This window comes from Blennius ocellaris (assembly GCF_963422515.1).
Source record: "Blennius ocellaris genome assembly, chromosome: 2".
Taxonomy (NCBI): domain Eukaryota; kingdom Metazoa; phylum Chordata; class Actinopteri; order Blenniiformes; family Blenniidae; genus Blennius; species Blennius ocellaris.
Window position 1 is genome coordinate 29,354,564 of NC_137651.1, and position 72,089 is coordinate 29,426,652.

General features: G+C 43.3%; 3 protein-coding genes across 3 annotated transcripts; 1 reads left to right on the forward strand and 2 right to left on the reverse strand.

Moving 5' to 3' along the window:
• Window positions 1-2,485: 2,485 nt before the first annotated feature.
• On the reverse strand, window positions 2,486-11,723 carry LOC308141116 (high-affinity choline transporter 1-like; the record flags this gene model as incomplete). Its single annotated transcript, XM_080511135.1, has 8 exons — window positions 2,486-3,094; window positions 3,253-3,470; window positions 4,475-4,628; window positions 4,782-4,979; window positions 5,627-5,727; window positions 6,084-6,239; window positions 8,848-8,964; window positions 11,540-11,723. 8 exons carry the CDS (start codon window positions 11,721-11,723, stop codon window positions 2,975-2,977), a joined length of 1,248 nt encoding a protein of 415 aa, XP_080367261.1. The 3' UTR covers window positions 2,486-2,974.
• A 9,465-nt stretch (window positions 11,724-21,188) lies between these two features.
• On the forward strand, window positions 21,189-21,749 carry LOC308141125 (galactose-3-O-sulfotransferase 2-like; the record flags this gene model as incomplete). The annotated part of the gene is made up of 1 exon (XM_080511148.1): window positions 21,189-21,749. The coding sequence occupies one exon, from the start codon at window positions 21,189-21,191 to the stop codon at window positions 21,747-21,749; it is 561 nt and encodes a 186-aa protein (XP_080367274.1).
• A 4,101-nt stretch (window positions 21,750-25,850) lies between these two features.
• Window positions 25,851-28,886, reverse strand: LOC308141133 (galactose-3-O-sulfotransferase 2-like; the record flags this gene model as incomplete). The annotated part of the gene is made up of 2 exons (XM_080511161.1): window positions 25,851-26,129; window positions 28,281-28,886. The coding sequence occupies 2 exons, from the start codon at window positions 28,884-28,886 to the stop codon at window positions 25,851-25,853; spliced, it is 885 nt and encodes a 294-aa protein (XP_080367287.1).
• Window positions 28,887-72,089: the final 43,203 nt, after the last annotated feature.

Below are 72,089 nucleotides of genomic sequence, written 5' to 3' on the forward strand. Positions count from 1 at the left end.
GGACATAGTACCACTATTATTGAGAGGTTGATTCTACTTTTTGAAATGGTGGATTATATAATTCCTGACCTCATAAGAGGCTTGGTTGAAGTGGAACATTTAGGAACATCAAAGCTCTCGTCCCTGGGTGGGCTCCAACCACCTTCCTTTCACTCAACAGCCTGTGTGTGTGTGTGTGTGTGTGTGTGTGTGTGTGTGTGTGTGTGTGTGTGTGTGTGTGTGTGTGTGTGTGTGTGTGTGTGTGTGTGTGTGTGTGTGTGTGTGTGTGTGTGTGTGTGTGTGTGTGTGTGTGTGTTGGGGTGTCTCTTTGAGCGTTCTCTCCCGGTCGTGTACAGCAGCCATGCCAACATTAAAAAAAGCAGCAACAGGAGGAGACTCTTGGTCTCTTCCTGTTACAAGAGTAAAGACTGTTCTGACATCAGAAGTCTCTCAATCACATCATATTGTCTGCCCAAGCTGCTGAACAAGAGTTGGAAAAAAACATTCCGAATAACTTTTTAGTTACTTTCAGCAGCTGTCGACAACATGCCCCCTGATCTCAATATAAAAACCAAGTGTTTTTTCTAAAAACTCAGTTCTGATCACTGCCTGGCCTCCTGCTGATACATTTTTAACCTTTGACATTCACTCTCTGTTCTATTTATATCTGACTCACTTTTATTATTACATTTTAACTATTTCTGCTATTTACTAGTACTAAGTTGTAGCCTGTTGTTGTACTATTTATCTATTTATTTATTTGCACTACCGGAGATCACAGTGTGGATAGGTATCAGGGAGATCACAGTGTAGACAGGTATCAAGGAGATCATAGTGTGTAGATCAGTATCAAGGAGATCCCAGTGTGTAGATAGGTATCAAGTAGATCACAGTGTAGACAGGTATCAGGGAGATCACAGTGTAGATAGGTATAAGGGAGATCACAGTGTAGACAGGTATCAGGGAGATCACAGTGTAGACAGGTATCAGGGAGATCACAGTGTAGACAGGTATCAGGGAGATCACAGTGTAGACAGGTATCAGGGAGATCACAGTGTAGATGGACATCAGGGAGATCACAGTGTAGACAGGTATCAGGGAGATCACAGTTTAGATAGGTATCAGGGAGATCATGGTGTAGATAGGTATCAGGGAGATCGCAGTGTAGACAGGTATCAGGGAGATCACAGTTTAGATAGGTATCAGGGAGATCACGGTGTAGATAGGTATCAGGGAGATCACCGTGTATAGATTGATATCAGGGAGATCACAGTGTGTAGAGAGGTATCAAGGAGATCCCAGTGTGTGTATAGGTAACATGGAGATCACATTGTGTAGACAGGTATCAGGGAGATCACAGTGTGGATAGGTATCAGGGAGATCACAGTGTACACAGGTATCAGGGAGATCACAGTGTAGATAGGTATCAGGGAGATCACAGTGTAGACATGTATCAAGGAGATCACAGTGTGGATAGGTATCAGGGAGATCACAGTGTAGACAGGTATCAGGGAGATCACAGTGTAGACAGGTATCAGGGAGATCACAGTGTAGACATGTATCAAGGAGATCACAGTGTAGACAGGTATCAGGGAGATCACAGTGTAGATAGGAATCAGGGAGATCACAGTGTAGACAGGTATCAGGGAGATCACAGTGTAGACATGTATCAAGGAGATCAAGTGTGGATAGGTATCAGGGAGATCACAGTGTACACAGGTATCAGGGAGATCACAGTGTAGACAGGTATCAGGGAGATCACAGTGTAGACATGTATCAAGGAGATCACAGTGTAGACAGGTATCAGGGAGATCACAGTGTAGATAGGTATCAGGGAGATCACAGTGTAGACAGGTATCAGGGAGATCACAGTGTAGATATGTATCAGGGAGATCACAGTGTAGACAGGTATCAGGGAGATCACAGTGTAGATAGGTATCAGGGAGATCACAGTGTAGACATGCATCAAGGAGATCACAGTGTAGATAGGTATCATGGAGATCACAGTGTAGACATGTATCAAGGAGATCACAGTGTAGATAGGTATCAGGGAGATCACAGTGTAGACAGGTATCAAGGAGATCACAGTGTAGATAGTTATCAGGGAGATACGAGTGCAGATAGGTGTCTGCGTGTGTTTGTGTGTGTGGTGGGGGTGAATGTGAGCATGGGTGTATGTGCGTGTGGGGGTGTGTATTCTATATATAAGTATGGGTGTCGTCTTGTGTGAGTATGTCAGGGTGTGGGGGGGTCTATGCTCCCTAGCCGCTGGCCTGCTATATATTCTGTTTCTTTGTAAACCGTTTCTCTAAAGCAACATAAAAAGTCAAATGTTTGGATTTCAGCAGTTTATTTACTGTACAAGCTTTTTCTACCTCTAATTATTCAACTTCAATCACTAACTGATGTATTAGTGAAAGTTGGAATACATGTGAAAACTCAAGTAAAGTACAGATACTTCTGAAATCTACTTCAGTAATAAAACAAAGTATTTTTAATTGGCTACTTTAAGCCACTTAGTAAACCAAAATCAAGAAAGTTCAACACATCGAACAAGTATAATGATACTAAACAATGCATCAGTCCTCAGTGGCAAAAAAAACAAAACAAAACCCCCCAAAAAACAAGGATGTTGGTGCTGTTTGCTTCCATTTGACTGGAAAATTCTCAGATTTAATTAAATGAAACATTGAAAATGAGGTACCATGTTTAAAAAGAGCTTCTTCTAATTGCATCACATTTCATGTATATTGGACTGACGAGCGTGACACTGTGACAGACCAGCAACCTGTCCAGGGTGGATCCTGGCCTCGCCCACAGTAGCTGGGATCGGCTCCAGAACCCCCGACCCTGAATTGGATAAGCAGAATACAAGATGGAAGGATGGACGAGGAGCATGAAGCAATGGATTTCATGAGCCTAGATTGTAGTTACCCCCTTCATTCACTACATGAGTAAATAAGCACCAGACAGGAATGTTAACATGTGCTCAGCTTCAAGCTCCAAGAAACCAGAAGAGCACGATGCTGTTTTTCAGGTTGGTCAGAGATGTTCCAGCCACACCCACCACAACCACAGCAGCACGGATCACCCACAGGGTCTCCCTGTCTGATGCCTGGGGAGAAAACAATGAATTATAAACCAGATGTTCATTCATTCATTCTGTCAAATCATCCTTATTGGCTCCTCTCCATACAGCAAAACCATTGAATGGGGAGTTCGGTACTGTTGTCGTAAGAAGAAGCAGTTTAGTTGGATTCTAGATCAGCTCACCTTTGGTCTCAGGAGGTTCTTGTAGATGTTGTTGGTGAAAACTGAAGCAGCAGAAAGCAAAGCAGAGTCAGTTGACGACATGACGGCTGCAGCCACACATCCGATACCGATGATGGAGACGAAGGTCGGGGTGAGGTGCTGCAGGGCGATGGGCAGGACCAGAGCTGCTTCCCCACGGTCGTATGGAGACGGAGAACCATAGGAGGTCATGTTCCAGTCTGAAGGACGGAAACAGGAGAATGAAAGAGTTTGACTGATAGACCTAAAATGGTTAATTCATTCATCTTCTATCCAACTTGGCCTGCATACGGTCCCAGTGGCAGTATGGAGAGACAATCAACCCGGACACCCCTGTCTTCCCCCAACACTTCTGCAGGACGTCAAGCTTCTGGAAGACCATCCAAAAGATGTAATTTCTCCTGGTAGTTTGCACCGGACAGAACGTTTGCTGCTGGATACATGTTGGACTCCTGAAGCAGTTGGTGAATCGTGTGTCTCTCCATCCTTTTCAGCGAGGATGTGGAAGACGTCTACATAATTGGACTTATAATAACAAGTATACTGCTGATTGGAGCTGGCAGTTTCCTGATCTATGGCAAAGTTCAGCATGACACTGGCAGCTGTTCTGGGAAGGCTGCCAGCCATCACTGATGGACTGTGCAGAGCTCTTACACTCAGACTCTTATGATAAATGAAGTCAAAATTAAGCAGGGTGTGACTGTTGAACATCTCAGCTGGATGGAGTCCAACTTGAAGAAGTTGACAATTGGGCTGGAAGCTATAAGGGCCATGACATTCGGATATAATGGATTCACTGCAGAGAGACTGAGGACTCAAGGCCGAAAGAAACTGCTCAGCCTGAAAACAATTATCAAAATTTTAACTCTCCCAGACAGCCGGTAGACTGGTTTATTTACATCCTCCAGGATGTTTGTGCAGATGGACACTCTGTCCCGCCTTATTTTCTCAATGCCGCTCCAACTAGAACCTTGTCTCTGAATCGGAACAATCGAAGGTGGTCCCATGCCATCAGACGACTGACTGATCTATAGGACCAGGCTCAATCTCACAGCCCTTTAAAGAAACCAGGAAACACTTTGATCCTCTGCCTCAGCAGGAGCCTCCAGAGGGACAATTTTTCAAAATGACATTAGAATTTAATTGACCATAACACAGACACCATTTTTCACAATTGACTGCAGTAGGTAAAGCTGTTGATTACCTGTAGACGACACGGCCGCCCCGAGCAGTACGAGAGGAATCATAAATACAAGCAGGATGAAAGCAGCAACAAAGCATGTGAGCTTGGCCGTTGCAGTAGAAGAAGACGACAAGATTCTCTGGTGGATGGCCTGATATCCCAGACAGCCCAGTGCCTTCAAAACAAAATGCAGTAAATAAAAAATTAAATCTGCTGATTTTCTTCCCTGAATTTAGTTTTGAAGTGTCAGAAACACAAATGACATGAGTTGTCCAAGTGCAGTGAGATTGTAGGAGATATATTACTTGATGTTGTTGCCTCAGCTTACCAAGAAGCAGAACTCATCAATCAGTAACCATGTCTTTCTAACGTCTGGTGTGCCAATCCATGGAGAGTGTAAAGAGTTGTTCAGCAGAGTCTGGCTGATGTTCACGGTGTGAGGGTTCATCATGACGAAGGGAACACAGAAAACCTGTAGGAAAAAGACAAGGAACAATAAATACACAGAGCCTGTGAGGTTTTCTTTCTAACCCTCCTTGATCCGTATCAGATTATATAGAAATATACTTTAGGTGTCAGGGTTAGGGTTTGGGTAACCCTAACCCTATCGCTAGCCCTTCCACTGTGGTGGTTGCTAGGATCCAGGCCTCTCACCCAAAGGAACTATGGGTATAGGGGCGGGGTTTGACTAATATACTTGAGAGTCTAATAGTCTAATAGTCTAATCCTAACTCTAACCCTAACCCTGACCCTTCCACCAGCCTTGCCAGGGTGCAGGGATCTTGGATTATTTATCGTTTCTCTCTTTCCTCCTCTTCTTCCTCTTCCGCCTAAATAAAGTCACATTTGACCTCTTCACCATTCTCCCTCCATCTCGATGATGTCACTGTAACTGCACCTTGGGAGAACATTGTTCTGCAATTCACAGTATTGAGACACTAGATTTCAATTCAACTTTTGCCAATTAACCTGCATGTCCTTGCTTGCAAAATAAAAGCTCCAAATTTAAAAGTAATAGTCCTCATTTAGTAAAACCTTCCAAATGTATATTACGTGGTTAGCTAGGCTAGGGCCTTTCATAATACCAAGCTGATGAAGATTAGGACGAGCTGTATCACATAGCTGTATATAGCTCACATAGCTGTATCTACTCGGTGGCCTCTACTCGGCCACCGAGTAGAGGCCTCCCAGCAGGGTGTAGACCACGGCCACGGCAGCAGAGATCCAGATGCAGATGGAGAAGGACACATCCAGGACCACACTCATGGTTCCTCCTGTCAGACACCGTCAGGATTGGTCCACAGCACAGCAGCCAATGAGCATCACAGTAACGCCAGTATAAAGCCTCGTTTACACCACAACGTTTCAAGGCAAAACTCAGTGTTTTGGTTTCAGAAAGGTTTCACGTTTACACAGCAACATTCTAAAAACACTGTTTGTTTCCATGGAAACGGCAGAAACGTGCTGCAGAAATTATGTAGTTTTCATGGCGGGCCACTAGGTGCAGAGAACAATGAGCTCTAAACATTAACACTGGGATAACATTCTAGTGGACAGACCACCAAGTCGGATTGTTATCAAGGTGAGTGTCAAAATAAAACTCCCAAGTACCAGGAGAATGGATTTTTACCGAGTCCAATCAGTGTTGATGGTACCCAGGTCACATCCACCACAAGTGAAAGCAGACTCAGTCCAGCTGCAGCGATTTTTCCATATTTCAAGTGAAACGGATCCATCATGGTGACACATTTCATGTCTCTCATCGGCTTTGCAAAGAACAAACCACCTGAGGAGAAACGTGCAACAGAAGGAGACAAAAAGTATATAGTGTTTTTGAAGATGTAGAGATCAAACTCTGATGAACAATTACAGTGGGTGCGGAAAGTATTCAGACCCCCTTAAATTTTTTACTCTTTGTTAAATTGTGCTAAAATCATTTAAGTTCATTTTTTTCCTCATTAATGTACACACAGCACCCCATATTGACAGAAAAACACAGAATTGTAGACATTTTTACAGATTTATTAAAAAAGAAAAACTGAAATATCACATGGCCATAAGTATTCAGACCCTTTGCTCAGTATTGAGTGGAAGCACCCTTTTGAGCTAATACAGCCGTGAGTCTTCTTGGGAATGATGCAACTAGTTTTTCACACCTGGATTTGGGGATCCTCTGCCATTCCTCCTTGCAGATCCTCTCCAGTTCTGTCAGGTTGGATGGTGAACGTTGGTGGACAGCCATTTTGAGGTCTCTCCAGAGATGCTCAATTGGGTTCAAGTCAGGGCTCTGGCTGGGCCATTCAAGAACAGTCACAGAGTTGTTCCGAAGCCACTCCTTCGTCATTTTAGCTGTGTGCTTAGGGTCATTGTCTTGTTGGAAGGTGAACCGTCGGCCCAGTCTGAGGTCCATAGCACTCTGGAAAAGGTTTTCGTCCAGGATATCCCTGTACTTGGCCGCATTCATCTTTCCTTCAATTGCAACCAGTCGTCCTGTCCCTGCAGCTGCAAAACACCCCCACAGCATGATGCTCCCACCACCACACTTGACTGTAGGGATGGTGTTGGGCAGGTGATGAGCGGTGCCTGGTTTTCTCCACACATACCGCTTAAAATTAAGGCCAAAAAGTTCTATCTTTGTCTCATCAGACCAGAGAATCTTATTTATCATAGTCTGGGAGTCCTTCATGTGTTTTTTGGCAAATTCTATGCGGGCTTTCATGTGTCTTACTCTGAGGAGAGGCTTCCGTCGGGCCACTCTGCCATAAAGCCCTGACTGGTGGAGGGCTGCAGTGATGGTTGACTTTCTTGAACTTTCTCCCATCTCCTCACTGCATCTCTGGAGTTCAGCCACTGTGATCTTTGGGTTCTTCTTTACCTCTCTCACCAAGGCTATTCTCCCCCGATTGCTCAGTTTGGTTGGACGGCCAGCTCTTGGAAGAGTTCTTGTCATCCCATACGTCTTCCATTTAAGGATTATGGAGGCCACTGTGCTCTTGGGAACTTTAAGTGCAGCAGACATTTTTTTGTATCCATGGCCAGATCTGTGCCTTGCCACAATTCTGTCTCTGAGCTCTTCAGGCAGTTCCTTCGACCTCGTGATTCTCATCTGCTCTGACATGCACTGTGAGCTGTAAGGTCTTATATAGACAGGTGTGTGGCTTCCTTAATCAAGTCCAATCATTAGAATTAAACACAGCTGGACTCCAATGAAGGTGTAGAACCATCTCATGGATGATCAGAAGAAATGGACAGTACCTGAGGTAAATATACAAGTGTCACAGCAAAGGGTCTGAATACTTATGGCCATGTGATATTTCAGTTTTTCTTTTTTAATAAATCTGTAAAAATGTCTACAATTCTGTGTTTTTCTGTCAATATGGGGTGCTGTGTGTACATTAAAAGGAAAAAAAATGAACTTAAAGGATTTTAGCAAATGGCTGCAATTTAACAAAGAGTGAGAAACTTTAAGGGGGTCTGAATACTTTCCGTACCCACTGTATATACACATGTATATAAGACGTATACAAGATAATGATTAAATAAGATTTAATGTACTTCAGGGACCACATACAGTCTAGTTTCACCCTGAGTGACCAGACTGGTAAAATATTCCTATAATAACCTTTAAATTTACTAGTATACTAGTATAAATCCTCTATTTGCTCCTTGCTTGGTGGGACCAGATAGAGCCTCTTGATGGTTTTGGCCAACGGGCCTGATGCTCTTTACTGGAAAGGGAACGTGAAACTTAAATATGCGTGACATCCAAATCGTCATCCAGGCTGTGCGCTAGGCTCCGCCCCTCTGCTGGTATTTTCTGGATCGTTACTTTACGTGATGGAACATTAAGGAAGTGAAGCAGGAGCACAGAATGGAGGCAAGCCTGTATCACCTGTGACCTGAATATTCTAATAATCCGGTCCAGCCCAAGTATTTTGGTCATTTCAATGTCGTTCAGCTTGAAATCTTCCAGGAAAACCAGGCCTTTGTCTGCATTCAGCAGGTTGTCCTCACTAAGGTGTGTTAACAGTTAAATATGTGTTGATGCTCAGTGAGGTGTGATCCAGTAAAGGGTGTTGCTCTTACCAGGTCGCTCCTCAGAGGTTCTACTCTATTGCTCTATTGGCCAGATGCTGGTTTCTGGGGGATTTTTAACTGGTTTGATGCTCTTGAGATGCCAGCTCATGTCTCTCTGTGATGCGAACAGATGGTTTGATCATATTGACCGTTTCAAAGAAATAGATTTCTTTGCAGAAACACAAACCAACATCTGAGCAGAAAATGTTCCTCGTTTATCATGGTGTGTTTGGAAGAACTCTTCAATTCTCTTCTGTTTTGAGTGTTTCTCAAATCCAGATTAGCAGCAACCTGGCAGATATGACTGTAACTCTTACCAACAATGAACCCCAAACTGTATGCAGTGAACATGATGAGTGTCCAGATCAGTCCCATTGACGGCGTGTACATCATCTCCACAGTGCCAACAATCAGACCTCCTCCGACCCACGTGGCTGAGAGATGGATCACAAAACAAAGAATCACTGAACAAATAACCGTCAAACAACTAAATTCTCACCAGCTTCCAATGTTCCTCTATCCAGGGTTGAGGGATAAAAAGTATCAGTAATAAAATGATTGGCAGGATAGAGGCCTATTCACAGTAACCGCTATCAAACAAACTGCTTTCAGTACATTGGTGAAGTTCAAAAGGTACTGAAAACATTAGATAATGTCCTGTTACTTTAATGTACTCTGACTTCAGCTAAAGCAGACTTGCTGTGCTTCTTCTTTCGTCAAGACAAATAGTGTGTAAACATACTTGCACTAGAAAACACATTTTCTCCAAGTGGACATGATGGTGAAAACAGTTATCAGCAGCAACAAAAACAGCAGTTCAATGTGAAGCAGCATAGACTGAGATATGGGCGTGTCTTGTATTGGCTTCTCCGCATGTCAATCTTCCTGGAGGCGGGGCTTCTCCAGCTCTGTGATGTCAGCAAGGTGGTGCCGCGTCATCAAATAGAATCAAGGTGTTGAACCCCCCCATCAGTTAGAACAGCAAAACATCACTGTGAACTCAAGCTTGAGGGAATCAATGAAAAAACCACTTTGGGATGTTTATGAACCCCAAATAGCACTTTTATGATGTTTAAAGCACAGAAAAATCAATTTAGTATAATATGGGTCCTTTAATGTATTCTGGCTTCAGCTAAAGCAGATTATAGAGCATCTTCCTCCTCTAACATCTGATTATAGAGCATCTTCCTCCTCTGACACCAGATTATAGAGCATCTTCCTCCTCTGACACCAGATTATAGAGCATCTTCTTCCTCTAACATCAGATTATAGAGCATCAAAGCCGTCAGACTTTACTTCAGACACTCGTGGCCTCAGAGGAATGACTTTCCTCCAGTAGGACCCCATTATAACTCACACTAAACATTTCTGGAAGAGAGCAGATGGCTGCCTTTGTCTCTTGCTGAAAAGGCCATGTTTTATTGAATTATAGTGTTTAATCGTCTCGTTTAGCAGGTCCTTGTCCCGCTGCTCATCTGCTCACTTTGTCAATAGTTTCCGTTCAGCCATAATTAGCACTTTTTCAAAGTGTTGGATCAGGGTGGTTTCTTTTTCCATCTGAGATCTGATATTCTGAGAAGTTATCAACCTGGAAACCAACGTTAGCTCTGCCGCACACAGACACAGGGCCTGCATGCTAATCTTTATTTACTAACTTGTTTCTAACAACCTACACATTTCACATCAAAGACAACATCACACATGGAGCTGAACACCATCTGATGGCTCCAGACGTTTTACAAAGCGAATCACATTCACATCAACTCATTTTATTCTGGGCTTTTTAACAGAGACACACAGGAAGCAGTCCTGTGTGTCTCTGTTCTAATCTCACTGCTACGACTCTTTGGGTATGTCCAAAATGCTCCACCTTTCCCTGTGGATGACTTCATAGGGTTAAGCAAAGGTATTACAAGTTGTAGAAATACCATTGCATAAACTGAACTGAATTGCAAAGTGTGCTAAAAATAGACACAAGCAGGTTCAGTTTGCTGCGTTCCAAAAAACACCATGACTCACATCATACATCAACATAATTTATGAGTGGGTTCACAAATTCTCAAGTATGTAGCAACAAGTCTGATCACAAACAGTGGAAAACTTTCAGAAGTAATAGATTACACCCTGGACATGAGCCAGTTTGCATTTACTCCACCCAGTAAGGTCACAGGCTCTTATGTAGATGTAGGAGGCAGTTTAAAGTCATGAAAGTAGATATTTGTTCTCACAATCATATTGGAAGGAAAGATTAAAGTACAAATATCTAAAATACATTCATATTGTTGGCTCTAGAAATACTTCATTAATGGTCACTTCTGTTTAAAACTGAAAAATACACAGACATTCGACTGAAACTTGTAATTTAGTTTTATACTGAAGAACTGAAGCACCAATTCTTTATTCCTTGTTGGACACTTGATGTATTTGTTTACTATTTCAGATGATCTTTACAATTTCAATGCTTTAGTGTACGTTGTACATTTCAGGCACTTTACAAGGAGGATAGAAAGTTCTCTTGCTTGTTAACATCACTTCACTGACCAGTTTCTATTTGACCTGCCGAGTTTACATCTATAGTTTAGACTGGAGAAGCTCCAACCCTAAAAACCAACCAAAACTCTGAGAATTGTTAAAGTGTGTAAAGGAATCGTGCAACACATCCCTTGTCTCATTATGTATTTGATCAACTTGGTGGAAAACTGCATGTTGTATCTGTAATCTAATGTATATTTAACTCATACAATGTGTCTCACCTTTAATTCAGGGCGTCTTTTGAAATCTGAATTTTTTTTTTAATTAGAATTTTTTGAAATAATTTTGGTCTTCAGAAAACTAAACAGAACAAATAACCCTTAATTGTCCAACTGATCAGCCGAAAGGGTGGAGGTCCAAATGTCCTTGTCATTACCTTGAGTGGTGTCTGACTACACTGTAGTCTTCTCAATCTCGTCCAGATACTTTGTGATTACTCAGTGGGTTATGAAATCCCAGCGTTAGCGCGGCGCTCACCTGTCATGGTGAAGATCCCCACCAGCCAGCCGATGCCTCGGTTCCCCAGCAGGGCCATCTCCATCCCAGTGGCTGCACTCTTCTTCTGCTCCCGTCTGGACTTGAAGGAGGCCCAGACGCCGGTCCCGAGGACCAGCAGGTAGAAGACCGCCATCACCACGGCACCGGGGACGTTGACGGCCATGATGGACCACCGCAGACTGTCTGAGGTGTGACTGACTGAACAAGTGACTGCTGGTGGTGAACATTACAGTTATCAGGGAACAAATCCTCCCTCGTCTGAGCTAATCAGTCTGGTCAAACCGGTTTTGTGTTGTGTAGAGATTTAAACTATATTGCTCAATGCAGTAGTGCTTAGACAAATGTGGAGAGAAAATCATACTTACTTATGTAATGTTGCCTAAAATGTTTTATATGGGGAAGCTGTACAATATAAACAAAGTAATAAATCTGTCAAATCTGTTGGGACCTGTGTCAGAGTGATGATGTCACGGCCTATGTCTGTGCTGTATTTATCTTTCTTTCTTTATTAGTATATTTCCAGAGGATCGTACACATTAATGGACACTCAGTAGTCACTTTGTGTAAATGCAACAGATTTAGCCATGGGCTGCTTTATATCCATAGTCCTCGTACATTCAAGACAACAGCAATTATTTAAAAACAAACATGGACATAGAGTTTATACCCTATTTACAACCATCCCTGTGATATAAACAAATTTCCCAGTCAATAACATTTAATCAGGTCTTACAATTGATCACAAGATTGATTAGCCTTTAACCAGAGTTTCAGCTCTTTTTCAAATGCCGTAAAAGTGGAAGATTCTCTAATGGTAATTGGAAGACTATTCCTGCTATTGTTAATGAAGTTTATTGTGATCCGCCATTTTGCTTGTAGTTCCATCATACATCTCATACACTCCCTCCACCTATCTCTCTCTCGCCATTGCCAGGATTGGGTAGTAACAGACTACTTGTAACGGTGTTATGTAATTAGGATACAAAAAAATAGTTGACCCAGTAATGGGTCCAATGTTGAAATTCGTACCCGTGTTCCCCTGAATTCCTGTGTGTTCGTTTGATCCGGGAGAGGCAGAAACAGAGTTAACTTCTTCAATAGGGAATTTAATAATCACACAAACAAGAGATTACAAAAATGCATATCAGATTACATAATGCTACAAAATTCCATATATCAGAGATTACATAATACGAGCTCGGACCGTTCTTCCTTGCAGACCCAAGTATAGAGGCCAGGTATACAATGAAGAAGGGCACAACTACAACGCGTGGTTCATATTTATACATTTGCATACGCCACCTCAACCTCACATTGGTCAGTTCCTCGTGATGTATGTGTTGCTATGGTGATGTTGCTATTCCTTTGTCTCCAAAACTGCTTCAAACTGGTTCTTCTCAGAGCTTGACGTTCTGTGGGACAAAGTGACCTCTGACCTCTTATCTGTTGATCCAATCTTAACTTGACCATGTTTTTACAAAGTGGAGCACTGAGGAGACGTCGCCAACCATTTGGAATGTTCCTGAACATGATTTATAGCTTTGTTATTCCCAACTTGGGCAGTGGGAGAAACCCCAGCAGTGTGGAAACACAACTGAAGACAATATGTTTAGTTGTCACACACAAAACAAATGTTTAACTACTATATTCCTTCCCCAGCGTGTTGTTCAATTATTATGAATCAGTGATTCATGCTGCGAGATACAACCTCTCAAACCTATCAAACATTTATATTTAGTCCGGAAAAGAAACGACATTTTTGTAACGTTACATAATTGTAATGGATTACAATATTCAAGTGACCTTCCCAACCCTGTCCATTGCACACACACACACACACGCACGCATGGACGCACGGACGCACGCACACACACACACACACACACACACACACACACACACACACACACACACACACACACGCACACACACACACACACACACACACACACACACACACACACACACACACACACACACACGCACACACACACAAAGCTGTATATAGGTAGTTAGAATCTGTGTTATATTTGTTGCTTACTTGTTGTTTTATTAATGAGCACAAAAGTGAATAAAATGTCGACCTCTTCTGTGTGAAGAACTGCTGAAGAAATATAAGAAATCATTCAAGCTTCACTGTTAATTGTGGTAATTGTCATTAATTTAGCTATTAAATTCAAATTCCTAATTAATTGTTCAGTATATCTTATGAGACTGATATCAGTGAACTTACTATCATGTCCGGTTAAACAGGTGGTGCTCCGAGGTATCTGATACAGATCAGATTAAGTTTTCAATAACATTTTTATTGACTATCTTTGATCATCATAAATCAGTATCGATAGCCAAACTGCAAAAACTCTACATAAATGGTTCCTAGTGATCCTTGTGAGGGAAGAGATCTCTACATAAATGGTGCCCCGTGTGAGGTGTAGCAACACCGACCTTCATTCATATTTGTGCATCATTCATATCAGCATCATTTTGGTACAAACCAAAAAAAGTCTGATTCTGGTGGAAAACTTCCTAAAGTTTCACATTTACCATTGTCTTCCTGTTACAGTACACATTCAGCTGTACATACAAAAGTACACTGCGGAAAATTTTTTTTTATTCACAACTAAAACAAAATGAAGGCACTACAGGTAATCAAAATTGAAGCCCCACAGTTGTAAGCTTTACTTGTTGCTGCAGCTGCTTTTCAAGTTTGACTAACTGAAAGAAACGGTGTCACTATGCATATTCGAATGACACCATTCAATTGGCCGAGAAGCAGAGTTGTTGATTCTATTGTCCAGCAGGCCACCGGCCCGTCTTGATGAACGTGTCACATTTGGGGAGTTTTTGAGCATTTTAGGGTGTCAAATATGAGTTGGTTGACACCCCATATGTTTGTTTGTTTGTTTGTTTGTTTCTTTCTTTCTTTACATGTCAACCAACTCAGGAGGAGTGTATGGCTAATATTTGGAATCCGTGATGAGGCAACTAATTTTAATGCTTTCGGGATCGATGTAGTAATGTTTCTTTAAATGTTGTACTGTCTGGTAATGTGGTATATTTCGGCATACGTCATGTCATATATGTATTGTTATGTGGTGTGTTTTCATGTGTGCATTAATTTCCATACGTTCTATAGTACCTATGTATATTTGTGTTTGGTGGAATGGTTCTACCTCGTGGGACTGAAGATGTAAATGAGCTCTGAGCTAAATCTGGTATATTTACAGCATTGTCTGTTCATCAATATGGACTGTCCCATTCAAATGAATTAATAAATGAAAATACAATGTGAATTGTTGGTTTAAAAGTCTAAAGTGTAAATAGACAGAAACATGTTGAGTTTGCTGCGTTCCAAATAACACCGTGACTAACATTATCTGTAAGCAGAATTACTCCTTTATAAGTGGGTTCACAAATTCTCAAGCATGTAGCAACAAGTCTGATCACAAACAGTGGAAAACTTTCAGAAGTAATAGTTTACAACCTGAATATGAGCCAGTTTGCATTAACTCCACCCAGCAAGTTCACAGGCTCTCAGATGTAGGGGGCAGTTTAAAGTCATGAAAGTAGATATTTGTTCTCACAATCATATTGGAAGGAAAGACGAAAGTACAGATATCAGAATCAGAAGAATCAGAATCAGAATTAGAACCGTCTTTATTGTCATTGTAACAAGTACAACGAAACTACTCTAAGGAGCACAGTCTGTAATTGGGAAACAAAATCCACCTCAGGCACATCTAAGCATCAACAGACAGATTACAACATATTTGGGGGGGGGGGGGGGGGGGGGGCGCAGCAAAGGCGGTAAAAGGAACTGTTTGCTTGTTCTTGAGTTAGTCCAGTTCTTTTGTTGTGGGAAGGCCTTCAGTCCTGAACAGAGCAAGCTTCCAGAAGGCCAGGTGTGAGTTCTTTATTAGGGAAGAAGGGGAGTAAGAGGGGGGCAGGGCCTTCGTTCCACACTCAATTTTGTGTAAACGCTCAAGAGTCGTGACTTGCGTACTTTTGAGTTCGTTTATCGCATGAGTCTGAGCATTCAGTGCTCGGCACAATCCTTCAGTGACGATAGGCAGCTGCCTGCGTCTTCTTAACTTTGCGATAGATCAGAAAGCCGCTATCCCCAATCAGCAGCATACCTGCTATCATGAATCCCAATATGTAGAGGTCCTCCACATCCTCCATGGAAAGAATGGCCAAACACAGGAACCTCCAGGACCTCCAGGAACCCCAGGATTCCAGCATGTATCCGGTCTTTGCCCGATCGTTGTGTGGAAAAAATTTGGTCGATCGCATTGAGAGACCAGCTGATGAATTCCATGGCTACAGTTAAATTCGGATGGGGTGTGAAGAGAGGCTCTTGTTAGATCTGACATGAGACCGTCCGGGTTCCGTCCCGGTTCCAAGAAGTCCCCGTCCGGGTTCCGTCCCGGTTCCAAGAAGTCCCCGTCCGGGTTCCGTCCCGGTTCCAAGAAGTTCCCCGTCCGGGTCCCATCCCGGTTCCAAAGAGTCCCCGTCCGGGTCCCGTCCCGGTTCCAAGAAGTCCCCCGTCCGGGTTCCATCCCGGTTCCAAGAAGTCCCCCGTCCGGGTTCCGTCCCGGTTCCGAGAAGTCCCCCGTCCAGGTCCCGTCCCGGTTCCTAGAAGTTCCCCGTCCGGGTCCCGTCCCGGTTCAAAGAAGTTCCCCGTCCGGGTCCCGTCCCGTCCCGTCGGAGAGGCCCCCCAGAGATTCCCCCGGGTCCCGTCCCGGTTCGGAGAGGCCCCCCAGAGATTCCCCCGGGTCCCGTCCCGGTTCGGAGAGGCCCCCCAGAGATTCCCCCGGGTCCCGTCCCAGTTCCGAGAGGCCCCCCAGAGTTCCCCCGGGTCCCGTCACCGTTCCAGCTCCCCTTTCCCTGTTTCCTCAATAAAACATTGACGTTTGCAAACAATTCACTGCTTTGAGGTCTGCTTCTGGGTTCTCGCTCCACGCACCGGCCCCCAGCCGTGACAATTCCTCCTTCACCATAACATTCTGTTGGTCCTCTTCTGCTGCCTGAGCAGCTCCGAACCCTTACAGGATCCACCGACCGCACTGGACCTCTGAAGACGAGCTGTGGTTTCTATACCAAGATATTACCTGTAGATCCTTTCATTTCCTGGTGGTTGTGGGCGAATCCTCCATTGACGGGACAACTGCCACATCCATGATCTGACATAATTTTGTTGTTATCCTGCTCATTGAAATTGAATTCAATTTAATTGTTTTTCGTAAGACTAAATCCTCTCTCAGTTTGTCTTGAATCAAATAGTTGGTGGAACAGACGATCTCTACACAGGACAGGTACCAATGTAAGCGTGTAAGACTGCAACTCTCTCTAGATGAGACTCAATTGCGTTCCAGTCCTTTGCTACCATAAAGTTCCTGTTGCTAAGCATGCTCTGCAATTAAATGAATGCAAAGAATCTGGATTTACCTGAAGCGCTGTGCACTTCCTGAAGAGTCACATACACACACACAGGCCCGCCCCTCCCTACACGCAGAACACGCGCTGTGGGTAGGGCCCCGCGATCCATGGGGGGCCCCATTTTGTGCAAGTGAATTGAATTTCCCTCGGGATCAATAAAGTATCATCATACTCTGCAAATGCGCAAAGGATGCGCGTGCATTTTGCCGAGAGGCGTGCGTAGAACACCGCCACCAAGTCAGCCCGAGGCAGGAGAGAGAGAGAGAGAGAAAAAAAAAAAGAGACGAAAGCGCGAAGCGTCACCATCTGACCAATCAGCGGTCAGATGGGCCGGCAGGCAGTTGTTTACAGGTAGAGAGTAGCGAGAGAGAGAGAGAGATGGCTTCCTAACGTCAATACAATAATAATAGGTTCCAAGAAGTCCCCTTCCGGGTTCCGTCCCGGTTCCGAGAGGCCCCCCAGAGTTCCCCCGGGTCCCGTCACCGTTCCAGCTCCCCTTTCCCTGTTTCCTCAATAAAACATTGACGTTTGCAAACAATTCACTGCTTTGAGGTCTGCTTCTGGGTTCTCGCTCCACGCACCGGCCCCCAGCCGTGACAATTCCTCCTTCACCATAACATTCTGTTGGTCCTCTTCTGCTGCCTGAGCAGCTCCGAACCCTTACAGGATCCACCGACCGCACTGGACCTCTGAAGACGAGCTGTGGTTTCTATACCAAGATATTACCTGTAGATCCTTTCATTTCCTGGTGGTTGTGGGCGAATCCTCCATTGACGGGACAACTGCCACATCCATGATCTGACATAATTTTGTTGTTATCCTGCTCATTGAAATTGAATTCAATTTAATTGTTTTTCGTAAGACTAAATCCTCTCTCAGTTTGTCTTGAATCAAATAGTTGGTGGAACAGACGATCTCTACACAGGACAGGTACCAATGTAAGCGTGTAAGACTGCAACTCTCTCTAGATGAGACTCAATTGCGTTCCAGTCCTTTGCTACCATAAAGTTCCTGTTGCTAAGCGGGTTCCGTCCCGGTTCCAAGAAGTCCCCGTCCGGGTTCCGTCCCGGTTCCAAAATAATAATAATAATAATTATTATTATGTTATTGGAAGGGGGCCCCCAAAATAAAATCCTGCTTAGGGCCACAACTTGGCCAGGGGCGGCCCTACACACACACACACACACACACACACACACACACACACACACACACACACACACACACACACACACACACACACACACACACACACACACACACACACACACTCTTCTTTGCGTATTCTTTGTCAGGTTTTTTGAAGGAGTGTTTTATTTGGCATGTATGCATGCATCTACTTTGCAGGAGATTCAGTTCCGTAATTGACGTGTATTAACAGGTTAGCATATGGACTTGGTCCTACAGTACAATGTGGTAATGACACTGAATATGACTCACTACTTGTGTATTGTTAGCCGGAGGCTGGTGCTGTACCATGCTGTAGGGGGTGTTTATCCGCCCACACTTTGAGAAACCTTTCTCCAATGATTGTGGGGTTTTTCGTTGTTGTTTGCTTGTCTGTAGATTTCGCCTGCGACGCCGTCGCTCTGTGTCCATCATCCTCATCTTGCTGGTGGTCTGCATCACCATCTACACTTTTGACATCAAACCTTCCAGGTGATGTCACGTCGCCATCTTTGACTGCTACCAAACTGGTCACACACATGTCAATGTCAAGAGTCTGAGGTCAATCCTTTGACACACAGGCAGCTGGTGGAGAGGGTGGAGCATGGGGGGAATATGCTCCACCCTCAGTGTGGTGGTGAGGACTCTGACAGATTTCTTTTTTTTTTTACTGAGGTGTGTAAACACAACATTACAATCTTATTTGATCTCTCTCTCTTTTTAAAAAAAAAATATTAATGCATGTTTATTGCCATTGTGTTGCTGTTTATTTTTGTTGTTTTATTGTATACGTGATCACTGTCTCCTTTCTAACTTGCTGTGTTCCAATTAAGTTGTGAAGCACTTTGGACACTCTGGGCTGTTGAAAAGGCTACATCAGTACATTTTGATTGATTAATTGATACTCAGCTCTGCTGCTCATCTCACAAATGCATAGTTCTTGCAAATGTGGTATCATTTTACCAAACAACTATGCTTTTCAATGGTGTAAAATGTATTGTTAGGAAGCATTGGTAGAATGAAGAAAAACATTGACCAACATAAATGTCTTTACTTTTGAAGCTTTATATACTGTTGTAAATTAACCACTTAAACTTACACAACCAGGAAGTCACAGTCACGTACTCCTGATGATCTCAAAAATGTATTGGGTCTCAGCAAAAAGCTAAATTAAATTTTACTGTGAAAATAATGTTTACCATATGTGATTTATTATTGATAATTAATTAATTAATTAATTCTTACAGTGCCCTTTTGAAGCTTTTTGCCCTCGATAGAAGAGCTGCAGTGAAATACTTGAGGATAAATGACGACACCAAAGAGCCTGGTCCTCAGAAGGACGGTCCTCCTCCTCCACTGGTTCAGCAGAACTTCAGACCCCAACAGGAAAAACACCCCACAGATCATCCACCTCCTATTCAGGGATTCCAGCAGGAAGACGGCTTATTGGAGGTCAAAAGCCAAAATGAGGCAGCTGGAAATCAGTCCAATGACGGGCTTCTGGAAAGAAGGAAACAAAACCCCCCAAAATCCTGCCAACTAAAATCTCACATTGTTTTTCTGAAGACACACAAAACCGCAAGCAGCACTGTCCAAAACATCCTGTACCGGTATGGTGACAACAAGGAGTTAATCTTCGCCTTGCCCCTCAAAAATATTTTGACACCAAGTTCGTAGCAAAGAAAGGCCTGACCAATTTTGACATTCTATGCAACCACATAAGGTTCAGAAAATCTGAGGTGAGCTTCTTCACAAAATTATTCTAAATTAACTTTTATTGTTGCCGTGAGTGCTTGACTGTGAAGTACTAGTCCAGATTGTGCGTCAATGTAAACATCACTGTTGTGCTCGTCAGAGATAAGAACAGGGAAACTCTAAGACGTGGCAAAAAACAGACAATTATGAAGAACTCAACAAAACTTGATTAATGGCTGGAACGAGGCTCAGCATCTGATGATGGAAAACTGCTGACAATCAAGTGCAGTCCTTTATTTGTCAAAAACAACAATTATCTACAGTATAATGTGCAGTGAAATGTTTTAAGTACCTGATTTGCACAGAAGCAACTGCTTTTATGGGATGGAAGCATAAAAATAAAAATCTATGAAAACAGCACACTATTTAACATTAATAATAATAAATACAATTAAGACACACAAAAGATAAAATAAAAATAGATAAAAATAAATATGGGTAGATCAGTTTCAAAAAGTGCAAATAAACAGTACATACAAGGCAATTTGCTAGGTCGATTTTTCTGGGTTCAGCAGGCGAACAGCCAAAGGGCTGAAGCTCCTCCTCATCCTCTCTGTGTTTGCCTTCAATGGTTACGCCGCCCTGCTGGCAGCAGAGAGGAGTTTGTGGCTGGGCTCACTGAGAATCTTCCTGGCCTTGAACCTGCATCGTTTCTTGTAAATGTCCTGGTACTCCAGGCAAAACACTCTCAGGAGTGTAAAGTTCCTCAGGCGTCTGAGGTGGTGGAGATGCTGTAGACCTTCTTCACCAGGAGTTGGTGTGGCAGAACCACGTCAGGTCGCGTTTGATGTTGACACCCGAATATTTGAAGCTCTCCATTCTCTCCACCTTGGTCTGCTAATCCTGAGTGGGTCATATACCCTCTGCTGCTTCCTTATGTAATCTACATTCATCTCCTTGGTCTTCCCGACGTTCAGGAGGAATTTTCAAGATATTGACGTGAAAATAGACTCCACAATGTCTGAGACGGCCGAAGTTGGTTATAGGCCATGTAAGTGAAGTCTGTATGGAGTAAACTCCAACTGCTTCAAATTAAAATACTGTCATGTCTTCTGAACACAGAAATTAAATCACACTCATCGGAGGAGTACCCTTATACACTGCAACACTTGAATCATGGAGCTATGCATGTAGGAACAGGAATAATCAGCAACTTCTACATGTTTCACTTTGGGAAACCCTCACTTCTTAACATCAAGGCAAAAAAAATGAATGTTTTTGTATTAATCTTTGTTACTTTGTGTTCTGCTACAGGTGGAAAAAACTGATGCCCAAAGATTCCTTCTACTTTTCTATTCTGAGACATCCTGTATCTTTAATGGAGTCTGCTTTTATGTTCTTCAAGAGCATTAAATCATTCCGTAGATTCAGATCCCTGGATGAATTCCTAGACCATGGCCAGAATAACGTATCAGTGAAGCACTACTTTGCTCACAACACTCTTGCTTTTGACCTCGGCTATGACAACACTGCCACAGCTGACACCTCAGGCCTGGAGACAATAGTTAACAAAGTGATTGCTGGCATAGAAAAGGACTTCCACCTGATTCTTGTCACTGAATACTTTGATGAGTCCATGATCTTGCTCAAGAACGCCCTCTGCTGGTCCCTGGATGATGTTGTTTCCTTTAAGGTCAACAGTCGCGCTAGCCAAAGTCTTAGGACTGTTTCAAATATAGCTGCTGAGAAAATCAAGAGATGGAACATTTTAGACTGGAGGATTTATCAACACTTTAACACCACCTTCTGGAACAAAGCGAGAAGTCTGGTTGGGGAAGAGGAGATGAAGCTTGAAGTTTCTCAACTGAAGGAGCTCCGAGCCAAGTAATCAAACACCTGCTTGGAAGGTGAACAGGCTGTCAATGCAAAGGAGGTCAAAGACAAGACAGTGAAGCCCATCCATCATGGATCAGCGATTATTCAGGGTTATAACCTCAATCCCAATTTAGACATTCAAACCAAAGAAAAATGCCAAAGATTGATAATTCCAGCAATGCAGAACGTAAAACGTTTTTTTGGAAAGCAGTTCCAAAAAACAACTCAACACGTCATTAAAAAAAAGTAATAAAAATGCCACAGTAAGCAAACATGACCAATTTTTAAACATCATCATTGAGAGACAGTTTAACTATTGGTGTGACACTTGGCTGTCAATGAAATCCCCAAAACATCAAATCTGAGACGGAACATGAGACAGGATACGTCATCAAATTTTTTTGTAGTGTTTAAAGTGTCTCAGACAGTGAGATACCTTTTACCATTTATTAATCAAAGAATATAAAGATAGCGAAATGCAACGTGCAGTGCTGGACCCTGTCTATGTTGTATGTCTATGTTGTTATCCGGAGCAGCTGAGTCCTATCTCTTTTGTTCTACCATCATAGGTCAGGCTGAGAGAAGAACACTAATTAGAATGTCCTGTTAGAATAAACTGTCCAATTGTCAGTGTCATAGTATTGTCAATGTAATATCCTTCACAACAACAAGCCGTTATAAGCAATTTACTTCATCATCCAGAGCAAACCAGTATAACTATAGTTGTGACACTTGTTGGGGTTTCATTGGACGACAGAAAAGTTTCATTCATTTGTGATGATTGAAAGTTTGGATTTGCGACTGTCAACCAACACATTCCTGCAGGACCTCACAGTAGAGTTCCCACCCCTCTTCACTCTCAGGCCACATTGACTGCCGCCACTGCCCCCACTGCAGCCCCAGACATTAGTAATGCCTCCCAGGACTTAGTGACTGCGCTATCTGTGAGGTCAAAACACCCAGCATCTAGCACCCAGCTTCCAGCACTCAGCATCCAACAACCAGCACCCCACATCTGGTATCCAGCACCCAGCATCCAGCATCCAGCATCCAGCATCCAGCATCCAGCACCGAGCACCGAGCACCCAGCATCCAGCATCCAGCATCCAGCATCCAGCATCCAGCATCCAGCTTCCAGCATCCAGCATCCAGCCTCCAGCCTCCAGCATCCAGCATCCAGCCTCCAGCATCCAGCATCCAGCATCCAGCATCCAGCATCCAGCATCCTGCACTCAGCACCCCATATCCATCATCAAGCACTTAGCATCCAGCTTGCAGCATCCCACAACCAGCACCCCACATTCGGCATCCGGCATCCAGCACCCAGCACCCCATTTCCTCCATCCAGCACCCCACATCTGGCATCCAGCACCCAGTGTCCAGTATCCAGCACCCAACATCAAGCATCCAGCACCCAGCATCCAGCACTCAGAATCGAGCATCTAGCATCCAGGACTCCACATCCAGCACTCAGCAGCCAGCAAACCCTAACCCACCATAGATGAATAGACCATTTCCCCCTGGAAGCCTATTCAAGGAAGACCACAGCTGACAGAACAATTTCTGCTTCCCCATCTCCCAAACAGAACAAAGATTCATCACAGAGCCTGAAGCTGATGCTGAAACATCACAAAGGTTTTGTTGTGATTGGCAGCTTTGGGTTTGTTGTGGTAACTTAAATAAAGAAAAGCATTGTCCTCTCTGTTTCCCTTTGAGTTCATGAGGTGGTTGGTGTTTTAGTAGATATTTTGACTTAACTAACACAAAACATTCTATTTTTTGTTTGGTTTTCCCAACTTTCATTTGTGTGATGATGTGTCGGGCATGAGATGGTTGGTGGTTTGCCAGATGTTTAGAGTTATTGAGTTCGCTGTGTCTTTTAAATACTGTCTAACCTGAACAAATAAACTGATTCACACTAACAAACCTAGGGGGGTGACAGATGTTTGTCATGATGCACAGTCATGAAAAGTGAAATGTGATTCATGAGTCTGCCTGAGCTTCACAATCAGCAGGGGTACTGCAGAAACTGCAGTTCCATGCAAATTCCCCCCCCCCCCCCCCCCCCCCCCTCTCTGCTCAGAGGACTCTGATGAGTCCAGTAGATGCAGAGGGAAGAGAGTTGTGCACACACTCCACCCAGATGATGTTTTTGGACCAGGAGGAGAGTTGTTGGTGGGACAGAAGACGAAGGCCGGTCTCCAGGACGTGGTTGACTCACACAGTCTGTCCGTTAGCCTGAGGGTGGAAGCCTCATGGAGAGACTCGGGGAGGCCGATGAGAGCACAGAACTCCTTCCAGAAGTGGGATATAAACTGGGGGCCTAACCAGATCCTATTCATTATTAATTATGAACAAAAGTATTGGGATCTGATATGTATCATAACTTCTGGGAACCACCTGTTTAACAGGAATTTGGTAATATATGTCTAATAAGATATACTAAACCATTAATTTGGAATTTGAACCAACAGTTAGGTTAATAATAATTACCAAAATCAATGGTACACTCTGAAGAATTTCAGAGTTTGTTTCAAGAGATTGACATTTCATTCACGACTATGCACATTAATAAGACAGCAAGATTGATCTTGAAAATTATATTTATTTACAAAGAAAACCAAACCAAACACACAGATCTATTCTAACTAACCATACAGCTTAGTGTGTATATGTGTGTGTGAGTGTGAGTGTGTGAGATGGAGAGATGGCGGTGTGGAGAGAATGAGAGAAGTACAAACAAAATGGCAGATCACAAGAAACTACATTCAAAATGGTGGTTACCAGAGCAGCAAGATGGCCAGCCGAGGTCTTGACCATGTGTTCCATAGAAAGAAGCCCGACTTACATTTCTGCTTCCTGAGTGCATCTTGATTAAAGGCATCTTTGTTAATTCCCAAAAATTCCCTCTGCCACCCCCAGCTTCCCCAAGCGCCGTTCTGTACGGCTGATACCGATGGGACAATTGGCAAATGAATTTCCCCTCTGGGAATTAATACAGTACCATAAATAAAAAAATAAAAAAAATAAATGAAGTTTATGTGAATGTAATTTGCTTGTGAAGGATTGCAGGTTAAGAAATTAGTAAAACAAAGATTAGCATGCAGACCCTGTGTTGGTGTGAGGCATGGCTACAATCAGGGCCGCCCCTGGCCAAGTGGGGGCCCTAAGCAGGATTTTATTTTGGGGCCCCCCTTCCAATAACATAATAATAACAACAACAACAACAACAACAATAACAATAAATTACAATTACTAACGAATCAAATGAACAGCCTCTATCAACAGTGGAACAAGAACTTGACAGATGCACACGTCTTTTTTATTTCAACAACATCTCACCTTCAAGTGAAGCACGAGCCTCTCCTTGTTTGGACTTTTTCTTTCTTTTGCTAGCTCCCGAATCGTATTGACGTTTGGAAGCCATCTCTCTCTCTCTCTCTCTCTCTCTCTCTCTCTCTCTCTCTCTCTCTCTCTCTTTCTCTCTCTCCCTCTCTCTCTCTCTCTCTCCTGCCTCGGGCTGAATTGGTGGCTCTACGCGCCTCTCGGCAAAATGCAGGCGCATCCTTTTACGCATTTGCAGAGAACGATGATACTTTATTGATCCCGAGGGAAATTCAATTCACTTGCGCAAAATGGGGCCCCCCATGGATCGCGGGGCCCTACGCACAGCGCGTGTTCTGCGTGTAAGGAGGGGCGGGCCTGGCTACAGTTGAGTTACAGGTTGTGAAATACTCCTAATATCACAAGTAGAACTAAATCATAAGTAATAGAATCAACACATCTTCGTGGATATTAAACAATTGTTTAACAAACTACTGCCCAGGAGTTTCTACATTTCCTTAGTGTCTTTGACGAAAGAGTTGGTTTGTTGTCCAAGCTGGGGGGAGCTGATTGGCTTCTTCAGTTTGTAGTTAGCACCTCCGTACTAACTCTGGTTTTGCTGCATTGTGCAGAAGAGGAAGAAGAAGCTGGTTGAGGATAGTCGTTCAAAATCTGTGATGAAGCTTTGTTCTGCCTACTGTGGGGAAAAGCAGAAAGAGTTCAGTGAGCTCGCTGTGCTATTCCTTGAATGGGCTTTCTGGTGTGTTTGTCTTTGGTGGGCTAGGGTTGGCTAGATGTTGGGTGCTGGATGCTGGATGCTGGATGCTGGATGCTGGATGCTGGGTGCTGGGTGCTGGATGCTGGGTGCTGGGTGCTGGGTGCTGGATGCTGGATGCTGGATGCTGGGTGCTGGATGCTGGGTGCTGGATGCTGGATGCTGGATGCTGGGTGCTGGGTGCTGGATGCTGGATGCTGGATGCTGGATGCTGGGTGCTGGCCTCTGGCTGTGGTGCTCTAGGAATTGAGGCGTTCTGGGGTCAGGCCTTTTCTCTGTTAGCAGTTCCAGGTCCTGCACCGTGGAAGACCAGGGGACGAAGAGAGTGAGTGAGGGCTCACCAAAGGCTTTGCAAAGGTTGGTGCATCCTGGAAGGGACAGTCCATGTGAAGACTGACCTTTGACCCTGTTGTGACCTCACAGATAGGGCAGTCTGATCCTGGGAGCCATTGCTAATGTCTGGGGCTGCAGTGGGGGCAGTCAATGTGCCCTGAGAGGGAAGAGGGGTAGTGTGGGAACCCTGCTGTGAGGTTCTGCAGGCAGGTATTGGTTTACAGTCGCAAATCCAATATTCTTGTCAGGAGTCACACACCTCGCTCCAGCACCGGATCCTCTCTGGCACTCCTGCAGGCAATCAGCTAATTGATTGTCAAGCAGTCTTAAGCCCTGCAGGGAGGAGGGTCCGGTGCCAGAGGATTGCTAGTCTTCACTCCGTGTGGAGGTGCGTCGGTGTTGTCCTCCCCGGGGGGTGAGTGTCCTCCCTGGGGTGGTTCCCGTTCCTGTTCCGACGCCGGCTCCAAGAAGTTCCCCGTCCGGGTCCCGTCCCGGCTCCAAGAAGTTCTGTTCCAAGAAGTTCCCCGTCCGGGTCCCGTCCCGGTTCTGTTCCAAGAAGTTCCCCGTCCCGGTTCTGTTCCAAGAAGTTCCCCGTCCGGGTCCCGTCCCGGTTCTGTTCCAAGAAGTTCCCCGTCCGGGTCCCGTCCCGGTTCTGTTCCAAGAAGTTCCCCGTCCGGGTCCCGTCCCGGTTCTGTTCCAAGAAGTTCCCCGTCCGGGTCCCGTCCCGGTTCTGTTCCAAGAAGTTCCCCGTCCCGGTTCTGTTCCAAGAAGTTCCCCGTCCCGGTTCTGTTCCAAGAAGTTCCCCGTCCGGGTCCCGTCCCGGTTCTGTTCCAAGAAGTTCCCCGTCCGGGTCCCGTCCCGGTTCTGTTCCAAGAAGTTCGCCGTCCGGGTCCCGTCCCGGTTCCAAGAAGTTCCCCGTCCGGGTCCCGTCCCCAGGAGTTCCCCGTCCCGGTCCCATCCCGGTTCCGTCCCCAGAAGTTCCCCGTCCGGGTCCCGTCCCGGTTCCAAGAGGCCCCCCCTGAGATTCCCCCGGGCCCCGTCCCCGTTTCCAAGAAGCCCGCGAGTTCACCGGGTCCCGTCCCCGTTTCCAAGAAGCCCGCGAGTTCCCCAGGCCCCCAATGCCCGAGATCCCCGAGAGGCCCCCCCTGAAGATTCTCACGGGTCCAGTCCCGGTTCCAAGAGGCCCCCCAGAGTTCCCCCGGGTCCCGTCACCGTTCCAGCTCCCCTTTCCCTGTTCCCTCAATAAACATTTACAGTTTGCAAACTACTTTCTGCTTGAGGTCTGCTTTTGGGTTCAGGACACTCCACGCGCCGGCTCCCAGCCGTGACAATTCTAATCATCATAAATGAGTGAAACTTTTCTGTGGTCCGATGAAACCCCAACAAGTGTCACAGCAATAATTATTCTGATTTGCTCTGGATTAAGAAGTAAATTGTAAATAACTGTTGGCTGTTATGAAGGATATGACATTGACACTACTATGATCATGGTTTATGTGTATGCTGTAGACTGTTGTTCTGCTCTCAGCCGGATGTATGATGGTAGAGCAAAAGAGACAGGACTCAGCTACTCCAGATAATATCATAGACACACAGCTTTCATGACACACATTGATTAAAGTCGTCTGAGTTTGGTTGGCAACAAACGCCATGACCAATTGCACTGAAGCCCAACCTATGGTCGGGGTGTGGCTCCGCCCAGAAGAAAAATGTCAAACCACAGAAGTTGGACACTCTGCATGTCTTCCTGCATGAGATGTTCTGGGTCCAGTGCTGCACATTGCATATGGCTATCTTTAATTTCTTTGATAAACATATAGTAAAAGGTATCTTGCTGTCTTGAGACCCTTTTGAAACAACCAAGTATAGGATCAAAGGACCTGGAGGAACCAGCGGGCTGAAGGCCGGGTTCCAATGTTTATTGATTTATTTTAATCACCTCAAAGTTCTTTTTTTTAACTGCTTTCCATGCAAACGTGTTGTGTACTGTAGTTCTGGAGTTATCATTCTTTGGCATTTTTCTTTGGTTTGAATCTCCAATTTGGGATTGAGGTTATAACCCTGAATCACCACTGGTGAAGCATGGACAGGCTTCACTGTCTTGTCTTTTACATCCTTTTGGTCGACAGCATGTCCACCTTCCAAGCAGGTGTTTGATAACTTGGCTCGGAGCTCCTTCAGTTGAGAAACTTCAAGCTTCATCTCCTCTTCCCCAACCAGACTTCTCACTTTGTTCCAGAAGGTGGTGTTAAAGTGTTGATAAATCCTCCAGTCTAAAATGTTCCATCTCTTGATTTTCTCAGCAGCTATATTTGAAACAGGCCTAAGACTTTGGCTAGCGCGACTGTTGACCTTAAAGGAAACAACATCATCCAGGGACCAGCAGAGGGCGTGCTTGAGCAAGATCATGGACTCATCAAAGTAGTCAGTGATAAGAATCAGGTGGAAGTCCTTTTCTATGCCAGCAATCACTTTGTTAACTATTGTCTCCAGGTCTGAGGTGTCAGCTGTGGCAGTGTTGTCATAGCCGAGGTCAAAAGCAAGAGTGTTGTGAGCTAAGTAGTGCTTCACTGATACGTTATTCTGGCCATGGTCTAGGAATTCATCCAGGGATCTGAATGTGCGGAAGACTTGAAATGTCTTGAAGAACATAAAAGCAGACTCCATCATAGACACAGGATGTCTCAGAATAGAAAAGTAGAAGGAATCTTTGGGCATCAGTTTTTCCACCTGTAGCAGAACACAAAGTAACAAAGATTAATACAAAAACATAGAGAGAGAGACATATATGATGCTTTGTGTAATACAGGTCTGAAATACACAACACTCATTTATCAGTCCGTTTCATATTCAGGACATTCTGTCAATGTTTTAAACCTCTGTCAGATTAATAATTTGGTATTGGGTCTGTTGCTTCACCATTCTGTTTTTTTGAAGAAAGGGTATCCAAAAGTGAAACATGTGGAACTTTCAACCAGGACATTTACAAGAAACGATGCAGGTTCAAGGCCAGGAAGATTCTCAGTGAGCCCAACCACAAACTACGCCTGCTGAACCAAGAAGAATAGACCTGGAAAATGTCATTCTATGTACTGTTCATTTATACTATTAGACACTGGTCTACCCATATGTACCTTTATCTATTTTTATCTTTTGTGTTCCTTAATTTTATTTATTATTATTAATGTTAAATAGTGTGCTGTTTTCATAGATTTTAATTTTTATGCTTCCATCCCAAAGAAAGTTGCTTCTGTGCGAATCAGGTACTTAAAACATTTCACTGCACATTATACTGTAGATAATTGTTGTTTTTGACAAATAAAGGACTTCACTTGATTGTCAGCAGTTTTCCATCATCAGATGCTGAGCCTCGTTCCAGCCATTAATCAAGTTTTGTTGAGTTCTTCATATTAGTCTTCATGTGGTTTTGACAATTGTCTGCTTTTTGCCACATCTCAGATTTTCCCTGTTCTTATCTTTGCCTATTCAATCAGATTTTGAATAGGCAAAATGTTTGTGAGGAACACAACAGTGATGTTTACATTGACGCACAATCTGGACTAGTACTTCACAGTCAAACACTCACGGCAACAATAAAAGTTAATTTAGAATAATTTTGTGAAGAAGCTCACCTCAGATTTTCTGAACCTTATGTGGTTGCATAGAATGTCAAAATTGGTCAGGCCGTTCTTTGCTACGAACTTGGTGTCAAAATATGTCGGGTAACCCAGCAAGTGTCCTCCGTCGTGGGGCAAGGCGAAGATTAACTCCTTGTTGTCACCATACCGGTACAGGATGTTTTGGACAGTGCTGCTCGCTGTTTTGTGTGTCTTCAGAAAAACAATGTGAGATTTTGGTTTGCAGGATTTTGGGGGGTTTTGTTTCCTTCTTTCCAGAAGCCCGTCATTGGACTGATTTCCAGCTGCTTCATTTTGACTTTTGACCTCCAATAAGCCGTCTTCCTGCTGGAGCCTCTGAATAGGAGGTGGATGATCTGTGGGGTGTTTTTCCTGTTGGAGTCTGAAGTTCTGCTGAACCAGTGGAGGAGGAGGACCGTCCTTCTGAGGACCAGGCTCTTTGGTGTCCTTCTGAGGACCAGGCTCTTTGGTGTCCTTCTGAGGACGAGGTTCTTTGGTGTCCTTCTGAGGACCAGGCTCTTTGGTGTTCTTCTGAGGACCAGGCTCTTTTGTGTCCTTCTGAGGACGAGATTCTTTGGTGTCCTTCTGAGGACCAGGCGCTTTGGTGTCCTTCTGAGGACCAGGCTCTTTGGTGTCCTTCTGAGGACCAGGCTCTTTGGTGTCCTTCTGAGGACCAGGCTCTTTGGTGTCCTTCTGAGGATGAGATTCTTTGGTGTTCTTCTGAGGACCAGGCGCTTTGGTGTCCTTCTGAGGACCAGGCTCTTTGGTGTCCTTCTGAGGACCAGGCTCTTTGGTGTCCTTCTGAGGACCAGGCTCTTTGGTGTCCTTCTGAGGACGAGATTCTTTGGTGTCCTTCTGAGGACCAGGCTCTTTGGTGTCCTTCTGAGGACCAGGCTCTTTGGTGTCCTTCTGAGGACCAGGCTCTTTGGTGTCCTTCTGAGGACGAGATTCTTTGGTGTCCTTCTGAGGACCAGGCTCTTTGGTGTCCTTCTGAGGACCAGGCTCTTTGGTGTCCTTCTGAGGACCAGGCTCTTTGGTGTCCTTCTGAGGACGAGTTTCTTTGGTGTCCTTCTGAGGACCAGGCTCTTTGGTGTCCTTCTGAGGACCAGGCTCTTTGGTGTCCTTCTGAGGACCAGGCTCTTTGGTGTCGTTCTGAGGACGAGGTTCTTTCTTGTCGTTCTGAGGACCAGGCTCTTTGGTGTCGTCATTTATCCTCAAGTGTTTCACTGCAGTTCTACTATCGAGGGCAAAAAGCTTCAAAAGGACACTGTAGAATTAGAAGTACATAAACAGATCAATCAATCATCAGACATTGTAAACACTATCAGTAAATGTATCCTTTTGCCGAGACGCAATTCCTTTTTTGAGGTCATCAGGAGTAAGTTACTGTGACTTTCTGGGTGTGCCAGTTTAAGTGCTAAAGTGTAAAAATGAAGACGTTATTTAGCAACTGCATTATTTGACTCATAAATTAAATTTATAATACATTGTCCAAACTGCATTTTGTTTTTCTTTATTACATTTCACTTTTCATGACAGAACTAAAAATATATATTTTTTTGTCTTTGTACCAAGTATATGGACGCAGCTCTCACAGTGGGAGTACAAAGACTGGATTGCCTGCTGCAGAGGTTCCGGGCTCTGCACTCCTTTAGCACCTCCCACAAAAGTCATAAGCCTTCTCCAAGTCCATCAAGACACATGTAGACTGGATTGATTAACTCCCACGCTCCCTCGATAATCTGTGAGAGGGTGAAGGGCTGGTCTGTTGTTCCACAGCCAAGACAGAATCCACATTGATCCTCTTGTATCTGAAGTTCTACTATCGGTTGGCATATCCTTTCTTGTACCCCTGCATAGACTTTCCCAGGGAGGCTGAGAAGTGTGATGGCCCCATAATCGGCACGCATCTCTGGTCCCTTTTTGAAAATGGGGACCACCACCATGATCTGCTTGTTGAATGGTGCTGCACCTGAGTCCATGCAATACTGTAGAGGCATGTCAATCAGGACAGTCCCACAATATCCAGGGCCTTCAACAGCTTCGGGTGTCTCTTATCCACTCCTGGGGCCACCAAGGACTTTTTTGACCACCTCGGTGACCTCCACCAAGGAAGTGGATGAGGCCATGCCAGAGGCCTCAGGCCCCGCCTCTTGTGAGGGAAGCATGTCCCCCGGGTTCAGGAGATCGTCAAAGTGTTCCTTCCCACTCCGGAAGATCTCCTCATTCGAGATCAGAGGTTGACCTAGACCTCTCCAACCCTTCCTGAGCCACCGGGTAGTGCTCCAGAACCTCTTTAAGGCCAACCGAAAGTCCCTCTCCATGGCCTCACCATACTCCTCCCATCCCACCGACTTTGCTTCTGCAACTGCTACAGTTGCAGCCCTTTTAGCCCACTAATGCCTGTCTGCTGAGTCCAAAGTCCCCTGAGCCAACTCGGCTCTAAAGGCCTCCTTCTCCAGCTCGACAGCCTCCTGGACCGCTGATATCACCAGAGTTTCTTTGGTTTGCCACCATGACAGGCACTGGCGAGCTTCCAGCAAAAGCTGTGCAGAGCTGCTTCCACAATGGAGGTCTTGAACAAGGTCCACTTGGACTCCAGTTCCACAACCTCCTCTGGACCCACATTGTATTCTCAATTTCCTGGTTTCACCACTCAGATGCAAGGCAGAAGAAGAGCAGCCACTGAGCTCACTCTGCTGCACCGCTTGGGAATGGCAAGTTGAATTGAATTGTGATAAATGCCTTGTGGGGCGGGCCTGAAAACAAAAAAGCGATCTCTTCTTTGTGTTTATTTTGAATACTGTCATAAAGTGTGCAACCTAAAGAAGAAAATGACAATGCAGTTTGGATGATGTGTTATTAATTTTATTTATTAGTCAAATAATGCAGTAAAAACCTGGATATGAAAAAGCATTTCTGCCCATGCTTTTTAATTTTTGAGTTTTGGTCACTATTTGCTGGAGAATCTTTTGAAAATTAAATCTTAAAAGTCTTTCTCTTTTTTATTTTGAATTAAGTCACAGAATAAGCAGTCTTGAAGAAGAAAATATAAATGTAGTTTGGATGATTGATTATTAATATCATGCACGAGTCAAAAAAATGCAATTTTCATGTGAATGAAAAGTATTTTCTGTTAATACATTTCAAATTGATTTTTGATCCATATTCGCCTCCAGAGAAAATTGCCGTGAGATTTTTGACCGCTTGTTTCAAAGTCATTGTACTGATACTGGTCAGTATCAGTACCCTGAGCTGTAATACATTCTGATTTGTCCTTGTTTGTTGCTTTGTTGCATTGTTGCTGCCCTCCATGGATACTCCAGGTTGAATTGCAGTGCCCCCCCCCCCCCCCCCCCCCCCCCCCCCCATAAAACACATAATGAGCCGTCTACATCTATTGTGTCTATAGTGGTGGTGGTTTGTTGTTATTGTTGTGTCCGTACTTCCTAATATTTAGAAATATGATCAAAACAATTGAAAAGGTATAATCTCAGTCTTGTTGTAATGCAATTCATACATGTACACTGAGATAGGCTGATTAAAAACAGTAAAATCATTGTGATATTGAAGCGGAAAAGTTTGGTAACATACAGGGATGGTGATGTGACGTTACCTGGAAGGAATGATGTCAAAGGTGAAGATGGTGAAACAGATCACCAGAAAGATGAGGATGATGAACACAGAGCGACGCCGTCGCAGCCGAAATCTACACACAAAAAAAATACACAGAGATTTGTTGTGGGGTATACGTATGTCTGAGACATTTTTGGTGCTGGCTGTGTTCATGTCAAGAGGCTGTGTTAAAGCAATGAGGATAAGTTGTCACACAAGTTTTCTTTTCTTTTCTCGCACCAGTGATAGACATATCGGTATGTCAGATGGAAAAGTGACCTATGTGTCATGCAGATACCATAGTAATGTAATCTCTGATCACGATTTGGTTTCTTTGTATATAAGCACCATATCTGTGGTTAAAGAAGCGATAAAAGCCTTAAGACGCTGTCATGCTACCTCTGGCACTCGTGTCGCGAGCACGCTCGTGTCCACTCATGTCCGTGGGACGCACACGTTTGTTGTCATGTTCGACTTTTCTGGACTCGCAGCAGCGCGCGTTCCATGCATGCGCATTGGGCCACGTTTCCCCGTCGTCAAGGATGCCGAGCATTGACAATGCGACCTCACGTCAACGAGAAGGTAGGTCGGGACTGGCGCATGCGCAGTCGGCACATTCAGGAGCGCACAGTACGCGCACTCACAAAATTTGTGCTGCGCGTGGACCACCGCCGCAGGACAGAGTGGACATTCGCATCCGGGAGCGGATGACAATTTTGACGTCACAAAGTACGCAGGGACATTGCTAGCATGACAGCCTTTTTTGAGCCAAGGCACACTTTTTTCTTTGGAAAAATCTCGAGGCACACCATCACCCGAAAATGTTAAAACGTGAAACTCTGTAGGCTCTATGAACAATATAAAGTCACTCTCATCAAAGTTTTATCAACAGAAATCAAATAAATGCAGACAAAACAGTATTTCCCAATTTCTTTTTTTTTATTTTTACACACTCAATGTGAAACCTGGGCCTGTTTGGATGAGCACAGAGCTGAGATCCTGGCAGGAATAGAAGACAGACAAACACGAAGCTCTTCCTCAACGGCTCTCAGTTTCTCTCTGCTTTTAGTTTTTATAGCAGTCAGGCTTGAAAAGCTAACCTCACACAGATATGTCGTGGAAAATGGGAGCAATGTCAAAATTGCTTTGTTTGCTAGAATGGGGTACTCCTTGGCAGTAGCCAACCAAAAACTGTCCAAAGGCAGATCAGCAAATCTTAGCTTTAGACCACGATTTTGTTTCAGTTTAGTTCGTTCCTCCTGCTCCTGTAAAGTCGTGTCCTTTCCAACTGATGCTGAGCTGTATGGGTCCCTGACCCAGTCCAGGTTCTCAGTTGAGGTTGAAGAGAAATAAAATGACATCCTCTCCTCAAGAGTTTTCAAATGTTTAACTATTACCTCCCACAATGCAGCAGTGTTCACGTCAGCTTGCACTTTCTTGGTGAGTGGGAACATGTCAAGGTTGTCACTTTTCACATGTTGTTGCCAGAGGTGCACCTTTGAACGGAATCCATTTATTTTATCTGTACTTGTGAGCATGTTTTCATTTCGGCCTTGCATTTGTGTTCAGATCATTCAGATGATGAAATATATCTGCCAGGTATGCCAGCTTTGCACGCCACTCATCACTTGCAAGCAGCGCTGCGTCATCGGACTTCTCATTTGTCAGAAACGTTTTAAGTTCCTCTCGCAGCTCGTACACCCGGGCGAGCACTTTGCCACGCGACAACCATCGGACCTCCGTATGGAACAGCAAGGTTTTATGCTCCGCTCCCATTTCTTCACACAAAGATGCAAATATATGTCCTTTCAGAGGTCGTGACTTAACAAAGTTCACCATGCGCACAACATCGTCCAACACAGGAAATAGGTCTGCTGGTAAAGTCTTTGCTACGAGGGTCTCTCGATGTAAAAAACAATGCGTAAGAATCCTATTTGGGTTTCTCTCCTTCGCTCTGCTTACAAAGCCCTTGGTGCTTTTTCAAGGTATTCCGATGTGACCGGAAAAATTTCCTCTCCTGTTGTTTTTTCTGGCAATACCTTACAGAATAGGAAGTTTTCTTTGATTGCCTCTTCATCCACAAAACGCACATTGGCCAATAGTTGAGCGTGCCCACTAGTGTCAGTGGATTCATCAAGTTACAATGCAAATTTATTACTGATACGGATCTTTTCCAAAACCACACTTTCGATGTCTGCAGACATATCATCAATACGTCAGGAAATTGTGTTGTCTGAGAGAGGAACTTTGGCTATTTCTTTAGCTGCTTCAGGTCCTAGCATCTCGTTCACAATGGCTTTGCAGGCAGGTAGTATTAATGTCTCTGCCACAGTGTGGGATTTTTTAGTTTTAGCAACAAGTTCAGCAACATGGTAACTCGCTTTAAAGGCTCTCTCATTTACCTTTGTGGTTGTTTTCATGAAAGTTGCCTGTTTCTCTGTGTGTTCACACAGGCGAAGAAAATGGTCCACGTTATTCTTTGAAGCGACAGATGTTTTGTTTGGAGATGGCGTTTAAGTTTGCTTGGGACCATGCAGCTGTTGGAGAACTTTTCACCACACACCAGGCACAATGGTGACGGTGTAGTTGCAGCCCCAGTGAAAGTAAATCCAAATGAAAGATAGCTTTCGTCGTATTGCCTCGCGCCAGAGGTCTTGCTCGAGCTCGCCGTCTTTGCTTTTTTTTTTTTAACTCCACTCATACTGGGGCCTTCATCTGGCTCAGTTGAAGGCCCTCATTTTGTCCCGGGTCCAGTTCGGAGTGAGCATTCTTTCTTTTCCAAAACTTCTCCATCACTGCCGCCGATACGAGATGGGAGCAGCCGCAGGTGGTGGTAATTAACGAGACTGACATCGGTCAAGTTTTGATTTCACCGGCAAACTTCTTTGCTGCCATCTATTGGCGAAACGTGTTTATACATGATTACTCTGCACACACTGCTCTTACAGCCGACAACGGCTGTAAGAGCAGTGTGTTTTTTAGGAAAAAATGTGAAATTGGATAATTTCCCAAGGCACACCTGACTATATTGCACAGTGGTTGAAAAACACTGGTTTAGAGGATCTCATGGTTTAGGCATTAATTGGAGCTACATGCCAAACCCTTTTTTTTTTTTTAAGTCTGCTCATTGACTGAGTGGCAGGTCCAGCAGGTTCTTCAGTTATTAACAATCAGTGATTCGTGCTGCCAGATACAGCCTGTCAAACCTATCAAACATTTATATTTCGTCCAGAAAACAAACCCAACAACATTAAAACAAACAAGGAAATGGGATGAGAGAGAGTTTTGAAAGTGTTTTGAAAAAGATGAGTGCATTTTCTTGAATAGAAATTGTTTTTAGCACTGTTAAGTAAACGTGTACTTTATATTAATTATTAGTACTTAATACAAAGAGAATTAATAATTTGTAAGTTATCGTTGATTCATGCATGTTTGTGTTGAACACTGCTCATCACTGCAAGGTTACGAGCTGTGCTCACAGGAAGATATTTGGACTGTAACTACTCTGCGACGTTTCCAAGGTCTTTGGCCGCCTCGGCCAGAAGATCACCTTATCATAAACATTCCTATCAACTTTGCTCACACAGAAGATTCACTCTCCTTTGCCTGTGAACTGGTTTCAACCAGTCTTGATTGTACCACGCTTGCTTCATGAAAATGTAAACGCCTACTTGAAGCTTGTCAATAAAACTGGTCATGGGAGAGGAAAACTTTGCAGATCGATGAACGAGCTGTGAGGCGATTTCATTCCTCTGCCCTTGCGCAAGAATATTGATTGTTTTGACTATTATTTCTCTCGATACTGGGGTTTGTCTCTTTTCTGTCATTCTTCCAGGTTTTGTACCCAACAAGCACTAACACTTGAATAATTGAAAGCTGTATTTGTATTGTGGTTTTGATTCAAAAAAAAAAAAAATAAAAATCTGTGTTAGACACCTGATTTGTTACTGAGTTTTGATAGTTCAAAACTTGTTCTGTTATGTGCAATTTGTGTATTCTGTGTATACGGTCTGTCAATAAACTGAGCACATGACACTTTCTATTCTTTCTATTGTTTCTTGTCTCTATTTATTTTTATGTTTACTGGTGAAGTAATCCAAAAGTAACTAAAAGTACTCTGGTACATTACTTTTTATTCTAGTACTTAGAGTAAGCTACTTATTACTGATATTATTACTGATATATATATATATATATATATATATATATATATATATATATATATATATATATATATATATATATATATATATATATATATATATATATATATATATATATACTATTTTTTCCCTATTCCTATGTATAGACATTCTGTATAGAAGAGCTGATGACCCAAATTGAATTTATGTACCATTATTTGATAGAAGACAACCATGAAACCCAACGTTAGATAAAGGTGGATGGATTTAAGAAAAAATGACTCACAAGCCTGTCGAGCTGATTTTGTCCAGATCAGACATCTTCCTATCAAGACCTCCAGATTCAGCTCCAGGTCCACCAGTCTGCAGACTCCTGCTGATATCTCCCTGTCTGTCCTGATCTACAGGTGTGTCAGTGTGGACTCCTCCCCTGAGCTGTTGTCGCTCCTCAGGCACTATACAAGTGCCACTCCCAATAAAATCTCTCACCTGGAATCCTGTCACAGCCAAGCTGAGGACCATCATTCTGAGATCCATCGGTTAATCAATCTATAGTTTGCAGGTTAGATTCCCACAGAGGACAGGACTGACCTTCACCCTTGACCCCCATCAGCTCTCCTGAGTGCCTTCATGTGGCGTCATGCCAGCCGCAAACAGATGTTGGGTAGATGTGGAAAAAAGTGCAGGGTCTCAAAGTCAAGTTGATGCTGAGCTGGAGGCCAATGCTGACACCAGTCACCTCACTGGGGAACCATTGCAAACACCACGACTCACAGTTCTTTCTCAAACATCGTTGTTTTATTTCCAATATTGTTTAACATTATGGAACGGCAAACGGTATTTGAAAATCTTCCCACTTCAATGAACGAACAGATAAAAATCCAATAATCTCTTCTGGCTCATAACTTCATAATCTCTGGTAAAGGAGATGATTTAGTTTGTCATATGAAATCTATTTTGGTGCGTATTGCCTCCTGTGGCTCAATTGGAAGAGCTTTTCATTTTTCAGTCCTTATTTTCTATATGTAGAAATGCCCTTGCTGAGAATTACAAAGTTTATTTCAGACATGAGCAAAAGAAAGTGAAAAAGAATTGAATCAATAAATGATGCCTCAAGATATCCCAAAAGGAGTAGGATGAACCCTTAGCTTTTTTTTATTTTGTGGTGAATTTGAGAATTGAAAATTGCTGTGTGAATGACAGGCATGTGAATGAGTGGGTGAACACACTGATCATGTAAAAGCGTGTTGAAACTACTGAAGCCTTAAGAGGATAAAATAAGTAATTTTACCGTTTGTTTGTTGGATTATGTGCCCTGTCGTTGGAATGTTTGAAATGTTGCGTCTGGAAATACTTGAGTTGACGCTTCAGAGCTGTGTTCTCAGTTTTCACGATGTGAGTTCATCCTTCACACATCATTTATGTCGACTCTCAGAGCCGTTCCTCAAATGAACTGATTTGCAGGATTACGGTTCTCTCACTGATCATATAACATGTTTCTATCATTGCTTTTGATAATGTTCACTTTCTTTCACAATAAAGCATGCAGAGCCTGAATCTGAGGCTGAAGCATTACAAAGGTGTTGTTGTGATTGGCAGCTTTAGGTTTGTCGTGGTAACTTAAATAAAGATTAATACATCAAATAAATGAATTAATTAATAAAGCATTGTCCTCCCTGCTGCCCTTTGTGTTCATGAGGTGCTTGTTGGTTCAGTAGATATTTTGAGTTAACAAACAAAATATTTATTTTATTTTGTTTTCCCAGCTTCCATTTTGTGTGATGATGTGTCACTGATCATATAACATGTTTCTATCATTGCTTTTGATAATGTTCACTTTTTTTCACAATAAAGCATGCAGAGCCTGAGGGTTTTGTTGTGTTTGGCAGCTGGGTTTGTCGTGGTAATTATCCTCCCTGCTTCCCTTTGAGTTCATGAGATGGTTGGTGGTTTGCCAGATGTTTAGAGTTATTGAGTTCGCTGTGTCTTTTAAATACTGCTTAATGTTGCAGGAATGACAGGTATGTTTCTGAACGGAGAGCAGGCCGGTGGCCTACCGTGACAACTAGTGATTGAACAGCATGTTGTTTAATTTATGTGGCAGACATGGTGTGGATTTGGTGTCTTTATATAATCACATAGGTTTTTAGAGTAGAAATCCTGCTTTTCTCGACTTCACATGATGAAAACATGTGAAGCGGGTGTTGTGCGTCGAATGCCACTAATTAATCATTGAAAGATTAGTTTGATCTCACTCATAAAGAGATGACAGCTTGAATGTACTAGATGGGAGAAGCACTCAGGAAATATGTTGTCTAACCTGAACAACTGACCTGATTCAACACAAACACACCTGGAAGGTAACAGCACAACACCAATTATTATTGTACACAAGCATATGTTTACCTCTTTAACCCATCAAACAATAAGGGGGATTTCCATGATTCTGCCCAAATAGAGAAAAAGAAATCCACATTCAGCAGGTACGGATGATCTTGGTCTTTATGTAAAGGGTAGGACATCAGAGGATTGATTTGTGCCCATTGGCCATACCTGGATGTGCAACACCAGATCCATGTGTATCAGATAAAGAACTGATAAGAACAGATTTAAAAAAAAGTCTTTTACAAGATTTTAGTGACAATTTTTAACAACAACAGGTGTTTAACAATGTTACTTTTAATAGTACATGTCACATTAAGACATGGTTTGTATTCATCTGTTAAACAGCTTACATGTATTACAGTATCATCACATTTTTGCTGACTAAGTGTTTGGTTGGAGAAGGAGCTGCTGTTGGAGAGCTTTCCGTGCAAGTCTGCGGAGTCTTGGACATGACGAGGCAGTTGGAGCACCTCGTCCAAGTAGGTCTGAAGATCTTCTATTGTGTCCTCTTCCAGTGCTATAAGTTCGCTTAATTTACCCTTTGTTTTGTTTTCTTCTTGTTTGTCGGAAAAGTTTGCTTAACAGCCTGGGTGTCGCCATGTTGGATTGCACTCGCTGATGTCACACTCCAATCACTCACTGCGCCTTATATATTTTATCTCCATGGATTTTACGCACTTTGTTATTCATGCATAATCTTTTCTTCTTTAATACTATGTATTTTCCACATACTTGTGTACATCACTGCTATATTTCTTTTAGCATAGTTTTCAATTTACCTGTTTTACTATCGTGCATACCATTTGTGGCAGCGAGGTGACTCAGCCACTGATGGGAATCAGATGTGCTGCCTCATCTCTCTGCCCATAAAGGAGGCGCTGCATCGGACACACAGGTGTGACACTCAGGAATGAACACGGAGACACACAGAAGAGCCCGATGAGGCAGTCGTGTCGGTGTGTGTTTTCACTTTAAATTAATAAAAAGAATGATGGGTTTGGAAAGCCCTGACTCCGCGCTTCTGTGGATGAATCCGACGGTAGCATGCACGACTGCCACGCCATTATACAGACTTCACTAGCAAGCATATCAATTTATGTATTTTATGCTACATACTGTTTGCCACGTTTTATTTACCATGCATGTTACTTGACATATTTTATTTTGTTAATTTTGCATACTGCTTTTACATCATACATAAAACATGTTGAACTTAGTCAGAACCCTTAAATTGTTATTATTCAGTCCCTTAAAAAATACTTGGTTGGTTGGATTAGTCTCGCTGGCTATTGCTTTTTTTTTTTTTTTTAATGACTTTCTGAGCTTTTTTTTAACTGCTTTCCATACAAACGTCTTGTGTACTGTAGTTCTGGAGTTATCATTCTTTGGCATTTTTCTTTGGTTTGAATCTCCAATTTGGGATTGAGGTTATAACCCTGAATCACCACTAGTAAACCATAGACAGGCTTCGCTGTCTTGTCTTTTACCTCCTTTTGGTCGACAGCATGTCCACCTTCCAAGCAGGTGTTTGATAACTTGGCTCGGAGCTCCTTCAGTTGAGAAACTTCAAGCTTCATCTCCTCTTCCCCAACCAGACTTCTCGCTTTGTTCCAGAAGGTGGTGTTAAAGTGTTGATAAATCCTCCAGTCTAAAATGTTCCATCTCTTGATTTTCTCAGCAGTTGTCATTGAAACAGACGTAAGACTTTCGTTAGCACGACTGTTGACCTTAAAGGAAACAACATCATCCAGGTACCAGCAGAGGGCGTGCTTGAGCAAGATCATGGACTCATCAAAGTATTCAGTGATAAGAATCAGGTGGAAGTCCTTTTCTATGCCAGCAATCACTTTGTTAACTATTGTCTCCAGGTCTGAGGTGTCAGCTGTGGCAGTGTTGTCATAGCCGAGGTCAAAAGCAAGAGTGTTGTGAGCTAAGTAGTACTTCACTGATACGTTATTCTGGCCATGGTCTAGGAATTCATCCAGGGATCTGAATCTACGGAATGATTTAATGCTCTTGAAGAACATAAAAGCAGACTCCATTAAAGATACAGGATGTCTCAGAATAGAAAAGTAGAAGGAATCTTTGGGCATCAGTTTTTCCACCTGTAGCAGAACACAAAGTAACAAAGATTAATACAAAAACATTCAGTTTTTTTGCCTTGATGTTAAGAAGTGAGGGTTTCCCAAAGTGAAACATGTAGAAGTTGCTGATTATTCCTGTTCCTACATGCATAGCTCCATGATTCAAGTGTTGTAGTGTATAAGGATACTCCTCCGATGAGTGTGATTTAATTTCTGTGTTCAGAAGACATGACAGTATTTTAATTTGAAGCAGTTGGAGTTTACTCCATACAGACTTCACTTACATGGCCTATAACCAACTTTGGCCGTCTACGACTTTGTGGAGTCTATTTTCACGTCAATATCTTGAAAATTCCTCCTGAACGTCGGGAAGACCAAGGAGATGAATGTAGATTACATAAGGAAGCAGCAGAGGGTATATGACTCACTCAGGATTAGCAGACCAAGGTGGAGAGAATGGAGAGCTTCAAATATCCGGGTGTCAACATCAAACGCGACCTGACGTGGTTCTGCCAGACCAACTCCTGGTGAAGAAGGTCTACAGCATCTCCACCACCTCAGGAACCTGAGGAACTTTACACTCCTGAGAGTGTTTTGCCTGGAGTACCAGGACATTTACAAGAAACGATGCAGGTTCGAGGCCAGGAAGATTCTCAGTGAGCCCAGCCACAAACTCCTCTCTGCTGCCAGCAGGGCGGCGTAACCACTGAAGGCAAACACAGAGAGGATGAGGAGGAGCTTCCGCCCTTTGGCTGTTCGCCTGCTGAACTCAGAAAAATCGACCAAGCAAATTGACTTGTATGTACTGTTTATTTACACTATTTGAAACTGGTCTACCCATATGTACCTTTATTTATCTATTTATATTGTTTATTATTATTCATGTCATATAGTGTTCTATTTTCATAGTTTTTAATTTTTATGCTTCCATCCCATAAAAGCAGTTGCTTCTGTGCAAATCAGGTACTTAAAACATTTCACTGCACATTTTATTGTGGATAGTTGTTGTTTTTGACAAATAAAGGACTTCACTTGATTGTCAGCAGTTTTCCATCATCAAATGCTGAGCCTCGTTCCAGCCATTAATCAAGTTTTGTTGAGTTCTTCATATTAGTCTTCATGTGGTTTTGACAATTGTCTGCTTTTTGCCATATCTCAGATTTTCCCTGTTCTTATCTTTGCCTATTCAATCAGTTACCCGGATCCCAAACACTAAGATGTGAATGAACTGCCAAGACCAAGTCTGTTTGCTGTGTCATATGTTGAGGTCCTCTGGCCGAGTCCCTGTCACCATCTGAGCAAAATGATCAAGACAGGCTGAACAGAGGTAGACTAAAGTAACGGAAGAGATGCGTTCCAAGGTAACTTTTGGATTTTATTGAGAGAAACTTGTAGTATACCTCCTCTACTTTAAAAGGTTCTGATTTTTTGTGAGGAACACAACAGTGACGTTCACATGGAAACACAATCTGGACTAGTACTTCACAGTCAAACACTCAATAAACAATAAAAGTTAATTTAGAATAATTTTGTGAAGAAGCTCACCTCAGATTTTCTGAACCTCATGTGGTTGCATAGAATGTCAAAATTGGTCAGGCCGTTCTTTGCTACGAACTTGGTGTCAAAATATTTCGGGTAAGCCAGAAAGTGTCCTCCGTCGTGGGGCAAGGCGAAGATTAACTCCTTGTTGTCACCATACCGGTACAGGATGTTTTGGACAGTGCTGCTCGCTGTTTTGTGTGTCTTCAGAAAAACAATGTGAGATTTTGGTTTGCAGGATTTTGGGGGGTTTTGTTTCCTTCTTTCCAGAAGCCCGTCATTGGACTGATTTCCAGCTGCCTCATTTTGACTTTTGACCTCCAATAAGCCGTCTTCCTGCTGGAGCCTCTGAATAGGAGGTGGATGATCTGTGGGGTGTTTTTCCTGTTGGAGTCTGAAGTTCTGCTGAACCAGTGGAGGAGGAGGACCGTCCTTCTGAGGACCAGGCTCTTTGGTGTCCTTCTGAGGACCAGGCTCTTTGGTGTCGTTCTGAGGACCAGGCTCTTTGGTGTCGTTCTGAGGACGAGGTTCTTTCTTGTCGTTCTGAGGACGAGGTTCTTTCATGTTGTTCTGAGGATGAGGGTCTTTGGTGTCGTTCTGAGGACGAGGTTCTTTCATGTTGTTCTGAGGACCAGGCTCTTTGGTGTCGTTCTGAGGACCAGGCTCTTTGGTGTCGTTCTGAGGACAAGGCTCTTTGGTGTCCTTCTGAGGACAAGGCTCTTTGGTGTCCTTCTGAGGACAAGGCTCTTTGGTGTCCTTCTGAGGACAAGGCTCTTTGGTGTCCTTCTGAGGACAAGGCTCTTTGGTGTCCTTCTGAGGACAAGGCTCGTAGGTGTCATCATTTGTCTTCAAGTATTTCACTGCAGTTCTCCCGTCGAGAGCAAAATGCTTCCAAAGGGCACTGAAAGAGTAAAAAAAAAATATTTTACTTTTAAAACAGAATTTTTTTTTTAATTTTCACAGAAAAGTGTATCAATTTAGTTTTTCTTTTTGCTGAGACAAATTCATTATTGAGGCCATCAGGAATATGCTACTGTGACTTTCTAGGTGTGTGAGTTGAAGTGTTTCATCACAACAGGAAACAGAGCTTTAAAAGTAAAGACACTTGTATTGATCAATATATTTCTTTGTTGTAACGATGCTTCTTGACAATGCCTGTTAAACTGTTGAAAATCATAATCATTTCTCTGATGAAATGGTACCACATTTGCATTTGTGGGTTGAGAAGGACAGTTTTAAGCAGAATGAAGAATTGTGCCCATGGACGTGTTGCACAGACAAAGACGTCGCTTTGTTGTTTGCAGCTCCTCTTGAGGTTTGTGTGTCAGAAACAGGTGATCAAACGAACGTTTTATTTCAAAAACCCTGAGTCTTTGGTATTGATGAAGGTATTGTGTGTGTTCTGGTGCTACCCGAGAATGAGGCACCATAACCTACATGGCTGCTGCGCTGGATGACTCCCCAGCATGCAATGAGGCGTCTCCACGTATCATGTCTATGGCGGTGGTGTGTGTTTGTTATTGTTGTGTCCATATTTCACAATATTTAGAAATACAATCAAAACATTTGAAAAAAAGTATGATGTCAGTGTTGTAATGCTATACATACATGCACACTGAGACACACTGACTGATTAAAACCTGTAAAACCATCCCCTCAAATGAAGTTCGGTAACAGTGATGATGATGTAGCTTCACCTGGGAGGCGTGACGTTGATGGTCTGGATGGTGATGCAGGCCACCAGCAAGATGAGGAAGATGCATAGTGAGCATCTACGCACATTAACAAATTAACTACACATATTGGACAAAAGAAATGTCGAAAACATCTAAGTTATTACACATCAATTACACAATTGTACCGTAAAACTGACCAAAAACCAACCAAATTCACTTATTATAATCAGATTCAGTTCCACTCAAACGCCTCTTATACATCTGCTGTCACTTTGAAGCCAAAAAGAGTCACTAAGAGGCGGAAATTGAGTTTGTGTACCTCTGGCTTGCTATGCAAACAACAATTCCATTTACATGCTTTCTGGGAGTGTCCAGATTTATTTCCAAACATTTGTAAGCATACGGCAGACAAAGCAGCGCAAGGCAAAATGTAGGACAACATAACTTCTTCTTTCATGTAAATAAAGTCTAAATATGTTCTAAATACAGTAAACACAAAATACATGATCCCAAGTAATCATTGTGTATTTATTGTTGACAATTCACTGGTTTCTAACAGTCTGTGCTCGAATCAGACCTTCCTTGTTATTTAAGATTGTTATATTTACACAGAAATATTAACTAACTTAAATAACCTTTTGACAAACGAGACTGAAATTTGGTATTAGCTATTTCCAGCTTAGCTGGTGGTGCCCCGATTCATTATTATTTGATAAATAACCAATTTATTCAAATTAATAATTCTTCATTGATAAATTATTTTGATAATTTATTAACTTTTGAGTAATAACTCAATTACTCTCGGAGTTGCTGATGAGTAACTAACCGTTTACTTCAGTTGTAATTCCAATTTTTCCCAAATTACTTTCAGTAATCAATTACTTTCAGTAATCCATTACTTACAGTAATTATTAATGCTAATTACCAACCATAAATCCCAACACTGTCCTTCCTGAGGCAACGTTTCTGGTGGCCCTCCATGTCCCGGGATACCAAGACTTTTGTGGCTGCGTGCGCCGTTTGTGCCCGAAGCAAGGCATCCCACCAACCGCCTGCAGGGCTGCTCCGTCCCTTGCCCATCCCTAGTCGACCCTGGTCCCACATTGCCGTCGACTTTGTTACCGGTCTCCCCCCCTTCTGAAGGTAACACAGTGATAATGACCGTGGTGGATCGCTTCTCCAAGTCTGTGCACTTTGTCCCCCTTCCTAAATTACCCACGGCTACGGAGACGGCTGATCTGCTGGTCAGGGAGTTGTACCGGCTGCACGGGATCCCCCAGGATGTGGTGTCTGACCGAGGCCCGCAGTTCACGTCCCAGGTATGGAAGGCGTTCTGTGGAGCTCTCTGAACTTCTCCCAGCCTCTCCTCAGGGTATCACCCCCAGACAAATGGTCAGACGGAGAGGGCCAACCAAGACCTGGAGACGACACTGCGGTGTGTGACGGCCCGGCATCCATCTTCCTGGAGTTCTCAGCTACCATGGGTGGAGGACGCCCACAATTCCCTCACCTGCTCGGCCACTGGTATGGCCCTGTTTATGGTGGCCCTCGGCTACCAACCCCCCCTCTTCCCCACCCAGGAGGAGGATATTGCCGTGCCCTCGATGCAAGCCCACCTTCGACGCTGCCGGCGGGTTTGGAAGGAGGCTGGTGCCGCCTTGGTTCGATCATCGGCTCGCAACAAGAAACTGGCTGATCGCCGGCGGTCTCCCGCTCCCTCATATCAACCAGGACAAAGTATGGCTCTCCTCCCGTGACCTTCCACTCCAGGTGGAGTCCCGCAAGCTGGCGCCTCATTTTGTCAGACCCTTTGAAATCGAGCAGGTCATCAATCCGGCGGTGGTGAGGTTGAAACTGCCGGCATCCTTAAAGATACATCCCACGTTCCATGTCTCTCTGCTGAAACCAGTCCAGTCCAGCCCTCTTAGCCCCTCCACCGAGCCCCCGCCACCCCCCCCTGCTCATTGATAACCACCCGGCCTACACAGTCAACAAGATCTTGGATGTTCGTCGCTGGGGCAGGGGTTTCCAGTTCCTCGTGGATTGGGAGGGTTACGGTCCTGAGGAGCGGTCATGGGTACCACGGGGTCACATCCTGGATAGGAGTCTGCTGACCGACTTCTACCGGGAGCATCCGGACAAGCCGGGTAGGACGCCAGGAGGCGTCCGTTAAGTGGGGGGTACTGTCACAACCCGGGCAGGTCTCCTACTGTGTTGCTGTTTTTGTGTGTGTGGGCGTGTGTGATCGTAGGCGGAGCAGACGGAGCAGGACGCATACCTGAAGCGAATGAGGGAAACCAGTATTTAAGGACCGGGATCCCAGGCTCTCATTGCAAGATCGTTACGTTTATTCAGCGGTACCTAGACTCTGCCCCTCGTGCTTATTGTTTTGAGTTTGTTCGCTTCGTGTGTGGAAGCTGCTGAGTATTCTGACCTCCGTTTGTTCTCCCGTACAGTCCCGGTGTGCGCCGCTCTGTCCTCCTGGGAAGATCCCGTCTCCGTGACGTCCGCCTCTGCTTCTCCGATCCCTCGCCACGGACTGCCGCCCCGTTGGAGCGACTCAAATAAACTTTATCTTCAATTTACATCCCGGACTAGTTGGCTTTTGAATCCTGTTCACCACCAATCCTGACACAAAGATCCACAAGCCTAGCGCTCTCTACATTAGTAGAAAATATAACAACTGCAATTGAAAGAAAAGAGTACCCAGTCGGCGTGTTTATTGACCCTCCTGGGCCTGAAGCATTTTGTGCCGTTTTTCACTACAATAGATTTTTTTCCTTTATATCTCAGATATAAAATCCTTAAACCTTGCCTTTTTTGGTGTCATTTTGTTCAGGACAACCTCATGAATGCATTTCTGAAGTATTTTCTTCAGTTTGGCATACTTTATTAACACAGCGGATCTAATAACACCATAAAACTACAAATTCGGGTGGTAGAAACATTAGATTTATTGATGATAAAATTCACAGACATGGTTAACGAATCATTTAGTTTACTTGTAAAGTAAATCTAAACTATAATTAACTAAAATGTATCAGCCAGGTGCCCCGGGGGGGGGGGGGGGGCAGGGAAACCCATGGGACAACCCCACCAGCGGCAAAACCGGCCACCACCAGTGTAGCGCCCCCTAGAGGAACCACTGCAGATAAAAGGTCGAAAATTAGATAATTATCTAAAATAAATAAATAAAAGTAGATAAATACATTGATAAAATACATAGATATATACAGACATATACATATATAAAATCAGTTCAAAGCCTGATTAAAAAGGTGAGTTTTGAACCCTTTTTTAAAAACCTCCACAGACTGTGCAGCCCTGAGGTTCCCCGGCAGGCTGTTCCAGCCTCTCCGGGGGTCTTGGTCCTCGTTTGAGGGACAAATAAAAGGCCGGTGCCGGAGGACCTCACGGCCCGCAAGGGTTGATATGATAAAAGTAGTTTGGATAAATAGGAGGGTGCAAAACCATTAAGACACTTAAAAACTAGTAAAAGAACCTTCAAATGGACCCTGAAGCCAACGGGGAGCCAATGCAGCGATTTTAGAACAGGCGTGATGTGGGCCGCCCTCTGGTCCTCGTCAGTAAGAGTTGTCGTGGTGCTAAAGTGTTCTTGGGGAGACCAGAGAGCAGGGCGCTACAATAGTCAATTCCACAAGAGATAAAAGCATTAGCACCTCCGTGTTTGCCTGAGAGAGAAATGGGCGGAGTCTGGCTCTATTCTTCAGGTGATAAAAACCAGTTTTATAATGTCAGGAGAAGACAAATGATTTGTGCCACTCAAAAAAACAGATTGTGTCCAACACAACACAGAGGGACACGTCTCAGGCAGGACATTTCCATGGAGTGTCTTTCCTTTTCTTGTGTTCCTGCAGGCAATGTTTACATTTGAGCCTTAGGCTGTTGTGGTGGAGCTGGAATGATGGGGACAGGGGTGGGGGACAGCTGTCCTGGTCTGGGGGACACCTGTCCTGGTCTGGGGGACACCTGTCTCCCCTCTAACAAAATAAGCTGAGGTCTCCAATATTATCATCAGAATCACTCTCAAACTCAATGTCACACTCTAGTCTCACTAACCACACACTAACTACACACTCACTACACACTCACTACGCACTAACCACACACTAACTACACACTCACTACACACTCACTACACACCCACTACACACTAACTACACACTCACCACACACTCACTACACACTCACTACACACTAACCACACACTAACTACACACTAACTACACACTAACTACACACCAACTACACACTAACTACACACCAACTACACACTAACTACACACTAGCTCCATGGTCAAATCACCATAATAATCGCTTTTTCTCTGATATAAATCTCACCTCACTCTCGTTGTCTCCCTCTGTTTACTTTTTCACGGGTGAACTAAACAAAATGACACCTCCCACTATGGACACTTCTGATTGGACATGGGCTCTTCTTCTCAACCAATGAGTGAAAGGTATACTGGCTCATTACGAGTGTGGTTGTTTTTTGCTGCTCAGTTACTTTCACTTTCACTCCTGACCGGTCTTCTGTACCCGACGCACTAAAATGTCACTGTAAAACACTTACACAGTTTTCCTCATATCTTGAGTTTGTAGTTTTATATCTGCACTTTCGACACAGATTGAAACAGTGGACCAGAGGACGCTGTGTTGTGACGCTACTGCCTTTTCAATCGGTCACGTGATCATGACGCAGCGGTGCGCCCGCCGGCCTCAGAGGGTTAACGGAAGAAACACGTGATTTCTGTGAAAGCAACACCCCACCCAGCCCCACACCCTGCTTCCTCCTCTGGGTGAGTCAGAGGAGAAACCTTCACTTTGTGCTTGTCAGACATGAGAGACGGACTGAGAGGGACGAAGAGCAGCTTCTTCTCGCCACAACTTTCCTCACACATGGAAAAGTGTCTGTAAGAAGAAGTGAAGACAGTTCAGGTGAGAATCTGGCAGCTCTTTAGAAGCTTCCACAACGGAGAAAAATACTTTCTAACTTCTCTTTTCCTCTTTCATTCACACCATCACAAACCACTGACAGCTGCTTTCTTCTTCTTCACCTGTTGGACAAACATTTCAACCTCCATTAACTAGGGATGTCCGATAATATCGGAGGGCCGATATTATCGGCCGATATTGACTTAAAAATTTAATATTTGGAAATATCGGTATCGGATTTTTACAACCGATATTGGAATTTCCGAGTCTCCTTGAACGCAGCATTGGACGTTTACGGGCGCGCGCTTGATGACGTTTAACAAAAACAAAGACAACATGCTAGACTCGTGGCTAAGAAGGAGAAGCCCGGTGAATGAAATGTCCGTGGAGGACTGGAGGCTCCACCAGGCCCTCTTCCCTGCTGGTACCAGTACCTGACTGCACCCTGCACCAGTGTTGACAGTGAACCACTGTTCAGCACCGTTGCCCACATCATTGATGAGAAGAGAAATTGCATACATTGCTGAGATGCTGAGATGCTTGTATTCATACAGAAAAATCTCCCTCTTACACATGAGGACATGGGGAAAAGAAATAGACCAGTTATATGGACGAGTCAACTTCAGTCTTTGTTTTTGTGGCACTTTAAAGGAGGGCTGTTTTAATTTTGTGAGCATTTCTGTGCCTTTCTTGTTTATATTTGCACTATTTTGTTACTCTTAAAAGAGATTGAGCCCAGTTTGAGGCTATTATTTGACAAGTTATGGCCAGTTATTCATTCATTGACTGTTACAACTAATGGACTGAAGATATGCCTCTTCCTTTTTTTTATATTGTCTGTGGTGTTGTTGAGTTTGTTGTTGAGGTTTCTCTCTAACACTAAATAAATATGGCACTTTTTTCCATAATTTAAGTTGTTGTTCTCTTATTTTTCTCAGTGTGTACATTTGGAAAGCTATGTTTGATTCACATATGCATCCAGTGGGGCATCACAATAAAATTAGGCATAATGTGTTAATTCCACAGTAGGAGATATTTTATGTTGTTGTTACCTAACAGTTTTGATGTAAAAAGCCAGCATATATCGGTATCGGTGATATCGGTATCGGTGATATCGGTATCGGAAATTAAGAGTTGGACAATATCGGAATATCGGATATCGGTAGAAAAGCCAATATCGAGCATCCCTAGTTTTATTTGTTCTCATTGTAAACAAATATAATTTTTGGAATCACATTTGCGGCCTTTATTAATGAGCCCAAAGGTGAATGAAATGTCGACCTCTTCTGTGTGAAGAACTCCAAAATCCTTCAAGCTTTACTGTTTATTGTGGTGATTGTAATTAAATAAACTATTAATTCAAATTTCCGATTAACTGTTTAGTATATCTTATGAGACTGATATAACTGCATTGGCTATCATTTCCTGTAAAGACAGGTGGTGCTCCAAGGTATCTGATACAGATCAAATAAAATTTTGAAATACAAACTATCTTCGATAATTGTTGTTCATTACAGATAGCCAAACACAACATAAATGATACCTAGTGATCCTTATAAAGTAAGAAATCCCTACACTTGTAAAAACCAACCAAGTCACCAATGATAAGGCACTGCAGACTTGTACCCTGTTTTGTCGCTGAGTCCAGATGGTATTCAGGATGATAGCTAGCTTTATGTGTATCCATCACAAAATACACAGCTTCATACTTTCACAATTAGAATAATCTCCAAACTCCACGGACCTGCAATTGTTTGACATAAGGAAATGTCCCTGTTTGTTTGATGCACCTTTATACTGTCTCTTTGTGAAAACACTAGAGTTGTGTTCTGAAAAGCCAAACTCTTCCTCTGCATATTTAATTGCATCACTGCAAAGGCTGCAGTAAAATGTACAACTGTCTTTGACTTGCAGAAGCCGACTGTAGCATGACTGAGCTGAAAGATAGAACTGAAACATCTGATGTCTCTCAGATAAAGTCACACTGATGTTTTTGAAGTTTTTTAAGTGTCTTGCACATGTTTTCAAATATGTGTGTTTACTTTCGAAATGCACAGTCCATACTCTGATAAAGGGGCCAAATTTCAAAATGAGTGCTGGATAATGATACTTGTAATTGTGTTTTGGTTTTAAAGGAGTCTCTGGAAATAAATACTTTCTTGAGTCCAAATATTCTTGGATTACAATGTTTAGATAGTCTACTTGGGAGAGTAAAATCTTTTGGGCACATATCTACAATATCTTTAAGCTGCAGAATTAACTGCCACACATCCTCTTCTGGGTTTTCCACTTTGTCACCAATTAACACAGGCAGTAACCTAAAAGTAACCTTAAGAAATTCCAGTTCTGGATTATTTGACCTGAAATCTTAGACCCCTCAGAGCTGACAGCACTGACAAGCAAAATGTGAACTTTTTGGTTTAATTTGCTGCTTAAGAGGATTGGAACAAAGAATAAATACTGTGTCTCTCGTACAATACGGAATTACGGCTTCTTATTTTCTTTTTCCATTTTTTGTATATTTTCTTTTCGTCATGTTGAATCGTATCACATCGCACCAAATCACATTGTATCACATTGTGTAGACTTGAATCGCCATCAAATTAATATGAAATTGTATCGAATCGAGAACAGGGAAGTATCGTATCGTATTGTATCACCAGAGGATTCAATGATTCACTAATGTATCCTATCACTGGCAGCGTATCCAGATTCGTATCGAATCGTTGTCAATGATGGCGTTTCGTGTGTGTGTGTGTGTGTGTGTGTGTGTGTGTGTGTGTGTGTGTGTGTGTGTGTGTGTGTGTGTGTGTGTGTGTGTGTGTGTGTGTGTTAAAGTGTGCTGCTTGACAGGAGTTTCCCTCACCGACCTCGTCCTCCTGCTGTCCTGATGTGGAGCCCTCTGATTGGAGGATGACTGCTGATTGGCTCAGCTCCGCCCACCAGCTGAGGGTGGAGCTGAGCCAATCAGCAGTCCCCTGAATTCCTGCATGTTCGTTTGATCCGGGAGAGGCAGAAAGAGAGCGTTAATTTCTTCAATAATGCATTTAATAATCACACAAACAAGAGATTACAAAAATGCATATCAGATTATACAATGCTACAAAATTCCACATATCAGAGACTACATTATACAAACTCGGACCGTTCTTCATTGCAGACCCAAGTACATAGGCTGGATCTACAGTGAAGAAGATCCCCGCTGCAACGCGTGGTTCATATTTATGCATTTGCATATGACACCTCAACCTCACATTGGTCAGTTCCTCGTGATGTATGCGTTGCTATGGTGAAGTTGTTATTCCTTTGTCTCCAAAACTGCTTAAAACTGGTTCTTCTCAGAGCTTGACGTTCTGTGGGACCAAAGTGACCTCTGACCTCTTATCTGTTCCAATCTTACCTTGACCATAAAATGTACAGATTGGGGCACTTAAGAGACGTCTGCCAGCCAACTTGGAGTGTCCCTAAACATGAATTTTATAGCTTTGTTTTTCCCAACTTTAGCAGTGGGAGAAATCCCAGCTGTGTAGGAAGATTACAATACAATGTGTTCAGTTGTCCCACAGAAATCAAATGTTTAACTTGTATATTCCTTCAAGATCTTCACAGAGTGTTTTTCAATGTCTAGCCAGTCTTCATCTAAGGGTTTCTGATTAATCCATTTTACAACATAAAGTAATTTATTGGCTGGATAATAATTAGACAAGTTTGGAAGTTCTAAACCACCTTGTTCTGTAGTGTCTTCAAACTTATACGTGATGGTTTGATTTTCCATACGAATTTTGAGATATGGGAATTGAAGGAATATACAAGTTAAACATTTGATTTCTGTGGGACAACTGAACATATTGTATTCACTCATCTTCCTACACAGCTGGGATTCCTCCCACTGCTAAAGTTGGGAATAACAAAGCTATAAATTTATGTTCAGGGACATTCCTAGTTGGTTGGAATATCTCCTCAGCGCTCCATGTTGCAAAAGTATGGTTGAAGGTAAGGTTGGATCAGATAAGAGGTCCAAGGTCACTTTGGTCTCACGGAGCATCAAGCTCTGAGTAGAACCAGTTTGAAGCAGTTTTGGAGACAAAGGAATAACAACTTCACCATAGCAACGCATACATCATGAGGAACTGACCAATGTGAGGTTGAGGTGTCATATGCAAATGTATAAATATGAACCACGCGTTGCAGCGGGGCTCTTCTTCACTGTAGACTCAGCCTATATTCTTGGGTCTGCAAGGAAGAACGGTCCGAGCTCGTATAATGTAAACTCTGATATATGGAATTTTGTAGCATTGTATAATCTGATATGCATTTTTGTAATCTCTGGTTTGTGTGATTATTAAATACATTATTGAAGAAATTAAGGCTCTCTTTCTGCCTCTCCCGGATCAAACGAACATGCAGGAATTCAGGAGAGCACAGGTACGAATTCCAACAGAATCCAGCGTGTTAAACCAGGTTTTTGGTGGTTTTGGTGGAATCGTTGAGAAGATGTAGTTGATTTATTTTAGGCAGGACCATCATTTTAATTGTTGCCACTCTCCCCATAAGTGATATAGGCAGTGTCTTCCTTTATTTATATATATATATGAATGAATGATATGAGATGATGTGAAATTATTATTATTTTTGGTGTATACTGTAAATACTTTAAAATAGAATGCTTAAATAATATCTGTAAATATGTATATAGTTTGAATGTTGAACATTGTGAAGATATTGAGAGGCAACTAAGGAACAGACAAGAGTAAATCTTCCTTTCTGAACTATAAGTTTTGATACAAAGTTTATTTTTATTAAAAAAAATAACATTTTTTAATTTTGGAATGAAATTAAGAAGTACAAAAAAAGATATAAAAAAAAAAAGTGATGTCACCAAGATGAACGTCATGTTGCCAAGATGAAAATGATGTCACCAAGATGAAAGGGAGGTCACCAAGATAAAAATGATGTCATGGCTTTGATGTGGCAATAGGTATCCACACACACACACTGAGGTATCAACTTGTTTGTGACAATTAGAAGGACACTTGCTGATACAGAAGCGACCAGGTTAGTAGTTTTCAACCCCAGAACACTGACGGGCAATTTTCACCGAGGCATTTGTTGACGTTTGATTGTGTGAATTCTGACAATTGTTTGCGTTTATTTTTTGACTGGCTTTTCATCCTACAGTCTTTAACCGATTTGATTTCAAGACATTCGTTGTGTGTTGTAATCAACTTAATCCATTCAACTTTTAGAACGTTAAATTTTTTAAAAGCAACTTCACATCTTTTAAATTTTTAAAACTATTTTGACACCATGAGGCTTTAAAAAAAAAAAAAATTGAGTTGTATATGTGAAATTTAAAGATGGGCATGTCATTTTGCCATGTGCGGTAGTACTTGAATATATTTTGATGAAAATAATGTTTTTTGGGAATATTATATTGGGTAAAATATTAAACAATATTGATGGTGTTACTAATTGTTATGTTACAGTTCTAGGGTTAAAAAACACATTTTGAGAAATGGCTCGAAATCACCAAAAGGTTCCTCATGAGGTTACAGACCTCCGCCGTCACTTGGCTGAACTCGGTAATAGACTTCATGCTCAAGACCAAGACATTATCCACCTGAAGGATGCTATTAAGAACGCGAATGACCAGAGTCTGATTCAACAACAGGAATTCCTGCAAGCTCAAAAAGAGCTGGCGACCCTCCGTGTTGAAAATGAGACACTCCGTGTTCAGAATGAGACACTCCATATTCAGAAAGAGAGCCTCTGCGCTCGTAATGAGACCCTCTTCACTGAGAAGGAAAACTTACGTGTTGACCATGATTTGGTCATGAATGACAATAGTATCCTCCAGGATGACTATGAGACCGTCGACAATATGAATGAGACTCTCAAAGCTCAAACTAAGATCCTGCTGGCTGAGAAGGAGACGGTCCAGGAGCAGAATAGGATCCTCCAGAAGGAGAAGGAGGCCCTCCAGGAGCAGAATAGGATCCTCCAGGAGGAGAAAGAGGCCCTCCAGGAGCAGAATAGGATCCTCCAGAAGGAGAAGGAGGCCCTCCAGGAGCAGAATAGGATCCTCCAGGAGGAGAAGGAGGCCCTCCAGGAGCAGAATAGGATCCTCCAGGAGGAGAAGGAGGCCCTCCAGGAGGAGAAGGCTCTCCAGGTTTAGATAGACAACGCCCATGCTAAGATTGAGACCCTCCAGGCTGAGAAAACGAGGCTAGAGGAAGCCAATGATGTTTTGGAGGAAATCAAGGTCACGAAAAACAAAAGATGCTTCCAATGGTTGTTCCCCAAGAAAAAAGTCCCTCACTCAACAGAAGGCGGACAGGGAAAAAATGTAAGTTCTAATTGAAGGAGACAAGAAAATTACACTGTAAGTTTACACATTAACGCAGCATGTACCCTCTTGCAGAGTAACAAAATTAGCCTCAACAAAAAAATAAGAGTAGGGGGATTAAAACAAAACTTCCATGCATCATGTTGAAAATTTTCTGTGTAATTGCCTCCTGTCAGGGTCCGAGGACAACCCAGAAGCAGACTCAAACACAAAACTGGCATTTGCAGGTTTTATTGAATAATCAGGGAAAACAGGTTTTCCATCTGCGTTCACAAGGAGAGTCCAGGTTCAGGCAGAGGTCAGTACATAGGTGAAATGCAAAACACGAAAAGTGACCATGAAGGGCAAGTGACAGACGCAGACAGACGAGGATACACAATAAAATAGGAAGTGAACACAGAGTGCGAGACGCGGACTTGACAAACACACACAAAGACACAGACCCATACAGTGCTCCCCCCATACCCCCCCCCCCCCCGGTGCTGGCACCTGGTGGCCCAAGATGTGTTGCAGATGTGGGGCGGGGACCTGACACCAAGACGGCTAGCAGGGTAGGACACCAGGGTGGCCCTGACACCTCCGGGTCCGGAGGGGAGGGAAAGAGAAAAGAGCAGAGGTAGTCGTCGTCTTCGGATTAGTCCTCGTCACTGAAGGGTGGACTGACAGGACTGGGACCCAGGGGGAGGACGGGACTCAGGGGACTTACAGGACTGGGGCCCAGGGGGAGGACGGGACTCAGGGGACTTACAGGACTGGGGCCCAGGGGACAGGGGCTCAGAGGACTGACAGGACTGGGGCCCAGGGGAACGACGGGACTGAGACTCAGGTGACCTACAGGACTGGGTCTCACGGGACAGGGGCTCAGGGGAACATAGGGACTGGGACCCAGCTCTCCCGGAGGTGGGAGTTGAAGACTGCGTGGACGGAGGGCTCAGCCAGATGTTCCCAGCAGACCCTCATAACACGTTTGGGCCTGCCGAGTCTATCCGGCCTCCTCCCAGTCCAGCGCATCCAACTCACCACCAGGTGGTGATCAGTTGACAGCTCTGCCCCTCTCTTTACCCGAGTGTCCAAGACACGTGGCCGGAGATCAGATGACACGACCACAAAGTCTATCATTGACCTCCGGCCTAGGGTGTCCTGGTGCCATGTGCACTTATGGACACCCCTGTGCTCGAACATGGTGTTCGTTATCGTCAAACTGTGACTGGCACAGAAGTCCAATAACAGAACACCGCTCTGGTTCAGATCGGGGAGGCCGTTCCTCCCAATCACCCCCTTCCAAGTCTCGCTGTCATTGCCCACGTGGGCGTTGAAGTCCCCCAGGAGAACAATGGAGTCCCCAGTTGGGGCACTATCCAGCACCCCTCCCAGGGACTCCAAGAAGGTTGGGTACTCTGAGCTGCTGTTCGGTGCATAGGCCGAGACAACAGTCAGAGACCTGTCCCCTACTTGAAGGCGTAGGGACGCAACCCTCTCGTTCACCGGGGTGAACTCCAACACATGGCGGCTGAGCTGTGGGGCAATAAGCAAGCCCACTCCAGGCCGCCGCCTTACACCGCGGGCAACTCCAGAGAAGTGGAGTAACCAGCCCCTGTCGAGGAGCTGGGTTCCAGAGTCCAAGCTGTGAGTGGAGGTGAGCCCGACTATATCTAGACTGTATCTCTCAGCCTGAGGAGGAGGGGCCCGCGTCGTCCCTTCGGGCTGAGCCCGGCCAAGTCCCGCGGGCAAGAACCTGGCCACCAGGCGCTCGCGTGCGACCTGACACCAAGACGGCTAGCAGGGTAGGGCACCAGGGTGGCCCTGACACCTCCGGGTCCGGGAGGGGAGGGAAAGAGAAAAGAGCAGAGGTAGTCGTCATCTTTGGATTAGTCCTCATCACTGAAGGGTGGACTGACAGGACTGACAGGACTGGGGCCCAGGGGAACGACGGGACTGAGACTCAGGGGACCTACAGGACTGGGTCTGATGGGACAGGGGCTCAGGGGAACAATGGGACTGGGACCCAGGGGGAGGACGGGACTGGGACTCACGTGAACGACAGGACTCAGGGGACTTACAGGACTGGGACTCATGGGGCTAGAACCTGGGGAGAGGGATAGGGTGATGACGAATTCACGGGGGACAGCATCATAGGGGCTTGACACACAAGTAGTTTGAATCTGTGTTTTATTTGTTCTCATTGTAAACAAATATAATTTTTGGAATCACATTTGCGGCCTTTATTAATGAGCCCAAAGGTGAATGAAATGTCGAAGAACTCCAAAATCCTTCAAGCTTTACTGTTTATTGTGGTGATTGTAATTAAATAAACTATTAATTCAAATTTCCGATTAACTGCTTAGTATATCTTATGAGACTGATATAACTGCATTGGCTATCATTTCCTGTAAAGACAGGTGGTGCTCCAAGGTATCTGATACAGATCAAATAAAAATTTGAAATACAAACTATCTTCGATAATTGTAGTTCATTACAGATAGCCAAACACAACATAAATGGTACCTAGTGATCCTTATAAAGTAAGAAATCCCTACACTTGTAAAAACCAACCAAGTCACCAATGATAAGGCACTGCAGACTTGTACCCTGTTTTGTCGCTGAGTACAGATGGTATTCAGGATGATAGCTAGCTTTATGTGTATCCATCACAAAATACACAGCTTCATACTTTCACAATTAGAAAAATCTCCAAACTCCACGGACCTGCAATTGTTTGACATAAGGAAATGTCCCTTTTTGTTTGATGCACCTTTATACTGTCTCTTTGTGAAAACACTAGAGTTGTGTTCTGAAAAGCCAAACTCTTCCTCTGCATATTTAACTGCATCACTGCAAAGGCTGCAGTAAAATGTACAACTGTCTTTGACTTGCAGAAGCCGACTGTAGCATGACTGAGCTGAAAGATAGAACTGAAACATCTGATGTCTCTCAGATAAAGTCACACTGATGTTTTTGAAGTTTTTTAAGTGTCTTGCACATGTTTTCAAATATGTATGTTTACTTTCGAAATGCACAGTCCATACTCTGATAAAGGGGCCAAATTTCAAAATGAGTGCTGGATAATGATACTTGGGAGAGTAAAATCTTTTGGGCACATATCTACAATGTCTTTAAGCTGCAGAATTAACTGCCACACATCCTCTTCTGGGTTTTCCACTTTGTTACCAATGAACACAGGCAGTAACCTTAAAGTAACCTTAAGAAATTCCAGTTCTGGATGATTTGACCTGAAATCTTAGACCCCTCAGGGCTGACAGCACATGGCTTTGTGAGGGCATCAGCCCCTTTGTACTTTATCTGATGCGTCGGTTCAACCTTGAATATGTAAACCATTTCTTTTTCTAAATACTTCAAATATAGTACCACATCATATAAGACACCTTCAAATGTGTCATGGGGTGAACAAGGTGGGAGACCAGGCTGGCAAACATGATAGGACTTCAGAGCATTGAAAACACATTTTACCTTTATACCTTTGATGTCTTGTCTGGCTTCAATTTGTAGAACTGTAGAATCCTAACTTCCAGGGGTGCTCTGTGGACCACACATTTGGGTCACCATTCTAAAACTCACTTCTCTGGATTTCATTCATCTGCAAAAGTATTCAAACCGGCTAAAGTTTTCGTTCAGCTTTTTTCCATTTGTACTCGGAGCACATAGTAAGCTAACCCTCCTATCATGTTTTCATATTTTCCCCAATTTTACTTTTTGAGGCTCTACTCAAACTGTTCATTTCTGATTCCTGTTTCTTATGTTGAATCTGGTTCCAAATCCCAGCGCTGTGAAAAGGCCTGTTTTTTGTGTCGTGCTTTTTAAGAGGACAAAAAGAAGAAGCAGAAAGGGATGCATAGTTCTTGTAGATTATAAGCAAAATGTGAACTTTTTGGATTAATTTGCTGCTTAAGAGGATTGGAATAAAGAATAAATACTGTGTCTCTCGTACAATACGGAATTACAGCTTCTTATTTTCACTAATGTATCCTATCACTGGCAGCGCATCCAGATTCGTATCGAATCGTTGTCAATGATGGCGTTTCGTGTGTGTGTGTGTGTGTGTGTGTGTGCGTGTGTGTGTGTGTGTGTGTGTGCGTGCGTGCGTGCGTGCGTGCGTGCGTGCGTGCGTGCGTGCGTGCGTGCGTGCGTGCGTGCGTGCGTGCGTGCGTGCGTTTGTTAAAGATTTACATGTTCTGTCACAGCCAGGATTCAAGCCAAGGTCCCTCACAAGGGGATTGTCCTTGATTAAACAAATGTGATGAATTAATGTACACAACAATGACTCCTGCTTGAAGATCCGCCATCAATAACATACATGATTTCTGTCGAAACAGCAGGAAATCAATTTAACAATAAGACTCGATGTGTAAACATTCGGTTTTAATTACATTTTAAAAGAGAAGCAGCCTTAAGCATCCAGAGGAGAGATCAATTTTACTCGAACTGCTGTGCAAATACTGTAGTAGACGGTGGATCCATGTACCAGAGAGAAGTTTGCCCTTTACTTTGCTCACAGCCAAGAAATGTGAGAGGAAGGAGCAGAGGCTCCCCCTCATTAAGCACTGTGAAACAGTTTAATGAAGAGTTTTTATGGACAAAAACCTAAAAACCGTGACTCACAGCGTCTCTCGATGAGACGGTAGATTGCTTATTAGTATCTGAGTCCCTTCATTCTATTTAACAGACAATTATAAAACTAAGAACAAATCAGAGTGTCTTTGTTAACTTACTGGTTATAAAACTACCAAGTCCCAGGAGAACATGGACTGGGAGTCATGACTCTCCAGCATTGTTCCCATTGTATCTACTGAGCATGTGCAGAACTAATTACTCCCGGTCGTGGTCTCCATGCACAGTCGCACCACTGCAGAAAAGTTGTGCGTTTCCACGGAGACAGAGAATTTTCCAAAGTGGTGTTTTCTTCCGTTGATACGAAGGTGAAGTCGTCATATTTTCAGTTGCTCTGAGCAACGGCGTCGTGTAAAACTACAGGGGGAATAAACAAGTACATGTAGTGAAGTTTGGAGTGAGATGAGTCAGGTACAGGTACATTACCATAAAAGAAAAAAAGATAACTTTTCAACAAAGTAAGAAAGTTTATTGGATGCATCAGCAAAAATGGAGAAAGGAGAAAAAGGAGAAAAGGAAGTATATTGCTGCTAAGAAGCTAAATCTACATGTCACAATGTAATATTTAATAGTTCAGAATGCATTAGACTTCAACATTTAAGGTCTATCTCCATCTATTTTTCTTTGTTAAATATTTAAAAAGTTGTTTTTAACCTCTACTGCAGTTTGTGCTGCATCTTTTTGTACAAAACGTACATATAAAGATGGATTTGACTTGATAAATGTTCAAAATCACTTTGTATAAAATAGAAAGACGCTCAGAAAATTCAAAGCCTGCTAAAAAAACACACACACACACACATTTCAAATATGAACAGAGAGGGCCAATTCCAATAAAAGACATTAACTACATCAATATTGCAAGAACAAGCAGTCGAATGGTTAAATTAAGTTTATCTCCTGTGTGAATCAGAACAGTTCATCACTAAACACTCCTCGTGTCCTCCGCAGAGCAGCGCTTATTAAATCACCTTGTGAAGGGCTCAAGCATCAAGGCAGCGTGTCAAAAGTCAAATTCTTACTCTCAGCAAAGAGAAACATCTATTTTTTAATTCATTTTTCAGCTGGCGTCACATCTCGTCTAGACTTGAAGGTTTGAGCAGAGCTCCAGTGGACGTGGAAACTGAATCAGTGGAATTCAAATCACGTACAGGCCGAGTAAAAGTGAACGCTCCATCAGAAGATCAATACATCAAACTTAGTTCGCAGAGGAATAGAAAGAAGAAAGAAAAAAAAAACAACTATCACAATACAGAAAATCTAAATCAAGATTCAGATCAGACGACCTGTCGAAGGAAGTCTACCATTTCTCAGGAGGGTGAAACAAGGACAAACACTTGCAGAACAAACTTATAAATAAATGTTTGGGTTGATTATTTCAGCCAATAATAAGCAGAACAGAACCGATCGCCATCAACTGTTTGAAAGCTTCACTGTCGTCTGAAGTCAAACTCACGAAACATCCACCTTCATCTGATGTAAAGTCACAGAGCAGCTGAACCCACCTGACCGGTCATCAGCTCATCCCTCACACACACACACACACACACACACACACACACACACACACACACACACACACACACACACACACACACACACACACACACACACACACACACACACACACACACACACACACACACACACACACACACACACACACAGAGCACCTTCGTTCACAAATCCCAACTTAATAAAGTTAGGCGTGTTCAACAACTGAATGAACGAAGAAATCACTGCCCCAACAGTGACTTTTAGATTCCACCTCCACCTCTCTTCATCAGACCTTTTCTGAGGACTTTCTCCTGACGGGCTATAAGTCCCCGTGGCGGCTGCGAGAATGTCTTCAACAAGCAGAAAGTGAATTATTTGTGGCCGTCCAAATATTCACCAAGGTGCCACCCAAGGTGCTCTCCGCCAGCCTCCTGGTGCGCCAGTGGCTGGAGTTGTAAATCCGCTGGGTATCATCAAGGCTTTTTCCTGTTGATGCAATGAAAAGAGTTTAAGTTTTTATACATAATATCATACCTGGAAAAGGCCACATCAGGTTTTGATGAAGAGGAAACGCAGCCTCACCCAAGAAGTCATGCGGTGCAGTGATTCTAGACGGTTGGCCTTAGAACCAGGTATTCGAACCACAACCTTCTCTCTGTAAGGTGAGAATGCAAACCACTGCAAAGTTGCATTCTTCCACATTTCTGGACTTGGGGCATTTTCCAAAAGTTCTACCTTGGGAGCAGTTTGTGTAAAATTGCAGGAGCTCATCTGAACTCCTTTGCCCCCCCTCTATGTTTACAAAAGTATCTTCCTTGACATTCATTCACCTGGTTCAGAGCTACTATGAGCATGCCGAACCTGTAGGGGGCAGCGTAACGAGAAGCATGAAGCCATGATAGCCAGTCGGAATCATTGGAAAAAACATGACATCATGAATTGTGACGTAGACATCCTCCAACCCCACTTTAGATGCAAACGGAGGCACAGAGATTATCCAGAGCTTCACTATGAGTTTTCAGGAATCATCCTTGCCGCCAACCAAACGCAGAAAAATATCGCCACCGGGTGAAGACAGTCACACACTCATAACAAATTATGTATCATGACATAAAGTAGTTTAAAATAGAATTTAGTTTGTGAAAACCAAATTAAATTCATTTTATAAAGCCTGTAAAATACCAAGAACTACAACTTTCTACAACATTTTTTTAAAAACATTTCTGAATATTTGTGAATTGATGAAAATGAACCCACCTGAAGGTTTTTAATGCAACAATGCAATCTGAAATTAAGTCTGTCTGTAACATTCTTTTTCCCTGCTGAAACGCACATTATGAGATTGTCAATGGGGACAATCTCATAATGTGCCTCCAGAATGAGTGTGAGAGCTAACCTCTCGCAACTTGACAATACTGAGTACCAATGCAAGTCCTTAACGAGAACAGGCACTCAGCAGAGAGCACACCCTCGCCAACGCCACATTTGTCACCATGGAAACCAATGGATTATAAGGTTATTTGATCCTCCACACCACTCCTTCCATCATTCTTTGTAGTCATTTGAATTTCTCCATTTTGTCACTGTTTGACACACATCCACACACTTTACGGTTTCTATGTGACTCCCCCTGACCTTTGACCCCCAACTGCTAACCAAGGTGACGCCCTAACAGCATCATGTGGCATGTCAGAGAATAGGTTCATTAGTTTGACATCAATCGGAATAAAACTGACTGTGTTCTGATGAAAATATGTTTTCTACCTTTTTGTGACCTCGGCCTTGACCTTTGACCCAATCGCCCATAATCTTTAATGGGGCCATCCTTGGATAAAGAAAAATCATCCCAGAAAATGTCATGCAATTCCAGTGAATAGTTTTTGCAAAAAACCCGCTCATGGCAACAAACACTTATCTCCTTTGCTCTCCTCTCATTCGCTTCGGATGGGATTTTTTTTTTCTCAGTTGTTTGGGATTTATTCAGAAACGTTTAGTCGTTAACTCCACAACATCTCATCGATCGGTCCTGGGATGAAGACAAATCATCCCTGAAGATTTCATGCAATTCGCATGAGTCGTTTTTGCGAAAAGTTGGTAAAAATACATACATACATGCATAGAAACCAATACACACAGACAAATACTTAAATTTCGTCCCCAACACTCGTTGGCGAAGGTAATAAATACCATGCTGATAGTCGCTCCCGCATATTGCAGGTACTGTTTAGATTCCTCTTTGCACCACTTACCATCCTTTTGTCTCAACAAACGGAGAACAAAACCTGGTGCGAAACTTTTCCATCAGCTTTGCTGTTGTTGCTGTTAATCTTGAAATAATCTCATGGCTGATAAGCCGCCTTGCTCGGAGGTCGATGTTAGCGGATTGCTGAGTCCCCCCCCCCCCCCACACCGGCTGAGACCAAATTCTTCCTACTGATATCGGTCGAACTACGAGCAAAATACAATCTATTGTATTATAATACAAGTGAATTATTTGTGGCCCTCCAGTGATGCATAACATCCAGCATGAGAGGTGGTGAAAGGAGCTCGCTGACGGAGGATGTGTATCTCTCACAGTGCAGGATTAGTTTCAGGTGCCTTCAGGTGAAATTCGATAAAGAATCAGATTTACGTTCTAAACAAAAAGGTGTTGTTTGTTATTTTTCCATGTTGTGTTTTTCTCTCCGGAAATCCTCCCGCATTTGCACCTCTGAGAATTCCCAAAAAGCTCATTCGATTATTTCAGATCAACAAACTTTGAAGGCACAAATGAGCTGCCTCGCCGCCCCGTTTCTGTCCCGACTCATTTACATCCAGAGGACGAACCTCAAAGCTCATCTGGGCTTTTTTTAAAAGAGTTCGGAAAAAAAAAAATTGCTTTCGAAATGAAGCCAGAAAATAGTGAGACTTTTTTCTTAAAGAGTATCGTGTAAGATCTGTTGCGTCGTTCTTGGGTTGTACATCAGGTGGCACTGTTGAGTCATTCCATTGCTTTTGCGTTTTGTTTCAGAAACTTTTTCACGTTTTTAACGAAAATGATGCCCGTTTCCAGGGAAACGGCAGAAACCCTAAAAATGATCAAGTTATCACCCAGGCCACTAGTTGACGCTGTTGGTTGTTTATGTAATGAAACCACACACACACATGCAGCAGAGAACAATCCACTTTAAACATTAACAATGGGAGAACTTGGACATTCTAGAGGACAAGACCACCCAGTTGGATTGTTGATACGATGTTCATGCATGTGCAGTAGCAGAGGTTCTCCAATAAGACAGAATGAGAGCATTTCCACAAAGTGTTCTTTTTCCCCTGTTTCCACAAAGATGAATTGATGATTGATTCAACATGGAAAAATGTGTAAATTTATAAGCACGCTGCAGCAATAACAATTGATCATAAACTCTAGAAGCAAAAGTGATATTGAAAAACACTGCAGGATCGTGTAACAGCCTGCCCGCTCCCCCTCTCGGGGGTCTGTTTATTCTGCTCCTGTTAAAGAAGACCCGCTGTCCAGCAGATCCACGATGCCAGGCCTCCCTGAACCCCATTAACCCTTCTGATATCTTGTCTATGCTCCAGTCCGTGGCGAAGCAGCTTTGGGCGAATAGAGACGAGGAGCAGTGAGACATTTTTGTTGCACAATGAGAGAATTGCTTGAGAAAAAAAAAAAAAAAGAAAGCACTTACAGTATTTCTTGTAGCCTTTGAATCGATTCAGCTTGTCCTCTTCTGTGTCGTTCTTTCACCTCAATAAAACAAACCAAACACCACATTTAAATGCTTCGCCCCAGAGCACTCCGGGTGATATTCAGAGTGCTTACCTCAGCTGTTTAGGCTGATCGTTACCTCACTGTGCATAAGCAGCACAGTTTTCAAGTGAAAACACAAATTGCCCTTACACTGACATGACGACGGTGCTCAGAAAAAAACTGAACATGCACCTCTATGAAAACGGTTCCCGAGGTGGAACTTTCTGAAAGTGCTCTGACTCCGTCTCCGTGGAAACAGACGGAAACACTGCTACTGCCATCAGGCGGTGAGGGAGGCTGACACAGTCCAGGCTGAAGACTTTTCTATTTCCTAGAGCTGCTTCGGGCCTCTGGACCATTTTCGTTTGAAGCTGCTATGAGTTGAGGTTCCGTGAAAACGCAATACTTTCATCGTGGTTTGGGATTCCGTTGACACAACAAAGGTGCCACACAAGTTTTCGAAAACACTACATCTCCATCTCTACAAACCCAGCTGAAGAGCTAGTTATTCTGCACATGCTCAGTAGATGGTGAGAATGTCATGACTCTTAGTCCATATTGTCCTGGGACTTGGTAGGTTTATTTTGAAAGTCACCGTAATAACAATCCAACTGGGTCCACTAGAATGTCGGTGTTCTTCCATTGTTGATGTTGACAGCCAATTGTTCCCTGTTGTGTGTGTGTGTGTGTGTGTGTGTGTGTGTGTGTGTGTGTGTGTGTGTGTGTGTGTGTGTGTGTGTGTGTGTGTGTGTGTGTGTGTGTGTGTGTGTGTGTGTGTGTGTGTGTGTGGTTTAATTACAAAAACAAACAGCACCAACTTGTGGCCTGGCTTGTTATCTACATCGTTTTCAGCATTTCTGTCATTTCCATATTGGAACAAACACGGTTTAGAAATCATTATGATGCAACGTAACAACAAAGCATTTTCAGTTTAAATGTTGCCATGTAAACAAGGCCTCAGATTAAAGAAACACAAATGAGGTTAAAAAGCTACTTTTTTTTATTGCAGCGTTTGTCTGGGATGTTCCCGAGTTTCCATCCGTCTCTTTCGTGTCAAACCGAACAATAGTGCAGTTGTGAGACATTTGCAAAAACACAAGTGATGACTTAAAACAAAAAGTTGAAAAGATGAATCTCACACAAAATGACTCTCGGCTGCCAGTGTTACCATGCCCACAGGAGTTGTGTTTGACGACACTCAGAAACTAAAGACAAAGGTAACAGAATAGAAACAATGTTTGATTCAGAAGTGAATTTCATTGCAGCACCCAGAGAAAATGTTTAGCAGTTCAGAAACGAGGCGTGAGAAAGTTGTAATCACATCCTGAATCCTGTGTGTTTTAGTTTATTTCAAGCATGTTTGCTGTCAGCCTGGCTGCTGTGGTGAGATTCTGCTTCACAAAGGTAAGATCCCATCAAGACTGTGGAAAAACTTTTCTGTTTAAATCTACAACACTAAAAAAACAACAAGAAAACTGACAATCACAATGCATTTTATTTGGGGATGCACTGATCCAAAATGAGTTGTTCATGAGTACTTGGATTTGAGTACTCACAACAACGATGGAGTAATTTGGCAATACACACATTTATTTATTTTTTTCACAGAACAGCATTCCTACATTGTGATGTACTGACATTCAAAATTAGTTCTTTTATGGCACTTCCACACATACTGTAAGAAAATATTTCAATTAAACTTTAGTTATCAGAGTCTGCAAGCGTATGTGCGTGCGTGTGCGTGTGTGTTGTACATAAAAGTAAGTGGACGGGGGAGTTCACCCTGAAGCTGAGGACAGCTTCGGCCCAGCAGTAGAAGTCGGTCACCCCTGCATCTTCCAGCCACGGTCTGGACACCGGAGCAGGAAAGGTTAACACTTTGTCATAAACCGAGAACTAACATTTAACTAGAGTGCTTTCAATGAAACTGTCAGAAACCACAGGGTTTCTGCTTCGTTCATTTCGGAGCGCCAACCGTCAATTCAATGGTCTTTTCTTTTTTAAATAACGCTGTGCACTCCTCACTTCCCGCCCATGCTTTGCAGTGAAGTGCCATAAACCCTGCGCTGCCATAAAGTGGTACCGGTAGCAGTTTTATAAGTACAAGTACGGTGCCCGCTATAGAATTCGATACCCGATACTGGTATCGGAATTGGTGCATCCCAATTTCTTTTTTAAATGTCTCCTTTTGTGCTACACATTTGGAGTCGCCCAAAATTATACAGAAATTATGTGAGCAAATACCACGGACTGATTTTTACTAAATAGTTAAAATTCATCCGACAACACCAAGCCAGACCTTTGACCTCCCGTTAGGTCCCTGAAGTGTCGTAACGTGGTTGAATTGTCATAAAAATACACTGGATAAATGCAGAAGAAGAAATGTTCTCCATCAGGATTAATAAAGTATTATTTCTTTGTAGTTTTACCCTAGCGACGGCTCTTTTGGGGAATTAATCTGAATAAACACAAAAAACTAAGCTGTGATTTGTGATCCTCCACTGGACACGCCAGACCAGGACTATCTATAATAGAAATGTTGTAACTTCATGATTATCTGGTTAAAATCTGTCGCTCAAGTCGACTCGGATCTTTGCAGATAGAATTCTCAAGAGTGAAATCAAATTTAGGTCTTCATTTTTAAATGGTTTTTATTGATCTTTAAAAAAATAAGTAAAAAAAACAAAACATTTTGCAGTGAAGGAGTCAGAGGTCAGGGTTAAAATGTGTTCAAATAAAATCCCTGAGATAGAAAGATAATAAATCTTTGCAGAAATGGACTGAATGGAGGAGGAATGCTTGTGATTCACCCAAGAAACCACCAGGATTCATCTCAAGGTTGTTGTGTGACTCTGACATGTATTGCAATATTCATCTGAATAGTTTTACAGCAGGCAACGGATCCCAAATTGATCCTGAAAGAAAAACCAAGGTGCCGTGTTCCTTTCATCCCAAACTGAAATGCATTCATCTGAGTGTCAGAGCAAAACAAGGAAACATAAAAGCCAACTCCTTCAGCCGCGCCGCACGCCACGTAAATCCATTTTATTTAGACAAGGTAAAACAGGTCCGCGGCTCCTCTCAGATTGATTTTTCCAGCTCTAAGCTCCGACAGCGCTGCATGTTTCTGCTGTCCTGTATTGACACATTGAGAAAGAAATATCTACTTTCGTCCTGCATGAATAAAGGAGCCAGTTTTGTTTGGAGTGAAGCTTTTGCACGACGTACTGGAAACTATGCAGAGAAAAATAAAACTGTCTTGAGCATTGAGATAACATGGATAGAGTGAAGACATTGATGGTAAAGTCTTAGTTCGGAATGCACCAATAGCTATCATATTCTGAAAACGGTCTGCGACACAAAGTATTATGGGACGTCTTGCACCAGCAACATTGACTGCAGGTTCACAAGAGAGGATAAGAGAGGTCAGCAGTTTGGAGATTCTTTAAAGTTAATGAGAACGACAAACATTATACAAACAGTAAATTATGTTCTGATTAAAAATCAAGAGGAGGAGGAAGACAGATCCAGCAACTGAATCACCAGAGACATTCGGACCAGCAGAGTGAATCTGATGTCGCTCAGTAGTTTAGCTGTTCAGCACATAACTACGATCCACTACATGCTCCATGCTAAAGAGTTTTGTGACTCACAAACCAGCAAAGCCACATGCTACAATAGCGTAGCACAATGTGTAGATGGACGAGGCGGCACAGCTCGGTTGGTAGAGCGGTCGTCTCCCAACATGCCGACGTGTCCTTGGGCAAGATACTGAACCCCAAACGTCCTGGGTGACTGCAGTGTGAGAGAGAGTGGTTGGTGGTGGTCGGAGGGGCCGATGGCGCAGATTGGCAAGCTGGCTTCCATGAGTCTGCCCCAGAGCAGCCGTGGCTACATACGTAGGTTACCACCATCCAGTAGGGAGTGAGTGAATAATGCAATTTAAAGCATCTTTGAGTGTGAAGAAAAGTGTTATTACTAAACCCATTCATTATTAAATAACTGGTCAGGTGAGAGTAGCCTCGATGCAGAGGCGTGTGGAGGTGGTTTGCAACTACACATAGCCTTTTGCATGTTTGTTTGTGCCTTGGTTATGAATTAGGTTTTATGGCATTTAGTATGGCAAGTAGCTAAAGGTTCATACTCATCCACTACAAAAGTGGTATCAATTAATCTCCAGTTTCAGTATAAAAGCTAAAAATATAAGTTAAAAACTGCAGAGAAATGTTGCCTTTTGCGTGTTCTTCCTCATTCCAAATGCTAAATGCCAAGTTTATTCTTCAAGAGTCGCTACAGAAGGTTATATGCATCCATCTCGTTCTTTCTGCACTTCCTCTACTGCTCCCCCAAATGTTTCCACTACATCCATCCATCCATTCCTCCATCCATGTGTGCATGATTTCATTACAAAAACAACCGACAGTGTCAATTCATGGCCCAACATGCATAGTTTTCATTGTTTCTGCCATTGCCATGTAAACGCAAAACTTTTCCAAAAAGAAAACACAAAAACGAAGTGTTTCCACTTGAAGCGTTGTCATGTGAACAGAGCCTTGCATTCAGCCTACTTCATCCCCTGCAGGAGTAAACACTTCAAGGACTGAAACATGAATGTGAAGGCCTGAGATACTTAAGAAAAGAAAACATGGGGCTTTGAAAGAAGAAATGAATAAGAGTAAGAACCGGCGGGGGACAGAACTGTGTTGATAGCGATGGTTAATAAAGGATAAAAGAGGGTGGTGTGGTTATTTAGTGAGAAGCAAGCAGAAGGAGGGGTGAATGGAGCAACGGAGGAATGCTGGAGGGGAAAGCTCCCGTGGGATCAAGCAGAAGACGTGTTAATTAGAAAATTATTTTCTCCTCTCGTCTTCATTAGCACCCTCCCCTCACCGTCCTCCACCCTCCTCCCCGCCCTTTTCACCTGCCTTGTCCATGCTGCCCCTCTGTTCCTGCTTCATTTAATTAACTTATCCTCCTCTCCCCCTTTCCAACAAGGTAAACCTCCGCTTCCCCACCACCAGCTCCCCTTTACCAGCTCAAGGTGTCTGAGAATAAAAATAGAGAAGCACAGAGTCTTATTATATCTGCTGATGTGTCAGATCTGAGCTCATCGCTCTCTTCCTCTCAGAGACACCTGTTGAGCTCCAAAGCTCATTATAGTCTGCTCATTAACCCCCGAGTTCCTGTTCTGTCACGTCACGTCACCGAACCGCCAAGACGTTAGAATGTTGAGAAGATTTAAAAACCAGCAGGTAGCCGAGAAACCGAGCTGAACATCTGTACAAATCATTACAATAACCTGCAAAAATAACATTCAGGATCGTATTTCTGACATACCTTTTTTTTGTCAAAATGTTGCTGTGTAAATGCCAAACTTTTCCAAAATAAAATGCAAAAGCTATCTGTTCTCACTTCAAACATTGAGGAAATGAGGCCTAAGTTTCTTGTTAAGAACCGTTTAAAGTGTACAATGACAATGAGTGTTTTTCATGTTGTAAATGTGCGACATGCGGTCCGTGTTTTGGCGTTGGTGCTGAAGGAGTCCCGGCGGTTTGTCTCGTTTATGAACACAATAGCTCTATTTCTTCACTAGTTGTTGAATTTTCAAAGCTTAAGTCGTCGAGGAGTTATAATCCGGCGAGGGATACACGCTGAGCACCACTCCT